The sequence below is a fragment of the Triticum urartu genome, chromosome 2A (genome assembly GCF_056163025.1).
Source record: "Triticum urartu cultivar PI428250 chromosome 2A, HENAU_Tu73, whole genome shotgun sequence".
Classification (NCBI taxonomy): domain Eukaryota; kingdom Viridiplantae; phylum Streptophyta; class Magnoliopsida; order Poales; family Poaceae; genus Triticum; species Triticum urartu.
Window position 1 is genome coordinate 328,745,812 of NC_141874.1, and position 71,714 is coordinate 328,817,525.

General features: G+C 46.1%; 3 protein-coding genes across 5 annotated transcripts; 1 reads left to right on the forward strand and 2 right to left on the reverse strand.

Annotated features, from left to right (window-relative positions):
• The first annotated feature begins 37,329 nt into the window (after positions 1-37,329).
• LOC125537023 (uncharacterized) lies at positions 37,330-39,680 on the forward strand. 2 transcript variants are annotated; one of them, XR_007295498.2, is made up of 6 exons: positions 37,330-37,681; positions 37,778-37,844; positions 38,087-38,135; positions 38,480-38,524; positions 38,679-38,770; positions 39,309-39,680. XR_007295498.2 is itself a non-coding variant. In XM_048700308.2 (6 exons), the coding sequence occupies exons 1-5, from the start codon at positions 37,448-37,450 to the stop codon at positions 38,739-38,741; spliced, it is 462 nt and encodes a 153-aa protein (XP_048556265.1). In that variant the 5' UTR covers positions 37,346-37,447; the 3' UTR covers positions 38,742-38,770; positions 39,309-39,680. The 2 variants fall into 2 exon arrangements, 1 of the variants encoding a protein (XP_048556265.1); XM_048700308.2 differs by having other exon boundaries at positions 37,346-37,681; positions 38,675-38,770.
• A 1,265-nt stretch (positions 39,681-40,945) lies between these two features.
• LOC125537022 (FT-interacting protein 3) lies at positions 40,946-47,062 on the reverse strand. 2 transcript variants are annotated; one of them, XM_048700307.2, is made up of 2 exons: positions 46,819-47,062; positions 40,946-44,182 (listed from the first exon to the last, which is right to left on the reverse strand). In XM_048700307.2, the coding sequence occupies exon 2, from the start codon at positions 44,154-44,156 to the stop codon at positions 41,085-41,087; it is 3,072 nt and encodes a 1,023-aa protein (XP_048556264.1). In that variant the 5' UTR covers positions 44,157-44,182; positions 46,819-47,062; the 3' UTR covers positions 40,946-41,084. The 2 variants fall into 2 exon arrangements, with proteins under 2 accessions (XP_048556264.1, XP_087399943.1); XM_087543817.1 differs by lacking the exon at positions 46,819-47,062 and adding an exon at positions 46,084-46,251.
• Positions 47,063-48,533: 1,471 nt separating this feature from the next.
• Positions 48,534-49,151, reverse strand: LOC147984993 (uncharacterized). Its single transcript, XM_087541359.1, has one exon. The coding sequence runs from the start codon at positions 49,149-49,151 to the stop codon at positions 48,534-48,536; it is 618 nt and encodes a 205-aa protein (XP_087397485.1).
• Between the last annotated feature and the right edge of the window lie 22,563 nt (positions 49,152-71,714).

Genomic DNA, 71,714 nt, shown 5'->3' on the forward strand with positions numbered 1-71,714 from the left:
ATGGTTGTTGATCTCCTGTCAAAGATTGAAGAAAAGACCATTCGCATCATGGGTCGATAGACGCCAAGCCCCACACTGGGCGCCAACTATCATGGGAATGATTCTGACAATAGAGAGGGGGTAGTGTAAGGGAGCATGATCTATCGATATGCATATGGGTGACATGGTGCTTTTAGCGAGTTCGGGCCTCTCACGATGGAGATAACATCCCTACGTCTCGTGCTCCAGAGAGGCTTTCTTTATCTGTTAGGAACATGGATTTACATTGTGTATTTGAGAGAGAGAGAGAGAACGAATCTCCATGCCTCAGCTATGTGGTGGGAAAGAGAGAGAGGTGGAAGAAAAGAGCCCTACGTCTGAACTATGTGGTGGGGGTGGCCTATATAGAGTGTGACACCCCCTCACCTCCTATGTTACAATTTAGAGAATCAATGCCATAATATCAGCCCACTATGAAACCTCCACTATGAAGATGACGTTTCAACTGCCTTGCCGACTGTTTCGTCCACTCGGCTGTACGACTCACTCGGATATGCATCGTCCACTCGGAGTTGACTCTCTTCATAGTACCTAGAGTTAACTCTCTTCCAAACCCACTTTCATCAATATAATCATCGTAAATAGGAGGCATGCTATCATGATAATAAATTTTCTCATCAAAACTTGGGGGAGTAAAAATATCATCTTCATCAAACATAGCATCCCCAAGCTTATGACTTTGCATATCATTAGCATCATGGATATTCAAAGAGTTCATACCAACAACATTGCAATCATGCTCGTCAATCAAATATTTTATGCCAAACATTTATTGAATTCTTCTTCTATCAATTGAGCATAATTTTCCTTTCCATCATTTTCAAGAAAGACATGATAAAGACGAATAATATGAGACCACCTCAATTCCATTTTTTGTAGTTTTCTTTTATAAACCAAACTAGTGAAAAAACAAGAAACTAAACGATTCAATTGCAAGATCTAAAGATGTAACTTCAAGCACTCACCTCCCCAGCAACGGCGCCAGAAAAGAGCTTGATGTCTACTACACAACTTATTCTTGTAGACTCGTGTTGGGCCTCCAAGCACAGAGTTTTGTAGGACAGTAGCAATTTTCCCTCAAGTGGATGACCTAAGGTTTATCAATCCGTGCGAGGTGTAGGATGAAGATGGTCTCTCTCAAAGAACCCTACAACCAAATAATTAAAAGTCTCTTGTGTCCCCAACACACCAAATACAATGGTAAATTGTATAGGTGCACTAGTCCGGTGAAGAGATGGTGATACAAGTGTAGTAATGATAGTAGATATTGATTTTTGTAATAGTAACAATAAAGCAAGGTAGCAAGTAACAAAAGTGAGCACAAACGGTATTGCAATGCTTGAAAATGAGGCCTAGGGTACGTACATTCACTAGTGCAATCTCTCAACAATGCTAATATAATTGGACCATATAACCATCCCTGAATGTGCGATGAAGAATCACTCCAAAGTTCTTATCTAAGGGAGAACATAAGAAGAAATTGTTTGTAGGGTACAAAACCACCTCAAAGTTATCCTTTTTGATCGATATATCTAAGAGTTCATACTAAAATAACACCAAGTTATCCTTTCCGATCGATCTATCCAAGAGTTCTTACAAAAATAACACCATATGATACACATCAACCAACTCTAATGTCACCTAGATACTCCAATGTCACCGTGAGTATTCGTGAGTTGATTATGCGATATGCATCAAAAAATCAGATTCATAATACTCAATCCAACACAAAGAACCTCAAAGAGTGCCCCAAGATTTCTACCGGAGAAACAAGGAAAACATGCATCAACCCCTATGCATAGATTACCCCAATGTCACCTCGGGATTTCGCGAGTTGAGTGCCAAAACATATATCAAGTGAATCAATATGATACCCCATTGTCACCATGGGTATTCATAGCAAGACACACATCAGGTGCTCTCAAATCCACAAAAGTATTCAATCTGATAAAACGAAATCTCAAAGGGAAAACTCAATTCATCACAACAAGATAGAGAGGGAGAAACACCATATGATCCAACTATATTAACAAAGCTTGTGATTCATCAAGATCGTGCCAACTCGAGAACACGAGAGAGAAAGAGAGAGATTGAACACATAGCTACCGGTACAAATCCTCAGCCCCGAGGGTGGACTACTCCTCATCATGGTGGCCGTCGGGATGATGAAGATGGCCACTGATGACGATTTCCCCCTCTGCCAGGCTGCCGGAACGGGCTCTAAATTGGTTTTTTGTGGCTATAGAGGCTTGCAGCAGCGTAACTTCCAATCTAGGGTTATTTCTGGGGGTTTCTGTATTGATAGGATTTTTTGGCGTCTGTTTCACGCGAAGATGGGCCTCAGGGGGCCCACAAGACTCTAGCACACGGGCAAGGCACCTGGCGCGCCCTAGGGGGTTGTGCTCACCTCCTTCACCTTCTCCCCCCCCCCACGAAGCTTCTACTGCCTCTTTTGTTCCAAAAAAATCGTCAAAAAGTTCCAGCTCATTTGGAGATCTTTCATTTCTGCACAAAAAACAACACCAGGGTAGTTCTACCGAAAACAGCGTCAGCCTGGGTTAGTTCCATTCAAATCATACCAAAACCATACAAAATTGTTGTGAACATGGCATGAATACTTCATAGATTATACATACGTTGGAGACGTATCAATCACGCAGGTGTTTTGGAATCTCTATGATATCGATGTGAGAGAACTCTGTTCTTGGTGTGTCCTATCTATGGGTGGTGTCCAAGGGAGTTGAGCTCCTAAAGGTTCTTGTCACATTCATTATCGTTCATTTCCTTAATATTAGAGGACGAGGGTTTTCGAAATCGCTTCAATACTACTTGTGGTGTGACGAGTCTGGTGCCACCCAGTATTAGGGAGGGAAATCAGATGTACTACCGTAACTAGTGTCATTGCAATTAGGAGAGTCTGAGGTAGATGAGTTCCCGAGGTCTCTAGTTATGTGTTGACGGATGTGATACATTCGGAACATAGTATCATGTAAGGACTTGTGTGAAGTTTTGCTCCTTGTATCCGTTGGACCAGATTGCATAACAAAAATTTTGGGAGTTCCTAGATGGGAATTCAAGTAGTTACCTAGGGTTATCCTTCCAAATGCATGAGGGGTTATGTTTTGTTTCTGGCTTATTTTGCAAGCCCAATTATTGTTTCATTTGAATTTTGGTATTTGAGTTGCTTCAATGCCAAGTGTTGATTCCATACCTTTCCTAACCGGTGTTCTTGTATTCCTATGTGGGTGCTAATCCTTCGTGATCGTCATGGCAATTCTTTTCTAACTGGTGTGCTTCTCTTCAAGTTAATTTAATTCTCTTCAAGTTACATGTACTAAGCCTAAGTTTCCTGTGTTTAATAGTGGAATTAAGGGCAATCCTAGGTTTAAGGTTAAAGCTCAGAAAGGCTGTCTCAACCACTGGCATGCAAGAAACAACAATGAAGGGAGTAGCAGTGTTCCACCAATGGCATAGTGTTGGACATCAGCTGAGAAGAAGCAGGAGAAAACTTGGGGTGGAAGAATAAATTCCCAATGAGAAAGATAGTGACAGTGAGTGGGATTCAGACTGGGTTGACTCTGACAATGAAGTAGGTAAAGATGATGATGATCTGTATGAAGAATGGGTCGATGAGAAATTTGAGCAGAAGAAAAGGAAGAAATCCATATGGGAGCAGGACAGTGACTATGATTCTGATGAGTTGCAAGAGTTGCAAGATTCAGAGCTTGAAGAGAGTGATTTAGCAGAGGAAGTGGAAGTAGTTGATTCTCAAGGAAGGCAAAAGAAGAAGAAGATAGTGAAGAGCAAAAGGTGGAGTCTATAGAACATGGAAGAAGTGGATTTTCACATAGGCATGGTGTTCTTGACTATCACTGAATTGAGGGCAGCAATTCAAGAGTACATTGTGAAACAAAGAGTGGAAATAAAGTACATGAAAATGATAGGCAGGGTGTAAGGCCAGATGTGTTGGAGATTGTCTCTGGTTCTTGTTTGCTGCACCTGACAGCAGGACCAAATCCCGGTGTCGGTATCAAAACTGGCAGACCTCCGGGTAGGGGGGTCCCAAGCTGTGGATCTCAGATCGAGGGTAACAGGAATGAAGGAGACGATGTTTACCCAGGTTCGGGCCCTCTTGATGGAGGTAAAATCCTACATCCTGCTCTTGTTTATTTGATGAAGATGTATCAAGTACAGAGTTGATCTACCTCGAGATCGTAATGTGTGGTCTAATATGAGTAGGTGTTGTATTCATGTGGAAGCTCGGCCTCTATTAATTCGGCTAGAAAATCGGCCAACACCTGGGATTTAATGGCATGGTGCGGTTTGCAAATGATTTTGAAAGACAGGAGCTCTATGGCCCACTTGGCTATACGCCCTGTTACATCCCTATTATTAATTATGTAACTTAACGGGATGTCGGATGCAATGGTCACCGAACACTCCTGAAGCCAAAGTTTTCGTGAAACCATGAAGACGACGTAGGCTATCTTTTGGCAGTGAGGGTATCATGACTTGCACGGGGTTAAGACCTCAGAGACATAATAGACGGGTCTCCGGACATGGAATTTGTGGCCCTACATGTCTCTCTCAACCACAAAAACTGCGCTCACCACCTGGTTTGTGTCCTAGATGTATAATATCATCGTCTCACATACACCTAGTGCTGCCAGGATGGGGTTGGTGGCGAGGAGGGCTCTAATGTATTCCAGGGCCGTCGCGGCCTCCTCGGTCCATTTGAGTGTTTTTTCCTGTTTTAATAGCCTGTACAAGGGCAGGGTGTAGGATCGAAAGTATGTCTAGAGGGGGGTGATTAGACTACTTGACCAATTAAAAATCTATCCTTTTCCCAATTTTAGTCTTTGGCAGATTTTAGCTATCTATGCACAAGTCAAGCAATCTTAACACAATTCAAGCAAGCATGCAAAGAGTCTATGAGCAGCGGAAAGTAAAGCATGCAACTTGCAAGAATGTAAAGGGAAGGGTTTGGAGAATTCAAACGCAATTGGAGACACGGATGTTTTTGCCGTGGTTCCGATAGGTGGTGCTATCATACATCCGCGTTGATGGAGACTTCAACCCACGAAGGGTAACAGTTGCGCGAGTCCACGGATGGCTCCACCCACGAAGGGTCCACAAAGAAGCAACCTTGTCTACCCCATCATGGCCATCGCCCACGAAGGACTTGCCTCATGAGCGGTAGATCTTCACGAAGTAGGTGATCTCCTTGCCCTTACAAACTCCTTGGTTCAACTCCACAATCTTGTCGGAGGCTCCCAAGTGACACCTAGCCAATATAGGAGACACCACTCTCGAAGAAGTAACAAATGGTGTGTTGATGATGAACTCCTTGCTCTTGTGCTTCAAATGATAGTCTCCCCAACACTCAACTCTCTCTCACAGGATATGGATTTGGTGGAAAGAAGATTTGAGTGGAAAGCAACTTGGGGAAGGCCAGAGATCAAGATTCATATGGTGGGAATGGAATATCTTGGCCTCAACACATGAGTAGGTGGTTCTCTCTCAGAAAATGTGTATTGGAAGTGTAGGTATGTTCTGATGGCTCTCTCCACGAATGAAGAGTGGGTGGAGGGGTATATATAGCCTCCACACAAAAACTAACCGTTACACACAATTTACCAATCTCGGTGAGACCGAATTGAGAAACTCGGTCAGACCGATTTAGCAAACCTAGTGACCATTAGGATTTTCGGTGGGACTGAGATGCAACTCGGTGGGACCGATATGGTTAGGGTTAGGGCATAACGTAATCTCGGTGTGACCGATTACACAAACTCGGTGGGACCGATTTTGGTAATAAGCTAACCAGAGAGTTGGTCGGGTAAACTCGGTGGGACCGATCGCTCATTTCGGTGGGATCGAAATGTTACAAAAGGGAAACAGAGAGTTTACATTGCAATCTCGGTGGGACCGATCGCTCATCTCGGTAGGACCGAAACGTTACAAAGGGAAACAGAGAGATTACAACCCCATCTCGGTGTGACCGAGATCCCTATCGGTGAGACCGATTTGCCTAGGGTTTGTGGCAGTGGCTATGACATCTGAACTCGGTGGCGCCGGATAGAAAGAATCGGTGGGGCCGAGTTTAACTTTTGGTTTAGGTCATATGTGGATGTGGGAAGGTAGTTGAGGGTTTTGGAGCATATCACTAAGCACTATGAAGCAAGAACCCCATCAATCAACACCTCATCCCTCCTTGATAGTATTGGCTTTTCCTATAGACTCAATGTGATCTTGGATCACTAAAATATAAAATGTAGAGTCTTGAGCTTTGAGCTTGAGCCAATCTTTTTGTCCTTAGTATTTTGAGGGGTCCACTTTCCTCATCCATGCCATGCCATTCATTGAGATTTTCCTGAAATATTAATCTTGGAATAGCACTAGCTCAATGAGCTATATGTTGTTAGGAATTACCAAAACCACCTAGGGATAGTTGCACTTTCAATCTCCCCCTTTTTGGTAATTGATGACAACATATAGATCAAAGCTTCGACGAATGATAATAAGAGTGAAAAACATTGTCGCTTTAAGAAGTATGTGAAAAGCAAGAGCTCCCCCTAAATTTGTGCATAGTTTATGATTTGCTTTGGACTGCAAATGCACAGAGAATTAGGCTCATGGGTTACTCTTCCATGTCACATACATCTTGGTGGAGCGCTCAAAATGATAATAATTAAATACATGCACTCATCACCAAGCAAAGTGAATGATCATATAGGGATAAAATGATAATGTCATCCAACAAGCATTAATGTAGCATATGATCAAGCACACGTGATCATCCGAGTATCACACAGACAGAAAGTATCTCAATCAAGCAAATAAAGTTCAACCACCAAAGCAAGAGAGAATAAAAAGCAATGCTCTCTCTTGAAGCCTATGATCTATACATTTTTCTCCCCCTTTGGCAACAAGTTATCAAAAAGTTCCTAGAAAATGCATAGCACTAAATCGTCTCTCAAACTTGGTCTTCAGGTGGTGGTGTCCGGATAACTCCAAGAATTAAGGTTTCAGTCGATGTAGATGGAGCTGGTGGAGTAGGTGCTGGAGCTGGTGGCACTGAAGTTGTAGCTGGTGCAGATGAAGTTGCTCTGGTGTCTGGAACAGGCACTGCAGCAAATCTCTGAGCTCTAGGCACTCTGGCAAATGCATCAGTGGTTGTCTTGCCCTTCCTCTCCTGCATATCATCCTGAAGTTGCTCCACAACAGACTGGATCTCAGTTACCTTCACATCCATGTCATAGAACTTCTGCTCCACGATCCTTTCCAAACTCTCCTGGTTTTGAGTCAGGGTGGCCAGCCCTTTCTCAGTCCTTGGAGTGGATGCAATCAAGTAGCCGAGCTGATCTTGCTTGCTCTTTAGAAGATACTGAGATGCCTCTTCCATGGTTGGCATCTTTGTAGCTTTCTCAGCCTTTGCCTTCTCCCTCTTTGCTTGAACGTGCACAGAAGATGGTTCATCCTCATTCATGACCACTTGGTTGTCCTCAAAGTCGGGACAGATAGGCATGTGCTCCTTGTCCAACAAGTATGTGTCAGTGCCCATCTTGGAGTTAATCAACTCCTGGATCTGTGGTGCATGCCCACAGCTTCTCTTTTGGCCAGCAGCTGTCCTCTTGATAGTTTCCACTATTAGGCTCATGACTTTGAACTTCTGTGGGACATCAAAGATGTGAAGCAAGTTAATTGCATGGCCTCTGATCATCTTGTGGTCACCTGACTTTGGCAAGAGAGTGTGCGTGAGGATCCAGTTGATAGTTGGCAAGCCTGACAGAAGGTAATGTACAGATCCAAACTTGTGTGTCTCAAGAGCAGCATCTGGGATCTCCTTGTACATGTGTGCCATGGTGTTGTTGTGACGCCCCGAGACCGATGCTCGAGAAGACCTCCATATATTCCGGGTTTCGCCGTGTGTTTCATTTGTGCCTCCCCTTTTATTTTTTGCATTGCATCATGTCATCATGCCATCATCTCATAAATCTTTTGCAACTCAACTAAATAAATGGCATGGATCTTTGATCCATTTAAATCGAGGGAATTCACATGGTGATTCTCTTTATAACATATCCTCCCGATATTAGGGAGCTATATTAAATATTTCATTTGTTGGAATTAACCGGAACACACTTGCAAAATAAATCTCAATGCCTTTGTTATCACAAACTCTTGGCCTCTAACTTTGCCCATATATCCTTTCGTCTTTTTCCGGAGCTCCACCTAAATTCTCAACATTTTTGGACACTTCCAAATCCTAGTCCTAGTTCAAACCCATTTGAACTAAATTCAAATGAGTTTGAATTTACATCTTCCAATCTTGGCCTTTTATATTTTCTTGAGACAAGCGCATTTTTGTGAGTCCGGGAAAATAATCCCCTTGCCCAAATTCTTGTCCACTCATTTCTTTTCTCTCCTTTTATTTCTTTGCTTTCCTGTTTTTGTGAGAGATTTGAAGAAGAGAGAGGTAGATGCCAGCAACAACAGCCGACCAGGCCTCTGGCCTTTCCCTCTCCATGGTCTGGCTCAGCAGATCGAGGTCCAACCAGCAGCCCCGCCGGCCTCTAATGCCCATTTGGCCCAAGGCCATCTCGCAGCCCAGCCGCACTAACCCTAGCACCCCCCTGGCCCGATCTCTCCCGATTTCCCTCTCCCTCCGCCGCCAGGAGACCCATCTCCTCGATCCCCATCCCCATCGATCCCTCTCCTCGATCCCCCTCGTCCTCCTCCCGAGCGCCACCCACGGGACCCGACGCGCCCCTTCTCTCCCTCCTCTCGCTATTTTTCTTCGAGCAACAGGGAGCCGCGACCACGCCGCGCCGCTCCGGTGACCGATCACCAACCACCGCAGTCGGCGACCTCTAGGAGGCCACCCCGCGCACGACCCCGAGCCTCTCCACACGCGCCTGCGCCCATTGCTTCGCTCCCGCAAGCGCGCAGCCGCCCCATGGCCCCTGCGTTCCTCACCCCGGCCATCTCCTGCTCATCGCTGGAGTCCCAGCTCTACCGCCTCGGTTCGCCTCGCCGCTGCTCTGCTCCACACCAGCCTCAACCTCCTTCCCTACGCGTGAGATGCGCTCCTCCATCAGCCACCTCGCGCCGGCTCCTTCTCCCTCGCGCCCGAAGCCTTGTCGCTGCCTGCGTACGTCTACCACTTGCAGCCGTCGGAGCAGGACCTCCTCGTCGTGGCTTTGCCTCCGCTAGCAGCCTCCTGCTGCCTGTCAACTCCATATCCTTGAGCAGCCCAAGCCGCCGGGCGTTCCGGCCCGTGCACATCACCGTTGACCTGAGGAGACCACCACTGCAGCTGTGCATCGCGAGGTTGCTGCACTGGACGCCAAGTACCATGACCATCGTGTTCCGTTTCCTCACTGCCAAGACCGAGAGGATGCCAAGTACCATGATGATGAGGACCGCCAAGTTCGCCTACCGTCGTCAAGTGAACGACTACCATCACGCCAAGACATGTAACCGGGACCGTCAGGCATCTTCGTTGAGATTTTTGCCAAGTACCACGACGTCCGTCGATCGCCAAGTACCCCTTCATTTCGTCGAGACTGGCAAGTCCGAAGACCCCAAGTATCACAGTGACCGATGCCTAGGACCCCGGGCAGGACCTCAGTACGACTACACAGTGATGGCTCCAAGTACCAAGAACGCGTGTACCACTACCGACGACTGAGACCCTAGATTCGACAAGTTCCTCACGGTGACCCTGAACATCTACGGGACATGCTCGACTTCAAACCGTGTACCACGTTGAACACGTACGGCTACACGTCGAACCGCCAAGACCCTGAACGACTACTGCCACCAAAGTCCGCGAGTACAACTACTTCCACAACGCATCGTGTACGACTACCTCCACCACGAACGTCCAGAGAACGTCTACTTCCTCTACTTTGCACCGAACGAGAATCGTCCCGTTTGCACGCTTCGAAGGTATAACCCCGAGACGACGCCCGTGAACGAATGAATGTATCTTGTATGATATGCACCCTTGTTTTGCCTCGAGTCTGAACTATCGGAACGTTGCCCCTCTTTTGCCTTGCCACCGACATGTGGGAACCCGGTTACCGGGATCACCCCACCATCTTTTGCACGCTCCCGTCACTTCCTTTTGCACTGGTATCCCCGTGGGCTACCGGATAACCGATATGTTGTCGTGGCATCATTTTCATATTTGTTGTCGTGGCACCCCTTTCATTTCCGCCACGATGACAAATGCTTCATAATATGCTCTTGTTAACATTTTCTTAAAATTGCATAAACTTGAACATGACATCCGCATCATGATAACAACATTTAATATGTTTAAAAATTGTTGTTGCATTAAATTGCTAATGCACATGAGGATTTATCGGAATTGTAGTTTGTTGTTCCGGCCTCATTTAAACTTGCCTAGATAGGTAGTTTTTCATATGCTTCACCTCTTGCCATGTTAACAAACATTTAATTTTGTTGAGTACCTAACTAAGATCGAACTAAATAACTTGAATGTGGTGTTTCGTCAATATGCAACGGAGTTGCATATTGAGCTCCACTTAATCTGTAGGATTGTTTGTGCACTTTGTCATGCCATGCCATGTATCATTAAACCGGACATGCATCATACTTGTTTGCGCATCGTGCCATGCTTATGTGGTGGTTGTTTACTATGTTGTTTGCTTCTTTCCGGTGTTGTTTCTTCGGGTTGGTTCCGATAACTTCGCGTTTGTGAGGACCCGTTCGACTATGTCCGTGTGTCTTCTTCATGGACTCGTTCTTCTTCCTTGCGGGATCTCAGGCAAGATGACCATACCCTCGAAATCACTTCTATCTTTGCTTGCTAGTTGCTCGCTCTTTTGCTATGCCTATGCTGCGATACCTACCACTTGCTTATCATGCCTCCCATATTGTTGAACCAAGCCTCTAACCCACCTTGTCCTAGCAAACCGTTGTTTGGCTATGTTACCGCTTTGCTCAGCCCCTCTTATAGCGTTGTTAGTTGCAGGTGAAGATTGAAGTTTGTTCCTTGTTGGAACATGGCAATGTTGTTCCTTGTTGGAACATGTTTACTTGTTGGGATATCACAATATATCTTATTTATTTAATGCATCTATACACTTGGTAAAGGTTGGAAGGCTCGGCCTTATGCCTCGTGTTTTGTTCCACTCTTGCCGCCCTAGTTTCCGTCATATCGGTGTTATGTTCCTGGATTTTGCGTTCCTTACGCGGTTGGGTAATAATGGGAACCCCTTGACAGTTCGCCTTGAATAAAACTCCTCCAGCAAGGCCCAATCTTGGTTTTACCATTCGCCACCTAGCCTTTTTCCCTTGGGAGTCGCGCATCCCGAGGGTCATCTTTATTTTCACCCCCTCCCCGGGCCAGTGCTTGTCTAAGTGTTGGTCCGAACTAGAGTCCTTTGCAGCGCCACCTCGGGGAAACTTGAGGGCTGGTTTTAGTTGTACGGAGCGCTCATCCGGTGTTGCCCTGAGAACGAGATATGTGCAGCTCCTATCAGGATGTCGGCGCATCGGGCGGTCTTGCTGGTCTTGTTTTACTTGTCGAAATGTCTTGTAACCGGGATTCCGAGCCTGATCGGGTCTTCCCGCTAGAAGGAATATCCTTCGTTGACCGTGAGAGCTTGTGATGGGCTAAGTTGGGACACCCCTACAGGGATTTGAACTTTCGAAAGCCGTGCCCGCAGTTATGGGCAGATGGGAATTTGTTAATGTCCGGTTGTAGAAAACCTGAGGTTGACCTTAATTAAAATGCACCAACCGCGTGTGTTACCGTGATGGTCTCTTCTCAGCGGGGTCCGGGAAGCGAACACGGTGTTGGAGTTATGCTTGACGTAGGTTGTTCTAGGATCACTTCTTGATCATAGTTTCTCGACCGTGCTTTGCTTTCTCTTCTCGCTCTCATTTGCATATGTTAGCCACCATATATGCTAGTCGCTTGCTGCAGCTCCACCTCATACCTTTTACCTTACCCATAAGCTTAAATAGTCTTGATCGCGAGGGTGTGAGATTGCTGAGTCCCCGTGGCTCACAGATACTTTCAAAACCAGTTTGCAGGTGCTGATGTTACCAAGCAGGTGACGCAACCAAGCTCAAGGAGGAGCTCGATGAAGATCTTGTCCTTTGTGTTGTTCCATTCTAGTTGATCAGTAGTGGAGCCCAGTTGGGGTCAATCGGGGACCTTGTCGCATTTGGGGTTCTTCTTTTATTTTGGTTCCGTAGTCGGACCTTGATTGTATTTGGTTGAGGTAATGCTTTATTCATGTAATTGTGTGAAGTGGCGATTGTAAGCCAACTATGTATCTCTCTCCCTTATGTATTACATGGGTTGTGTGAAGATTACCTCACTTGCGACATTGCTTTCAATGCGGTTATGCCTCTAAGTCGTGCTTCGACACGTAGGAGATATAGCCGCATCGAGGGTGTTACAAGTTGGTAATCAGAGCCTTCCCCGACCTTAGGAGCCCCATTGCTTGATCGAATTAGTGGACGAGTTGAGTCTAGAAAAATGTTTTGAGTCATTTAGGAATTATATATCAGAGAGTTAGGAATTCTTTTTACTTCCCAGTCTCTTCATTGCTCTGGTAAGGCATCCTGACATAGAGTTTTGACTCTTCTCTTCTCAAATTTCACTATTTTTTTTAGGATCACGCGGGTATCTTGGAATCGTTCCGATGGTTTTGTGACGAGAACATTGTTCTTGGTGCCTCCTGACATTTAGGGGTTGTGGCAGTGTCCCGGGGAGTTGAGCTCTGAGGTGTTGTCGTCACAATTTTATCGTTGCAGTTCTGGAATACCTGAGTTTAGTTTCGCCGACATCGAAAATCTCTTTTATGCAGTTGTTGGTGAGATAACCTCGACGCCACCCAGTACTGGGGTGGGAGTTCGGGAGTATTGCCATAACTTGTATAACGGATGCTTTTCGAAGGTTGAGGTAGACGATTTCCGAAGGTTTCTTGGTTATGTGTTGAAGGATGGATACAGCTGGATGTAGGATTTGCTAGTTTTGGGTGAGATATTATGCTTCCCATGTATCCCCAACACCTGATTGCATAACCGGGAAAATTTCGGGAGTTTATAAGTGGGAATTCAAGTAGCTCTTAGGATATCTTTCCGACAGATGTATGATATGAAATTGGGGTTCGACGTCTAGTGGTCCGCCTATTCACGGTTGGTTTTACAGTGGTCTCGTTGTGTCTTAAAGAGTCCTTGGCTATGCCGACTCGGGGACGCTTCGTATGTCATGTGCACTGCCTTGTACATGATGGTGCTGTACGATCGAGCCCGTGTAGGCCCCACCACGAAAACTTCGGACGAAATCTCTATCATATATTTGTTCCGGCTTATTTTGCAAGCCAATCCTTTGTTTTTGTTTGGAGTTGTGGTATTCGAGTTGCTTCAATGTCAAGTGTTGATTCCATACCTTCCCCAAATGGTGTTCTCATACTCCGATGTGAATACTAATCCTTCTTGATAATCGAGATTGTTATGCCAATCTTGTTCTACCGGGGTGTCTCTCTTCAAGTGGATCCGATCACTTCAACATTCACAAGATCAATTATCAGTTCTTCTCAATGTTGTTTATTTCATCCATCTCCAAGTTGCCTTTGTTTTTTCCCGCCCTCCCTCCCTTCTTTTTCTTTAAGGACTCAGATTTCTTAATCGAGTATCCATCTTATTGATGTGAAGCCTCTCCATTATTTTCCTTCAATGTTCTTATCCGGTGATTCTCATGAAGATACTAACGGAGCTTCTAGTTCATCATTCTTCTTTCTTTTATCTTCTCCGGTGGTTTCAAGTCAAGCTTTGTTGATCTTACCTCTTTCCTCATTTCAATGCCTTCTCATACCGGTGTACCTCATAACAATTCACTTCTCACTATTCATTTGTTCCGGCGTGCTCAAAGCTTTCTCAAAAGGCTCGTCTTGTCATTCAAGATCTGTTCAACCTATTTCGAAGTTGTTATCCCATTCAAGCCATTTAATTCAACCGGTGCAGTCTCTCCTTCAAATCGTTCAACGGTGTTTCTCTGAGTGGGCCCTAACCCACAGGTCTTTTCCCAGGATCTTACCTGACTCTTCCTATATTCCCGGAGCTATCCTCAAAATTTCCTTTCGAAGTTTGACGTAAGTATGATTTATCATCAGTTAAATGTCTTTCTCCAAGATCTTTCAAATTCATTTCATTGTTGATTCAACTTTTATATTCTTCTTTATTTCGGTGCCTCAATAATTCTTGGTGGTGTTTCTCGTTGTCATTCTCATCTTTTGAAGACCGAAGAAGAGTTTCTCTTTAATCTTGCTCCATTCTCTTCAAGATTCATGGTGCTAGCTTGTTGCCATCCTCTCATAATTATTTTCGATTGTGAGAATTTTTTTTCACCCATCAGGATATATTCAAGGGTATTTTCAGTTTGATTATCCGGAGCCCATCATTTCAGAAGACTTGTTCATTCTCAGCTTTCAGCTCTCGTTCCCCAAATCTCACCGGTGCATCATTCAATATTCTTTAATCAGCGCGTGATCTCTTCGTTTCAGTTGTATCTAAATTCTCTCAAGTATCTTCGTTCATTTTCATTTCTTATGGTGGTTCTTCCAGGTTTCTCTTCCTTATCAATTTATTCGTTGTCAATCCTACCGGTGGTTCAAAGAAGACCTTCCCAAGTTGGCGCTATATCTCTCTTAATCCTTGCTACGAGAATAAGTAGTGTGCCAAATCCGTTGCTTGGCATAAATTTAATTGATGAAGGATAAACATAATGTAATTCTTATTCTTGTTTCATCCAAGTGATTAATTCCTTACTCCGGAGGCTCATCAAATTCTTGATTTCATTAGTTCATCTTTCTTTTCTGGAGTTCCAAGCTTTTCCGCATTATCTCGTCGCAAAGCTCCATCTAAATCATTGCAAGGCTTCACCTTGTGCTTTCAACTACCCTTTCTTTCCATTTGATCATTCTTTTGTTTAACGGAGTTCTTCATGGAGGTTCTACATGATGGTTCATCAAGGATTTATTTCCTTCTCGAAGTTTTCATCGAGATTCTTTTAAGGAGCTCAAGCATTCTTCTTCTTGTAATGCGGAGTGCAATACTTTCTTCCGTACCATTGGAGGTGGTATTATGTCATTCTTGATAATTTTCCTTCGTGCTTCATGTTTCTCAAGCTATCAAGAATGAGGTATTTTAAATTCATCAACCTCTTCGTTGGAATTATCTTGGGTTATGTTTCACCTAAAGCCTTCCCTAAGGATTGTTACTATTTATGGTGCTTATAAACGACCCAAGTTCTTCATCTATCCTCCTGGTGAAATAGCTTTCTCATCTCCTTGTTCATATCAATCCAATTCTTTCTCCCGTGAGTGGCAGGTTGTCACCTCATAATTTGAGATGTATTCCATAAGACCATATCAAGCTTATTCTTTTAGTTGTTGGTTTTCCAACAACTCCGTTCTAGCATTTGTTGTAACCGTGCTCTCTCAAGATCTTGTTTCCCTGCGTTCCGGAGGCATTGTGATGTTGCTCTCTGCAACCCATCTTCTTGTTTTGTCAGGATCATGTTCTTTTTGTCCTTATCCTTTTAACCGGAGTGTCGTGCCCGCTTTTCGAGTTCTTCCCATCCTGTCAAGTTTTTTGCCTCCCTTCTCAACCGGAGTGCCGCCTGAAATTGTTCTTACCCATTGTGCCATTCTTTCAATAGTTCCGGAGGAAGCGTATTGTTGTTTTCATCAAGTATCCCCTCATCTTGTCAAATTCATGTTCAATTCCTTCCGTTTACAGTCGGAGAGCTCTCCAGATTATATCATTCTTAATCCGTCTCTATCTTGTCTTAACCAGAGTGGTTTCAATATATATCTTGCCCTTCAACCTCAAGGTTTTTTTTTCGCAATGATTCTTTGTCCCTCTTTTCTAACGGAGTGTTTTCGACTTTGTTCACCTTCATTGTATTCTTTTCTCGAATTTGTTCAACCTCGCAAGGTTCTTTGGTCTCACTCGTTTGTCAAAGAAGCAACTTAGGTTTACCTCTTCTCTTTCTCTTCCGTTTTCCCTCCGATGCCATTCTAGATCTCGGGACGAGATCCTCTCGTAGTGGTGGAGTGTTGTGACGCCCCGAGACCGATGCTCGAGAAGACCTCCATATATTCCGGGTTTCGCCGTGTGTTTCATTTGTGCCTCCCCTTTTATTTTTTGCATTGCATCATGTCATCATGCCATCATCTCATAAATCTTTTGCAACTCAACTAAATAAATGGCATGGATCTTTGATCCATTTAAATCGAGGGAATTCACATGGTGATTCTCTTTATAACATATCCTCCCGATGTTAGGGAGCTATATTAAATATTTCATTTGTTGGAATTAACCGGAACACACTTGCAAAATAAATCTCAATGCCTTTGTTATCACAAACTCTTGGCCTCTAACTTTGCCCATATATCCATTCGTCTTTTTCCGGAGCTCCACCTAAATTCTCAACATTTTTGGACACTTCCAAAACCTAGTCCTAGTTCAAACCCATTTGAACTAAATTCAAATGAGTTTGAATTTACATCTTCCAATCTTGGCCTTTTATATTTTCTTGGGACAAGCGCATTTTTGTGAGTCCGGGAAAATAATCCCCTTGCCCAAATTCTTGTCCACTCATTTCTTTTCTCTCCTTTTATTTCTTTGCTTTCCTGTTTTTGTGAGAGATTTGAAGAAGAGAGAGGTAGATGCCAGCAACAACAACCGACCAGGCCTCTGGCCTTTCCCTCTCCATGGTCTGGCTCAGCAGATCGAGGTCCAACCAGCAGCCCCGCCGGCCTCTAAGGCCCATTTGGCCCAAGGCCATCTCGCAGCCCAGCCGCACTAACCCTAGCACCCCCCTGGCCCAATCTCTCCCGATTTCCCTCTCCCTCCGCCGCCAGGAGACCCATCTCCTCGATCCCCATCCCCATCGATCCCTCTCCTCGATCCCCCTCGTCCTCCTCCCGAGCGCCACCCACGGGACCCGACGCGCCCCTTCTCTCCCTCCTCTCGCTATTTTTCTTCGAGCAACAGGGAGTCGCGACCACGCCGCGCCGCTCCGGTGACCGATCGCCAACCACCGCAGTCGGCGACCTCCAGGAGGCCACCCCGCGCACGACCCTGAGCCTCTCCACACGCGCCTGCGCCCATTGCTTCGCTCCTGCAAGCGCGCAGCCGCCCCATGGCCCCTGCGTTCCTCACCCCGGCCATCTCCTGCTCATTGCCGGAGTCCCAGCTCTACCGCCTCGGTTCGCCTCGCCGCTGCTCTGCTCCACACCAGCCTCAACCTCCTTCCCTACGCGTGAGATGCGCTCCTCCATCAGCCACCTTGCGCCGGCTCCTTCTCCCTCACGCCCGAAGCCTTGCCGCTGCCTGCGTACGTCTACCACTTGCAGCCGCCGGAGCAGTACCTCCTCATCGTGGCTTTGCCTCCGCTAGCAGCCTCCTGCTGCCTGTCAACTCCATATCCTTGAGAAGCCCAAGCCGCCGGGCGTTCCAGCCCGTGCACATCACCATTGACCCGAGGAGACCACCACTGCAGCTGTGCATCGCGAGGTTGCTGCACTGGACGCCAAGTACCATGACCATCGTGTTCCGTTTCTTCACTGCCAAGACCGAGAGGATGCCAAGTACCATGACGACGAGGACCGCCAAGTTCGCCTACCGTCGTCAAGTGAACGACTACCATCACGCCAAGACATGTAACCGGGACCATCAGGCATCTTCGTTGAGATTTTTGCCAAGTACCACGACGTCCGTCGATCGCCAAGTACCCCTTTGTTTCGTCGAGACCGGCAAGTCCGAAGACCCCAAGTATCACAATGACCGATGCCTAGGACCTCGGGCAGGACCTTAGTACGACTACACGGTGATGGCTCCAAGTACCAAGAACGCGTGTACCACTACCGACGACTGAGACCCTAGATTCGACAAGTTCCTCACAGTGACCCTGAACATCTACGGGACATGCTCGACTTCAAACCGTGTACCACGTCGAACACGTACGGCTACACGTGGAACCGCCAAGACCCTGAACGACTACTGCCGCCAAAGTCCGCGAGTACAACTACTTCCACAACGCGTCGCGTACGACTACCTCCATCACGAACGTCCCGAGAACGTCTACTTCCTCTACTTTGCACCGAACGAGAACCGTCCGTTTGCACGCTTCGAAGGTATAACCCCGAGACGACGCCCGTGAACGAATGAATGTATCTTCTTTGAGATGCACCCTTGTTTTGCCTTGAGTCTGAACTATCGGAACGTTTCCCCTCTTTTGCCTTGCCACCGACATGTGGGAACCCGGTTACCGGGATCACCCCACCATCTTTTGCATGCTCCCGTCACTTCCTTTTGCACTGGTATCCCCGTGGGCTACCGGATAACTGATATGTTGCCGTGGCATCATTTTCGTATTCGTTGTCGTGTCACCCCTTTCATTTCCGCCACGATGACAAATGCTTCGTAATATGCTCTTGTTAACATTTTCTTAAAATTTCATAAACTTGAACATGACATCCGCATCATGATAACAACATTTAATATGTTTAAAAATTGTTGTTGCATTAAATTGCTAATGCACATGAGGATTTATCGGAATTGTAGTTTGTTGTTCCGGCCTCATTTAAACTTGCCTAGATAGGTAGTTTTTCATATGCTTCACCTCTTGCCATGTTAACAAACATTTAATTTTGTTGAGTACCTAACTGAGATCGAACTAAATAACTTGAATGTGGTGTTTCGTCAATATGCAACGGAGTTGCATATTGAGCTCCACTTAATCTGTAGGATTGTTTGTGCACTTTGTCATGCCATGCCATGTATCATTAAACCGGACATGCATCATACTTGTTTGCGCATCATGCCATGCTTATGTGGTGGTTGTTTACTATGTTGTTTGCTTCTTTCCGGTGTTGTTTCTTCGGGTTGGTTCCGATAACGTCGCGTTTGTGAGGACCCGTTCGACTACGTTCGTGTGTCTTCTTCATGGACTCGTTCTTCTTCCTTGCGGGATCTCAGGCAAGATGACCATACCCTCGAAATCACTTCTATCTTTGCTTGCTAGTTGCTCGCTCTTTTGCTATGCCTATGCTGCGATACCTACCACTTGCTTATCATGCCTCCCATATTGTTGAACCAAGCCTCTAACCCACCTTGTCCTAGCAAACCGTTGTTTGGCTATGTTACCGCTTTGCTCAGCCCCTCTTATAGCGTTGTTAGTTGCAGGTGAAGATTGAAGTTTGTTCCTTGTTGGAACATGGCAATGTTGTTCCTTGTTGGAACATGTTTACTTGTTGGGATATCACAATATATCTTATTTATTTAATGCATCTATACACTTGGTAAAGGTTGGAAGGCTCGGCCTTATGCCTCGTGTTTTGTTCCACTCTTGCCGCCCTAGTTTCCGTCATATCGGTGTTATGTTCCTGGATTTTGCGTTCCTTACGCGGTTGGGTAATAATGGGAACCCCTTGACAGTTCGCCTTGAATAAAACTCCTCCAGCAAGGCCCAACCTTGGTTTTACCATTCGCCACCTAGCCTTTTTCCCTTGGGAGTCGCGCATCCCGAGGGTCATCTTTATTTTAACCCCCCGGGCCAGTGCTTGTCTAAGTGTTGGTCCGAACTAGAGTCCTTTGCAGCGCCACCTCGGGGAAACTTGAGGGCTGGTTTTAGTTGTATGGAGCGCTCATCCGGTGTTGCCCTGAGAACGAGATATGTGCAGCTCCTATCAGGATGTCGGCACATCGGGCGGTCTTGCTGGTCTTGTTTTACCTGTCGAAATGTCTTGTAACCGGGATTCCGAGCCTCATCGGGTCTTCCCGCTAGAAGGAATATCCTTCGTTGACCGTGAGAGCTTGTGATGGGCTAAGTTGGGACACCCCTGCAGGGATTTGAACTTTCGAAAGCCGTGCCCGCGGTTATGGGCAGATGGGAATTTGTTAATGTCCGGTTATAGAAAACCTGAAGTTGACCTTAATTAAAATGCACCAACCGCGTGTGTTACCGTGATGGTCTCTTCTCGGCGGGGTCCGGGAAGCGAACACGGTGTTGGAGTTATGCTTGACGTAGGTTGTTCTAGGATCACTTCTTGATCATAGTTTCTCGACCGTGCTTTGCCTTCTCTTCTCGCTCTCATTTGCGTATGTTAGCCACCATATATGCTAGTCGCTTGCTGCAGCTCCACCTCATACCTTTTACCTTACCCATAAGCTTAAATAGTCTTGATCGCGAGGGTGTGAGATTGCTGAGTCCCCGTGGCTCACAGATACTTTCAAAACCAGTTTGCAGGTGCTGATGTTACCAAGCAGGTGACGCAACCAAGCTCAAGGAGGAGCTCGATGAAGATCTTGTCCTTTGTGTTGTTCCGTTCTAGTTGAGCAGTAGTGGAGCCCAGTTGGGGTCGATCGGGGACCTTGTCGCATTTGGGGTTCTTCTTTTATTTTGGTTCCGTAGTCGGACGTTGATTGTATTTGGTTGAGGCAATGCTTTATTCATGTAATTGTGTGAAGTGGCGATTGTAAGCCAACTATGTATCTCTCTCCCTTATGTATTACATGGGTTGTGTGAAGATTACCTCACTTGCGACATTGCTTTCAATGCGGTTATGCCTCTAAGTCGTGCTTCGACACGTAGGAGATATAGCCGCATCGAGGGTGTTACAGTTCTGATCCTTCTTCTTGTTAGCATAGACATCCAAGTCATCTTCACTCTCTTCTGGGGCATTGATCAACTTAGCCCGTTCTGCAACTGTGGACTGGTATCTAGTGCCTTCAGACATCCAGACTATCTTGCCATCTGGGTAGAAATGAGTTGTGGAGTAGAACTGCATGATAAGCTCATCATTCCACTTTGTGAGCTTCTGAGCCACAAACTCATCAACTCCACAAGCCTTGAAACTTTCATATACTCCTGGATAATGTTCTTCATTCTCCTTGATGTACTCCCAGTTGACCCATCTCATGTCACATACTATTGGTTTCTTGTCAAGCAACACTGTCTCATAAAAATCCTGTTGTTCTTTGGCATGGAACCTGTAGTCCACAGCAGTTCTCCTTCTGGTGGCATATGGATCTGACTCTCTCCATATCCTCAATCCCGAGTCCTTCCTGATCTTCATGTTTTCTGCTCTAGGATGAGCATCATTATGATCTGGAATTTTTGGCTTTAGCTTCCTCAAAACATGTGTCTCATCATCTACTTCTTCAGCAACAGTTTCAGGCACTGGGCCTTGTTTTTCTCAGCAGCTAGAATGTTCCTGGTACTCCTCTTTGGTGCAGTTTTGGGTTTTGGAGCAGCTAGCTTGGAAGTTCCTTTGAGCTTAGATGAAGAAGCCCCTGATCTTATGGCATCTCCCATAAGCTTATGTGCCTTAGGTGCTGCTGCAGCATCCTCTTCCTCTTCTTCGGGGTCTTTCATGATTGAAGATCTTCCAAGCACTCTGGCAGTGGTCTTTTTGACCCTTTCCCTCCTTTTCTTTTCTGCCACAACCTGCTCTTTGGGTGTAGATCCCAAAGTCTCTTGAGTGGATGCTCTAGCCTTAGACATTGGAGCTCTCTTGGCAGGAACCTTTTGCTTCATTCCTGGCTTGGTGGCAGAAGCTGTGCCATATTCCTTCTTCAGGACTTTCCTCTTTGAGGTGGTTTCTTCTTCCTCAGCCACATAGTCCTCATCCTCTGACTCTGAGGTTCTTTTCTTGCTGGCCCTGGTGGCAGCCTTTGGCAGATTGCTTGGTGTGCTCCTGTTGCCATCATCTAAGCTGCTAGAGGGACTAGTGCCCTCACTCAAGTGAACCTGCTCCTCTGACTTGTTCTGACTGTCACTCTAATCTGACATGATGCAAACACTGACAGCAGACCCTGTGAATAGATTATAGATGAGGTAGAGTGGATGAGCATCACAAAATACAGAGGTTTCTGCAAAAGAATGAATTAAGAACTTAGTTTTAGTTTTCCACAGAAAGCATTTCGGATCTACCGATTTGCAAACTCGGTGATACCGAAGCAGCTTTTGGAAACTAAACTAGTGAACTCGGTCAGACCGAGTCACAGTTTGGTGGCACCGAGACTGCTAGGGTTTCACAAAGTGCTGAACTCGGTCACACCGATTTGCAATTCTCGGTCAGACCGAGAATCACATGTGGAATGGCCTGAGCCAAATCGGTGGAACCGATTTCATCAACTCGGTCAGTCCGAGATGGTTTCGGCGGAAACCTAACCCTAAATTTTCAATTCACGACTAAACTACGGAGTGTTTTCGATGGATAGAATGATCTCAATCGTGGCAAGATACATGGCAAAGCAATGTGCCAGGGAATCGGCGTTAGAACAGCACAAAGTTCAAGTCCATACCCTAGTACGGCGATGAACTTGCTACGGCGGCAAAGGCGGAGATGATCCCCGTTGACGGCGGCGGAGACCAGCGGCAGGAGGCAACTGCCGACGAGGAGGACGATCCAGAGACCCTGGAGGCAGAGTGGGCTAAGTGCGGGCGAAAGAGTTCGGAGAAAATTTCAAAAAATTTGCCCATGGGTATATATAGCCCGACCCTGTTGGTGTGACCGAGTGGAACAACTCGGTGGCACCAAGATTCATAACTGCAAGCAGTTACTGAAACTCGGTGTGACCGAAAAGTTCAAATCGGTTGCACCGAGATTGAAAACCTAGATCGACTTAGTGATCTTGGTATGACCGAAATGGGTGAATCGGTCAGACCGAAACGCACAAAGAAGTTTTGGAAGTTTAAGTCTATGACGAATCGGGGACTCCGAGTGCTCCTCACACAGAGTGGTTCGAATTTGACTTGATCAAATTTTGTGATGCAGCATGAATAGAGTATGAGACGAGAAAAGCATAGATAGCTAGAGAAGGTTCTTAGTCATTCTTGTCCATCCACTTGGCCAAAAGAAAAGGAAACCAATCAATCAAAACAACAAGTGGATGTCCTCGAATGAGTAAATTATGCAACCAACATGCTCACACAATAAAAAGACAAATGAAATATGTGGCAAAGCATGCACAAACAATTCTAGCATCTATCAAGCAATTGGTGATGACTAGGTCATCTATATATGAGTATATTGACTTAGGAGTCAAATGAGAACATTTGATCATAGGTCATACTCATCGTTTAAGCACAAGTGGGGTTACCACTTTTACATAAAGCGTTGTTGTTTTCACACCATTAGAGTTGCTTTAACTCAATTGTTAGAGTAAATCTCCCCCTAGATGTGAGATCCCCCCTAAGAGGGATGAACTAACCTTGGGTTTTGTCGATGATGACTTCATGTAGGTGTTGAAGATGTGGATGCTCTAAGTTGATGTAGATCATTCGGGGCTATCCTTTGGAGTGAGTTGCACTTTCAATACCTACACGGGTTAGTCCAACAAGGAACAAACAAGGATATCCATAGACATAGAGTGATGCACACACAAGATGATGTCTATGAGAGCATTAGGTTACCTTGTCCCTTGTCTTACCAACAAGAGGGTTTGTGACTCCTCGAACTAGTGCAAGACGTGGAAGTTGATTGCACTTGTTCTTGCCAAAATGATAAGAGTGAAGTATGTTGGCGGAGTCACCCTCAAGAACTATCTAGTTCTTCTTCTTAGGGATCCACACCATCTTGATGGGAATCCTCGGAGTTATAATTGTACTTGATGAAGTGGAACTTGATGTAGTCTTGGGAACCCACTTGACCAAGGCCTTAGGAGCTTCTTCAAATGCATCAATTTCCTCTTGAAGCTTGTCCTTGCCTTTTTGCTTGTGGTCTTGTGGTGGAAGATCATTTTGAGCTTGTGTCCCTTTGGAAGAAGTAGGATCATACTTCTCTTGTTGAGGAACAAACTTCGTCTTGGGGTATTAATCTTCTTCCCACTCAACTCCATTGGCATTGAACTTTCTTTCAAAACCAATACCTTGATTCTTCCGGTGCCTTCCATGCTTGCGTACAATTTCCTCGAATTGCTTACTCCCGGCAAGGCTCTTGTAAACACCTTTCTCTATAATTCCCTTCAATAAGCTATTTTCTTGCTCAAGTGTAACTTGGCTAAGAGAATCATTAGTGGAATCAAGAGAACTACTAGAAGCAACAACATTGGATTTAGCATGATTATTGTTACTACTAGAGGAAGAATCTTTCTTGTTCTTGTTACTAGACTTGACTTGAGGCATGTAAGTGGATAAGAGTAAACGCTTGGCAATGTAAGAAGAACTTTTCTTGCGAAGATCATCATTGATTGCCTTTAAGAACTCATGCTCTTGCTCAAGGTTGAGCTTCTCAAAACGTAATTTCTCATGAGTCCTTAAAAGTTCTCGATGATCTCCTAAGATAGTTTCATGAGCTAACTTAAGAGTGTTTAGTTCTTTAGTTAGAGACTCAATCTTCTCCTTATCATTGTCATTTGTTTCATCATAGTATTCATCACTATAGTTGTCAACAAGTAAATCATCATCACCTAACAAGTCGTCTTCATCACTATTGAAATCAACATACTCGGGGTGTGATACCTTTGGACCTTTGGCCATGAAGCACCTTCCAATTTCTTCATTTGGTGAATCAAATATGTCGTAGGAGTTGGTTGACACAAGTGCTAGACCGGCAACACCTTCATCTTGAGTATATTCGGAGTCGGAGTGATAGCTTTGCTCGGAGTCATTGTCAGAGTCGGAGCTGGATACCCATTCACCAACATGAGCTTGATGTCTTCATTTTGTGTAGCTCCTTGATGACTTGTCCTTCCTTTCCGAATCCTTGCTTCTCCGAGAGGGTCTTCGTTCATATCGATCATCCCTACTCCTTCTCTCCCTTGATGGTGATTCTTCTCTTATACTTCTCCTTTTGGGAGAATCTTCTCTTCTCTTGTGGGGAGCCGTACACTCATTGGAGTAGTGTCCGGGTCTTCCACAATTGTAGCAGTTTCGCTCTCGACTAGAAGATCTTTTGTCATTGTAGGACCTTGACTTGGAACTTCTCTCTTTGCTTCTATTCTTGTAGAACTTGTTGAAATTCTTCACCATTAGGCTCAATTCTTCATTGAAGGTTTGTTTCTCACTTGATGATGTGGGGGCTTCACATGAGGCTTTGTAAGCACCACTTGACTTGTTATGGAGCTCCTCCTTATCCTTGAGTGACATCTCATGAGCAACAATTCTTCCAATGACTTCTGTTGGCTTGAGATCTTTGTAATTTGGCATCATTTGGATGAATGTGCATACGGTATCGTATTTCCCATCCAAGGCACTTAGGATCTTCTTGATGATGAATTTGTCGGTCATCTCTTCACTTCCTAAGCCGGCAATCTCATCTGTGATAAGAGCAAGCCTAGAGTACATTTCAGCGACACCTTCACCATCCTTCATTTTGAACTTGTCAAGTTGACTTTGAAGCACATCCAACTTGGATTCCTTGACGGAGTCGGTACCTTAGTGCATATCGATCAAAGTATCCCAAATTTCCTTTGCATTCTCAAGACGACTGATTTTGTTGAATTCTTCAGGGCACAATCCGTTGAAGAGGATATCACAAGCTTGAGCATTGTATTGTAGCATCTTCAACTCTTCTGTGGTAGCTTCATGATTCGGTTCTCTCCCATCAAAGAATTCACCTTGCAAGCCAACACACACAATAGCCCAAACGGCGGGGTTATGTCCAAGAATATGCATTTTCATCTTATGCTTCCAACTAGCAAAATTAGTACCATCAAAGTAAGGACCTCTACGGTGGTAATTTCCCTCGCTAGACGCCATACTCTCCTAGGTTGTGAAATCAAGGCTATGACCACCAAAATCTATGGAAATCAAAGCAAATGGAGACCAAAGCTCGGATACCACTTATAGGATCGAAAGTATGCCTAGAGGGGGGTGATTAGACTACTTGACCAATTAAAAATCTATCCTTTTCCCAATTTTAGTCTTTGGCAGATTTTAGCTATCTATGCACAAGTCAAGCAATCTTAACACAATTCAAGCAAGCATGCAAAGATTCTATGAGCAGCGAAAAGTAAAGCATGCAACTTGCAAGAATGTAAAGGGAAGGGTTTGGAGAATTCAAACGCAATTGGAGACACGGATGTTTTTGTCGTGGTTCCAATAGGTGGTGCTATCGTACATCCACGTTGATGGAGACTTCAACCCACTAAGGGTAACGGTTGAGCGAGTCCACGGAGGGCTCCACCCACGAAGGGTCCACGAAGAAGCAACCTTGTCTATCCCATCATGGCCATCGCCCACGAAGGAATTGCCTCACTAGCGGTAGATCTTCATGAAGTAGGCGATCTCCTTGCCCTTACAAACTCCTTGGTTCAACTCCACAATCTTGTCGGAGGCTCCCAAGTGACACCTAGCCAATCTAGGAGACACCACTCTCCAAGAAGTAACAAATGGTGTGTTGATGATGAACTCCTTGCTCTTATGCTTCAAATGATAGTCTCCCCAACACTCAACTCTCTCTCACAGGATATGGATTTGGTGGAAAGAAGATTTGAGTGGAAAGCAACTTGGGGAAGGCTAGAGATCAAGATTCATATGGTGGGAATAGAATATCTTGGCCTCAACACATGAGTAGGTGGTTCTCTCTCAGAAAATGTGTATTGGAAGTGTAGGTATGTTCTGATGGCTCTCTCCACGAATGAAGAGTGGGTGGAGGGGTATATATAGCCTCCACACAAAAACTAACCGTTACACACAATTTACCAATCTCGGTGAGACCGGATTGAGAAACTCGGTCGGACCAATTTAGCAAACCTAGTGTCCGTTAGGATTTTTGGTGGGACTGAGATGCAACTCGGTGGGACCGATATGGTTAGGGTTAGGGCATAACGTAATCTCGGTGTGACCGATTACACAAACTCGGTGGGACCGATTTTGGTAATAAGCTAACCAGAGAGTTGGTCAGGTAAACTCGGTGGGACCAATCGCTCATTTCGGTGGGACCGAAATGTTACAGAAGGGAAACAGAGATTTTACATTGCAATCTCGGTGGGACCGATCGCTCATCTCGGTAGGACCGAAACGTTACGAAGGGAAACAGAGATATTACAACCCCATCTTGGTGTGACCGAGATCCCTATCGGTGAGACCGATTTGCCTAGGGTTTGTGGTAGTGGCTATGACATCTGAACTCGGTGGCGCCGGATGGAAAGAATCGGTGGGGCCGAGTTTAACTTTTGGTTTAGGTCGTATGTGGATGTGGGAAGGTAGTTGAGGGTTTTGGAGCATATCATTAAGCACTATGAAGCAAGAACCTCATCAAGCAACACCTCATCACTCCTTGATAGAATTGGCTTTTCCTATACACTCAATGTGATCTTGGATCACTAAAATATAAAATGTAGAGTCTTGAGCTTTGAGCTTGAGCCAATCTTTTTGTCCTTAGTATTTTGAGGGGTCCACTTTCCTCATCCATGCCATGCCATTCATTGGGCTTTTCCTGAAATATTAATCTTGGAATAGCATTAGCTCAATGAGCTATATGTTGTTAGGAATTACCAAAACCACCTAGGGATAGTTGCACTTTCACAGGGACTTCTCACTGAGTCGTGATATGAAGCGGCTCAAGGCCGCCACACAGCCTGCTAACTTTTGTACATGCTTGAGCTCTATTGGTACCTCCAAATGGTCCAAGGCTTGAATTTTGGCCGGATTGACTTTGATTCCTCGGCTGGATACGATGAGGCCGAGGAGTTTGCCAGTCGGGACTCCAAAGACACACTTCTCTGGGTTGAGTTTAATTTTATATTCTCGTAGGCTGGCGAATGTATCCCGAAGGTTGTCCACCAATTGTCCGACGTGTTTGGTTTTGACAACCACATCATTGACGTAGGCCTCGACAGTCTTGATGTGTTTTTCCAAGCATGTTTGAATCATGCGTTGGTATGTGGCACTAGCGTTCTTTAGTTTGAAGGGCATCGTGTTGAAGCAGACTAGCCTATAGGGTGTGATGAAGGTTGTAGCCACCTGGTCAGATTTCTGCATCTTTATTTGATGCTATCCCGAATAGGCATCCAGGAAGCATAGCGCATCGTGGCATGCCGTGGCATCTACAATCTGATCAATGCGGGGTAGGGGGAAGGGGTCTTTGGGGCAGGCTTTATTGAGGTCTTTGAAATCGACACACAACCACTAGGACCTATCCTTCTTTGGTACCATGACCAAATTGGCAAGCCAATCGGGGTGTTTTATATCTCGGATGAACTCGGCCTCCAGTAGTTTAGCCAGCTTCTCATCCATTGCTTGACGCTTGGGCTCGGAAAAACGTCGAAGCGTTTGCTTGACTGGATTGTAGCCTTTCAGTATGTTCAAGATGTGTTCTGCAAGCCCGCGGGGTATCCCCGGCATGTCGGAAGGGTGCCAGGCGAATATGTCCCAATTCTCCCTAAGGAAAGTGCGTAAGGCCTCTACAATTTCTGGATCCAGGTTTGCCCCTATGGACGCCGTTTTGGCCGGGTCCGTTGGGTGCACCTGAAATTTTACTATTTTGTCGTATGGTTTGAATGAAGTAGACTTCGGTCGCTTATCAAAGATGATGTCATCCTGGTCGACTTCGGCGCGTAATGCGGTTAGTTCCTCTATCGCGAAGGCTTCAGACAGAGTCTTGGGGGCGAGCGATGTCGTGTTGTTCTCAGCTTTAAGTGCTCGGTCGGGGTCGCTCGAGATGGTGATGATCCCTTTTGGGCATGGCATCTTAAGCTTCATGTAGCTATAATGTGGTACCGCTTGGAATTTAGAGAAGGTGTCCCGCTTGAGGAGGGCATGGTATCTGCTCTTGAAAGGAGCGATATGGAACATGATGTCTTTAGAATGGTAGTTATCTGTAGTTCCGGTGACCATGTCCATGGTTATTTTCCCAATACAAGGTGCTTCTCGTGCAGGAACTATACCTTTAAAGGTGGTGTAGCTCTGTTCTATGCATGATTTATCGATGCATATCTTATCCAGAGTATCTGCATATATTAGATTTAGGATGCCGCCCTCATCCATAAGGACCTTCTAAAGTCGGCAGCTGCCTACAATTGGGTTGAGGACCAGCGCGGCAGGGCACCTGTTTGGGGCTGACTTCGGCTGATCACTATGATCAAAGGTGATTGGCATGTCTATCCATGCACCCCGGGTTGGCACATGCCGAACGGAATTGAATTCTCGCAGGGCCCATTTTGCGCTGGTTGTTGGACGCGAAGGTTTCGTAGATCATCAATACCTCATCCCCATCCGAGGTTTGTTCTGCGTGGCAGGAGGTACCTGCTAGGATGGCAGGTCCCCCTTTTGCTACCTGTCTCAACACCCAACAGTCATGAAGGTTGTGGGTCGGGCAGAGTTGATTAGGATAGCGTGTATCGGGCATGACTTATCTAGGAAGCTGTCCAAGGTCGTCCCAGGATGACCAGAGGATTTCTTCTTCTTTTGAGGTCGTTCACCCAGAGTGTTCTATTTCCGGGGCCCACACCGATGTACTAATTCCGGATGTCCCAGGTAATCCTAACAGATCGAATCTGTGTTTCCCTTAGTGAGCTAAGCATCTTCGATGGTGCAGAATCAATACACTAGCTCGGATAATTCCGAGACGGTTTGAACGCAGCGATGAGCAACGGCATTCTAGATGCCCTTATCCTTGCATCCGCGCTGGAAAGCGGTGATTATGTCAGAGTCCAGACAATCCGATATCTTATCTTTGACAGATGAGAATCTAGCCCAGTACTGTTGATACGTCTCCAACGTATCTATAATTTTTGATTGTTCCATGCTATTATATTATCTGTTTTGGATGTTTTATATATGCATTAATATGTTATTTTATATTACTTTTGGGACTAACCTATTAATCTAGAGCCCAGTGTCAGTTTCTGTTTTTTTCCTTGTTTTAGATTTTCACAGAAAAGGAATACCAAACGGAGTCCAAACGGAATGAAACTTTCGCGATGATTTTTCTTGGACCAGAAGACATCCAGAGGACTTGGAGTACACGTCAGGAAAGCCACGAGGCACCCACGAGGACAGAGGGCGCGCCCCCACCCTTGTGGCCCCCTCGTGACTCCACTGACCTATTTCTTCCGCCTATATATTCTCAAATATTCCAAAACCTACCAAGGGAGCCACAAAAACGCTTTTCCACCGTCGCAATCTTCTGTACCCGTGAGATCCCATCTAGGGGCCTTTCCCGTGTCCTGTCGGAGGGGGATTCGATCACGGAGGGCTTCTACATCAACACTATTGCCTCTCCGATGAAGCGTGAGTAGTTTATCTCAGACCTACGGGTCCATAGCTAGTAGCTAGATGGCTTCTTCTCTCTCTTTGATTCTCAATACCATGTTCTCCTCGATGTTCTTGGAGATCAATCCGATGTAATACTCTTTTGCGGCGTGTTTGCCGAGATCCGATGAATTGTGGATTTATGATCAGCTTATCTATGAATATTATTTGAATCTTCTCTGAATTCTTATATGCATGATTTGATATCTTTGCAAGTCTCTTCGAACTATCGATTTGGTTTGGCCAACTAGATTGGTTTTTCTTGTAATGGGAGAAGTGCTTAGCTTTGGGTGCAATCTTGCGGTGCTCGATCCCAGTGACAGAAGGGGAACCAACATGTATTGTATTGTTGCCATCCAGGATAACAAGATGGGGTTTTCATCATATTGCCTGAGTTTATCCTGCTACATCATGTCATCTTACTTAATATGTTACTCTGTTCTATGAACTTAATACTCTAGCTGCAGGCAGGAGTCGGTCGATGTGTGGAGTAATAGTAGTAGATGCAGGCAGGAGTCGGTCTACTTGATACGGACGTGATGCCTATATTCATGATCATTGCCTTAGATATTGTCATAACCTTGTGCTTTTCTATCAATTGCTCGGCAGTAATTTGTTCACCCACCGTAATATTTTCAATCTTGAGAGAAGCCTCTAGTGAAACCTATGGCCCCTGGGTCTATTTTCCATCATATAAGTTTCCGATCTACAATTTTAATTTCCGATTTACTTCCTTTGCAATCTTTTACTTTCCGTTCCATAAACCAAAAATACCAAAAATACTACTTTACCATTTATCCATCTCTATCAGATCTCACTTTGCAAATAATCGTGAAGGGGTTGACAACCCCTTTGTGGTGTTGGGTGCAAATTGGTGTTTGTTTGTGCATGTATTTGGTGACTTGCGCGTTGTCTCCTACTGGATTGATACCTTGGTTCTCAAAACTGAGGGAAATACTTACTCTACTTTGCTACATCACCCTTTCCTCTTCAAGGGAAAAACCAACGCAAGATCAAGAGGTAGCAACTGCCTGATCGATTCGTTAGGGAGTTGTTGCACGTAGGCTAGATCCCAGATGTCGGCCCGGCTGGAGTTGTCGGGGCGATACTTTGTGTGGGAGGTTAACGGATGAGTTGCGATCTCAAAAGATCACGGGTTTGAGACCCTGTTCTTCTCATCCGATGTCAAATTTGTGGTCATCGGGTGGGCCGAACTAGCCTGGAGGTCGGCCTCCTTGGCTGTCTCCGGCAGGCCACCGTCCGACTCACTTTCCAGGAAGTATCTCAGCCCCTCGTCCTTGGGGGATTTCTCCGTGGGGACCAGAGAAGTGTCATATTCCGCATCGACTTTACGTGGAGGCGTTTCAGTGACCGAAGATTTGGGTGCGCGAGTGAGCCCTTCTGGTTCGAGTCTGTTGATTGGCGATCCCATCGATCTCTTCATCGGTCGCACATCGGTACTCTCAATGAAAGCACCAGTGTCGGTGTCAAAACCGGCAGACCTCGGGGTAGGGGGTCCCGAGCTGTGGATCTCGGGTCGGGGGTAACATGAACGAAGGAGACGATGTTCACCCAGGTTCGGGCCCTCTTGATGGAGGTAAAACCTTACATCCTGCTCTTGTTTATATTGATGAAGATGTATCAAGTACAGAGTTGATCTACCTGGAGATCATAATGTCTGGTCTAACTCTAGGGCTAGGTGAATGTTTTTGTGTTAATGTCCCCTCTACGGGCTAAACCCTATGGATTATATACACACCAGGGAGGGTATCTAGGGTTACAAGGTCGGTAACTAGGACCTAGGCGGCGACAGAGATCTTGGAGTATACATCAAGTCTTCACGGGTGGCAGTCTTGATCACGCCCAAGGCTTCTGGAGTCCATATTGATCATGAATGAAGGCTTGCCGGCCCAACCCAAGGATAATGGGTCGGCTGGGTTAGTATCCCCCTTATTTAGGACATCGTCACTTGGGTTGTGAAGAAGTATGTGGGACAACATACATGTGAAAGATAGTGGGCACTGAAGCAATTAACAACAAGATATCTGGCTGGAAGGTATTTGGAGACATTAAGAGTAGATGAAAATATGTCTTTAAAGAACTTTGCCAGGCTTATTCAGTTGGACTACAATATGCTTCCTACTAAAAGCAAGCTAGCAAAAGCAAGAAGGATTGCACTGAAGCAAATTAATGGAGATGAACCGGAACCTATTCAGATTGTTCTTCCTAAAAGTGCAACTGAACCTAGCTAGAGAAAGAAACTGCCAATAAAAAGGCCTAGTTGCAAGGTGTTCTGTAATGCATATTTACATTTCTGTATTTCTACATTCTTTCAAAATTTATGCATTTTTACATTGTAATGCATATTGTGCAGAAAAAGTCATGACCACAACTTGGAAAAAGTGCATCCAGTTTGTTTCGTCTTCAATTACTTATGATCTTGTGATACGTCTCCAATGTATCTACTTTTCCAAACATTTTTGCCCTTGTTTTGGACTCTAACTTGCATGATTTGAATGGAACTAACCCGGACTGACGCTGTTTTCAGCAGAATTACCATCGTGTTATTTATGTGCAGGAGCAAACGTTCTGGGAATGACCTGAAACTTCACGGAGCCACTTTTCAGAAAATAAGAAAAATACCTGCAAAAGATGAAGGCCAGGGGCCCACCACCTTGCCATGAGGGTGGGGGCACGCCTGCCCCCCTAGAGCGCGCCCCCTACCTCGTGGGCCCCCTGTTGCCTCTCCGACTCCAACTCCACCTCCATATATTGAGTTTCGGGGAGAAAAAAAATCAGGGAGAAGAAATCATCGCGTTTTATGATACGGAGCCGCCGCCAAGCCCTAAAACCTCTCGGGAGGGCTGATCTGGAGTCCGTTCGGGGCTCCGGAGAGGGGAATCCGTCGCCATCGTCATCATCAACCATCCTCCATCACCAATTTCATGATGCTCACCGCCATGCGTGAGTAATTCCATCGTAGGCTTGCTGGACGGTGATGGGTTGGATGGGATCTATCATGTAATCGAGTTAGTTTTGTTAGGGTTTGATCCCTAGTATCGACTATGTTCTGAGATTGATGTTGCTATGACTTTGCTATGCTTAATGCTTGTCACTATGCCCCGAGTGCCATGATTTCAGATCTGAACCTATTATGTTTTCATCAATATATGAGTGTTCTTGATCCTATCTTGCAAGTCTATAGTCACCTATTATGTGTTATGATCCGTTAATCCCAAAGTGACAATAATCGGGATAGTTACCGGTGATGACCGTAGTTTGAGGAGTTCATGTATTCACTATGTGCCTTCGTTGCCTCTAATTTGGCTACCATGACTACCAACTTGCCGAGCATCACCACTAAGTTGCTTACCAGTTATCCTAACATTATCCTATGTTGCCTACAACACTTCCTCGACAACTTATCTTCGGGGATGGACAACTTAGAAACAACAATGATCAACTTTGGTACTACGAGGTGGCAACTTAATGCTACAGGAATCAATTTCTCGACCACACTTTCTCGACAACTTAGCTTCAGGGATGGGAAACTTAGAAACAACGATGAGCAACTTTGGTACTACGGGGCGGCAACTTAATGCTACAGGAATCAATTTCTCGACAACACTTTCTCAACAACTTAGCTTCGAGGATGGGCAACTTTAGAAACAACGATGAGCAACTTTTTGAAAGGTCATAAACTAAAGATACGAGTGTTGGGTGCATCGTGAAAAACAAAACCGCAACGATGGACCAAACCCACACATGAACACAAGAGAAGTACTATTCTTTTATACTGCTAGTTGTAATAGTAGTGAGAAAAAGCAAAATAAGAGGCCATGCCGCCCTGACTGTACATAGTACATTGGGGGCAAAATTGTGTGATATTAGGCAAGATACATAGTAGATTGAGGCAAAAACTGTGTGATCGTAGGTAAGTGTGTTTGATTGCAGGCAAAAACTTGTGCTGCAGTAGGACTTGAGGCAATGGAAAAACTATTTCCTAATGGGTGAGAAAATCAGGCAACTATGTCTATAGCTTTTAGGCAACTCTGGTTTTGGTCTCAGGCAATTTTTGGATGTACTGGAACTCATGGGATTGCGCATATTCTCTTGTGGGAGAAAGCAGGGAACTACTCCCCCCGTCCCATAATATAAGAGCATTTTTGGTACTACACGAGTGTCAAAAACGCTCTTATATTATGGGACAGAGGGAGTATCTTTTTACTTGTGTACATGAATGTGTATGTGTGTGTGTGGTTGCAAAGCAACTATTTTGGGGATCTGGTGGGATAGTTTGTGGGCTGCGAAAAAAATCAACCCAAAGACCCATTTAGGGGGAGCTAGCAATGCCAAAACAGTTTGACTTGCATTCTAGTCTTTGACGGGGAAAAAGCAGGCACCTCCCTAGTTGTTGTAGGCAACTCTGATATTGATTGTAAGCAAAGCATACACTCAAAATGCTGTAAATTTGATCTATTAGTTTTTTTGGATTAAAAAATATAGACTTGATCTATTAGTTAATTTGATTGTAGACACCATAGTTAGTAGTAGTATCAATTTATAATTCATTGATCTCGGCATTGACGAGTTTAAAGAGTACACAACTATTAAAGCAAAAAATTGAACCATGTCAGGCGACTAATTAACAGAAACATTAGACAAAACTTTAGGATTGTTCGTTATCAAAGTTATATGGGGCAACTACCTACAATATGTTGGGCAAATTTTGGCAAAAACTCAAACAACCTAAGTAACAACCATTAACCAAAAGCTGAACCATGTCAGGCACTTAAGTAAACAAGAAAACATTATGCAAAAGTTTAGGATTGTGCCTATTTAGGCAAATTCTAAACCATATTAGGCAACTAAGTAACAACCGATAAGCAAGTTTTGTTACTTAGAATCAACATCTGCTCAAAAAAACCACAAACCCTCCACTCGGGAATCAACAACTACGTAACATTCGGGCTGATAGAAATATCCCCAATGATAAGTTCAAAATCTCCATGAACGCATTGTGTGTGCGAGTTTTTTGTACTCTAAAGTAAGCAATGGTTGAAAGCGTTGGCTAGTAGCAGAACTCCACAAACTAGCAGAAGGATCCGGTAAGATCTCATAGCAAGACTCTGGCAACTCGCTCCACAAATCCGAGCCAAATAGTGCTAACACGCCTGCAACTCCACCACGCCCCCTCTTAAAAAGCCCTACAACTCTGTCGTAATGGGGATCTGGCAAACTCGTACCACAATTCCGGCAACTCGCGACACAAATCCAGCCAACTCATACTCGCGTCTCAGACAAAAATCCATCATGCCCCCTAGTCGAGACCCAAATTTGATATTAGAGGTTGAGAGGATTTACCAACACACACACCACGCCATAAATCAATGAACACACGTCATAAGGAGATAACGCATTACAAATCTTGCATCGATCAAAAAACATGCACACATGGATCAACACACACACGTGAATCTACCAACACACGAACGCATCCATTAGGCAGGATCAACACGGTTGCTCATGTTCGTCTTCCTCTTCATCAATTTCAGCACTAACTCCATAAACTAGCCCTACCTAGCGGCTACCATAGTACAAATCACAGATCAACTAAGGGCGTGTTCGGAGTCTCCCTAGCTTCTCAAAACTCTATAAAACCAGCTTCTCATCGTGGCTTCTTGCTCCGTCCAGCGATTCAGATTCTATTCGGCTCTAACTCCAGCTTCTTTCTTGTGCTGCAGCCCAACTAGAAGGGATGTGGCCTGTTCGTGCATGTTGGGCCGGCGAAGGCTGCCCATTTTTGGGTGAGCACATGAGATGAGGTGGACTCATGCGAGATGAGCAGTGCGTCAATGGCGTTGGTGCTTAGGTCCTGATCTTGGGGTTGCTTCCTTCGGGCTGTGTCGATGGGAACCGGGCGGGACTGGCCTGGAACGCCTTGATCTGTCGCCGGGAAGGAGCGCGGTGGCGGAGCATGCGATGGCGGATAGGGGTAGCTGCTTGAGGGGAACGAGCGGGGGAGATGGTGTTCGATACATTTTCTTTTGTGTGCGGGCAGGAGAACGAAAAGGTAAGTTTGGCGGTGGCATGCCGGCTGTAATTTGGGCAAACTCCAGCTTTCAGTTTCGGTGGAGCTGGGCCGATGCTCCTCCACGTTTTTGCACTATCATTGGGTATAGCTTCATGAATTCAACTTCTCAGAGCCCAAATGTTCGGGACAATTTCGTTCGTGGAGTTTGTGAAGCCCGGAGCTGGAGGACTTCAGAACAGGCCCTAAGTATGCAGCAGAAAATTGCAAATTGCATTCAACCAAATGAAAATGGTGATGAGTGGAGAGAATAGGTCACATACCTACTGGATGGTGAGAGAAGGTTGGGCGCTGCCGCGGTTGTGCCTGTTAGATCAGGTAGGGGAGGGACCATGGGCGTCCGCTAGGCTTGTGGGGAGAGAGAGCAGTGTGCCACCGCGTCCCTCTGCTGGGGGTGGGGACGGAGCACTGCGCCTCCGCGCCCTACACTACCGGTCGAAGAGAGGGCGTCGGGTCGACGGCGCACCACCACTTTCTTTCGCTCGGATGGCGCAGGGAGGGACCGATGGGAGCAACCACTTGTCAGCCAGGGGTGGTGAGGGAGCGTGGCGCCGCCATAGCTTCGCCTCAGCGCGAGTAGGATCTCAGCCACTGCCGTTGCGTGACACTGAATTAGAGTACGTGGATGTAAGCCGCAACGACGAGCCCGAGGTGGTGCCTCATGGATCTTGTAGCGCCGCCGCATCGCCTGCTTGATCTGGAAGCCCACAGGCTAGGAAGGAGAGGAGGGAGATGGTGGGCGGTAGGCGGTAGCTGGGAGGGGGAGACGGGGACGGTTGCGGTGCATTGGAGATGGGGCCTGGCGGCGCATCGGGGAAAGAAGAGCTAGAAGAAGACTGCCGCATCGGGAGGGTGACAGATAAGAGGTGACCAGGTGGGTGGGGTTTCCGACCGTACGACACGTGACACCCCGATCTGGATCCGACGGCTCCCGCGGGTGTGCGCTCGGGAAAACACGCCCGCCCTCACCGTCTGCATTCCTGCTGCCGTCTTACCTTCTCGTCCCTGTTACGTCGTTCCTGTTCCACTCGACCGAAAATTCCCGATCGGGCAACCAGATGGAAGCCGACGCCGCCTCCTCGCTCAACCCCCGGGCGCCAGAGGAAGCCTCACAAGAGGATCCCTCGCCAGCGCGCTTCTCCTCCACCGGCGCGGCTGCCCCCTCGACCACGGTGACGTCTCCCGGGGCAAGGGAGGTGGCGGCGGCGATGGAGGCAGTGGAGCGAGACGCCGCCGCCATCGCCGAGAGCTACGCCTCCCTATTCGCCTCCCTCCGCATCACACTGTCCAACGTACTCGTACTAACCACAGCCGCGAAATTTCCAAGTTCCCTTCTTCTATTACAGTAATTATTACAGTCTAATTCGGCTGCTTTGACACACGACAAGGTTACCTCGACGTCAGCCGATAACATGGAGTGCTTGGGCGAAGTTGTAGGCCGCCTCCAGGAGTCAGGTGAGGATGTTTCCACATCTACTAAGCTCCTGGAGTATGTGTCCTCCTCTGCATCTGAATATCTGAAATTGTGCGTTCAAGGGTCGCACCCTTTTTGTATACTTATGTAACTGGGACTATAGCATTTGCATTTTTTTTTGTTAATTGACAATTGTTAGTCTGTTGTAATAGTAGAGCACAAACACCACACACAGATTAGTCAACCATATTGCGAGTTTTATATTATTACTGTGTTCTTGCAGCACTTGAAGCGTCTTCCAGAGGCAATAAGTACATCCATTCATGCCTGAGGTGATTACTTTGAACTAGTTTCTTTGTCTTCCGCTCCACCGTGCTACTGCTAGCTATGTGTTTCATAACTAAATTTGAGAGAGATATTTCCCCCCTGAATTACAAATTCGGGATAAATCATGTACTTATACTACTGATATTGGCTCAAAATCAAGTTTGCTTTCAGGAATTCCTTTCATCACATCAAAATGTTGCAGTTCCGTAGAGCAGTAAAAGCTTCTTAAACAACGGATGTATTTTGTTCTTTCCAAAATCGTGTGCTGTTTCTATGCATTTGTATTGTTTCAGTTTATTTTGTGTCTCTTGCAACTGCTTTCTGGAACATAATATGATGTATGTTGCAGGTTAAATGAGGAAATGCGAGGCTTGGAAAGCCTAAGTATGCAGCTGTATCCTTTTGTTAGTTGCTGATAATATATAGTTCTGCCTCCGTGTTGTACAACTGGTGAAAGGTCATTTTAATATGATTAAATTATTTAGTTTCATAACATCTTTGCATTGCTCCTCTTGGAACTATGTTGTATCTTAATTCCTGGAAGAAAGATTATGCGGAAGATCGTTGATTCACTAGATTTGGCTGTTGATCGGCTGCTCCACCTCCCGTAGTTCATGCATCTATCAATAGCTTCTACAAGGTAACTACCACTTACATACGTTTTTGGCTCACTTGCTTTTAGTTTTTTGTCTAACATGTACATATATGCAAGACGAAGTGCTTCAGTGCATATTTCCAAAAAAGAAACAACAATATTTTTGAGCAAAATGATAACTTCTCATTATTCTATTACGGATTATTATTTTTCCAAGATATTGTGTGATTTAGTATCTAGAACGCATGGAGTCACTGCACATATGCATGATGATACCTTCTTGCCACCATTAACTTATTTGGAAAATACTGAACGTTCTTAATACTCTAGAACGGCCTCCTTAGCAAATTATACTGCATATAAGAATTTTTTCGAAGTCATACTCTTATGAACTTTAACCAAGTTTATAGAAAATATGTGAACATTTAATGTAGTTAACAGATGGTTCTTATATGACCTCATGAGCTTGACTTGGCATATGCCTAATGCCTTTATTTAGGATGCCTTGAATATTTACTTTTCACATCATCAAGAAACGTCTCTATGGCGTGCAGTACTTATGGTTGCAAATTAATTGCTGCAGGAACTTCTGATGAAATTTATATTCACCAAGTAGCTGTCACATTTGAAGAGGCAACCGACTACTGTAAATCTGAAGTGGCGTGTACAAGCAACGGAGAAGTTTTCCTCTTCCACGACATGACAAAATTCTCCCAACTCTTCGACTTTATTGTTCTTCCTTATGTGTATTTGGGATCAATGATATGTATTTGTTGAGAAATAACTATTTGCAACTCTTCCATCCTTTAGGGCATATTCAATAGATTGTATGTTAGTCTTGTTGGTAAAATGTCCATGTCATCAACCAACAAGCTATCATACAACTACTCCAATGGGTTGTATCTAAGGTATCCAATAGATGATGAGAAAATAAATGTGATTGCTCTCTATTTCATATTGGAGCTTGTGCAAAGATTGTTGGTTATTCTACATACAACTTTACTCTCTCTCCACATTTATTACATGCCACATCATCAATATGTCCTAGGTGGCAAATTTACCAACACCTATCTTACAGCTGTTGGAGATGCCCTTATCTGCTTGCATATCTGTGTCTCGGGTTGTGTTTGTAGAGTGGGTCATTCAACCTATGGACACAAATGTTGTTTTTCTCTGTAAGAGGAAGAAAGATCAATAAATATACTTTATTTTTATAACATTAGCTTATCTTACTTATGTTGCTTACTCTTGGATTTATTTCAGTGTGCTCACTTGTGATTGTATAAACTTATCTATGACAATCAGTTCTGAATGTTTATTTTTGCCAACAATTTTAACCATTCTCATATTTAAGTGAATGATATCAATAATTGAAGGTCTAGGTGTGTTATGAAGTGAAGCTGGAGATAGTTCATGACTTTTTTCACACCTGCACAGTGGATCTATGCAACTTGTGTTGAAGATAAACTTATTGTTTTCAGATGTTTCCATTACCTATGCCGCTTTATGCTTATCTTTGTACTGCTATGTTCAAAGTTTTAATGTCCTTACTTGAAAGGGTACGCTGGACGTACAATTGTCCTTTATGGTATAAGGGCATAGGGCCCCCATTGGTCCAGATGGTTGTTGATTTGCTGTTTGTTCCAAACTATTTTAAAGGATTGCCACTATTTTTAATCTGTCCTTGTTTTTCCACAGAATAAATCTTGAAGTGTTCACAAATGTTAATAATGAGAACGAGTTTCCATTTCTTCACAATTGATGGTTGATGTCAGTGTCCGCTGTGTTGTTCAGATCCCAGGAGAGTGAAGCTGCTTATCCAAAATGAGTGCAAAGAATTAATTATCAGTTAACTGCCTCTAGTTGTGCTGCAACATGCAAGACGAGTTACATTTTTCAGACACGGTAAAGTTCTGATGCTCATGTTCACAATAAAACATTGTATGTGAGCAGATGTGGTAAATTCATTTAACTTTCTTTTCTGGAGGGAAAATTAATTGAACTTAACATAGAAGAATGTTCCCATGCAGAGAATCTCAAAAGCTTCAGTTTCATGATTGCAGTGTAATGCTCTTAGAACTATCACAGTGGAACTGGCTTGAGGGCAACAAGCTTGACTTGGTTGTACAAACTCTTATGGATCCAAAGTTACAAACATATTATAAACAATTTGTACGGTATACCTTTAAAGTCTTAATCTCCTAACTTTTAACCACAAAATTATCAACTCGACTTATTTTGCTCTCTCACATGGTACAACAATAGATATTATTACCCAATGCTATTGTACAACAGTATTACATAGTAAATAGATACAAAGAACTGTGACATAACATTGGTAGCTCATGTCCAAGGACCTTTACAGCAATGAGTCTGTCTTTGCAGGTAGCCTCCTGAAGAAGTTCACTGGCGCTGCGGGCACCTTGTGGCGAAACCGTGGGTGCCTCATCCAGAAGAACCCAAGGCAGAGCGCAATCACTTGAAATGGTGTAATATACAGTATAATAGCAGTGAACAGGCAAAATAATAAGAACATAGCTGTTGCTCTTGGGTCCCTCCAGCTCAGCAGTGACTGCAATCTCTCACCCTGAGTTGCGATGTCGCCAACAACTGTCTGTATCCTGCCTGCAACGTGTCGTAGCCTGTCATACCTCATCCTAATCAGGTCAGCGCTCTTCGAGGTTGGGAACGTGTCAAATTCCTCATCAAGCTCGTCTGGATGAGCAACATCCGCATAAGATATCCTTGTGTTCATATGTGGTGGGACACGTGGCCGGAACCGATAATTCCACAACCCAATTAAGAACATGTAGAGGAAGATCGTCGGAAGGATAAGGTCTGGATAGAAGACGAGCATGATGAAGAGTACATGGACCAAGACTGTGGTGACTGGGTTTTTCCACTGGCAAACGTCACCAAACCACTTCCCTGCAGCAATGAATCCAGAGAAGACTTGCATCAGACGGAAGAAGTTTGCTTTGCTTCGTCGCATACTCCACAGGTGAGAGCGTGCGTCTGACATGAACTCAACAACTTCCCTGCGAACTGGTGGTTCCATGCGCCCCAGGCGCTGTGCAACAAGCTGCACAGCCTGGTGGCGTAGCATTTCCTGCTGGACTATTGACAGTGGCTGGGCGTAGTGCATCTTGGGCAAGAGAGGACGTGAGTATGTAAGGAACACATTGAGCAGGGATGTGACTGAGAACCTGATAGCAAGGTGGATTTCACCCATCTTTTTAACACCTGATGGGTGGAGGACAAGCAGCGGATATGTGTGCGTGTACACCCGCCTAGTCTCAAGGGTTGAGATCCTGATTCGGACTTTCCCAATGGGTTTATCCATATGACTGGGGGAACTGCTGCTGTGGCTATGACTCTGGTTGTGGCTGTGGCTGTGATTGTTGTTGTTGTCTCCCCCTATGTGGCAGTTGTCAAACAGACCAATGGTGAGTACTGTTCCATGGTCAAAGACATCCCATGTATACTGCTCATTGAACCGAGGGTTCAAGTTGTCAACAATTGTGCGTGTCCGCACCCATTTATGACCATACTTGGCAACACAATATGGATCACATGACCCCCTTTCTTGCCTGGTCTTTGTTGGGTTGAGGCCATTTGCACTTAGAATCCCAACTTCAAGCAACCCAATTGGTGGCTTCCACAACTGCTTCATTGTTGGCCGGAGATCGCTACAATACTGTGTTGACTCATCAAGCACATGATAACCACCTTCAAGGCAAATACGAAGGTTCACCTTTGCGTAGAATTTGTCTTCCTTTAGCTGGTTCACATCAATCAGTCCTGGCCTTCTGAGATCGAACCACAGTGGACGTACTACTGCCTTGTGGTCAGCCCTCTTTTGAATCCTTGCGAGAGGTATCATAGTTTCACCAATCACCTCATCTTTGTTCTGTGCAACACGATTTTCTATTTGTATGATCAAGTCATCCTCAAAAGGCTCTGCTGCGACAAACATCATTTCTTCATTCCACATGAAGTTCTTGGTTGGTGAGCGAACTTGCCTTGTCTTCAGCAGTTGGTGACCCAGCCTCACCTTTACAAACATATCAGGTATGTGGTGGTGTTCCATTGTGAATATATCCTGTGCCTCAATTACATTGACCCTGACGTACCACATTCTCGGTGTAGGGTAGACCTTTCCACGGATATAGTTGTGAAGATGGGAATCTATTGGTGTTGTTCCTGCATGAATGGCACTTGGGAAGCATTCATCTGCTTGGGTTCCGTACCAGACTGCAAGCATCAACTCCCCTCTGTCCCTCATCCCATCCTTGCCCATAAGGCGATACCACTCTGGCGCCAAGGGGCTGTCAGGAGGGACCCTTACAGGTACCTCATTCAGGTCAAGCATCACCCGACCGACATAGTCATCCCGAAGGATGTCCTTGTCCTTGACAACAACTTCAAGTGTCGATGACTGCACTACTTCTTTAGGGAAGGCAAACACCTCATCCCACTCAGGCCTCTGGTTCTTCTCAAAGAACTTTGTTTTCATTTTGTAGTTGCCAAGGTGCACCTCAACATAAGGGTCAAGACTCCCAGTGAGGTCCATGTGGGGCAGTTCACGGGCCTTGACGACACGCACAAAGAGGATTTGCATCTTCTCGACAAGGTCATATGCCCCAGCCTTCTCACCAGGCATCACCCGGCCGTGAATAATACGCCCACCACCAAGTGTTGGGCTTGTCTCCTTGAGCTGAAAGTCTACAGGCTGCTGTGGACCTGCGGAATACATCCTTGCTACCTGAGGGGCTTCAGTTTTCATCCCTGCAGCAGAGTAGCTTCTCTGTTGCTGCTCTCCATATGAACCCTGACCTTGTGCGTAGTATTGCTGTCCGGCCAGGGGTGGTGGACGCTGCTGCTGTTCCCGTGGCAAGTGTTGGAATTGTCTGACTTGATTTATCCTGGTGTCTTGGAAAGGATTTGGGATAGCATTGGCGACAGCCTGCTCTTGGGCAGTGGTGGGCGTGCTTGCGAAATCAAAATCCTGACCTGGAGCAGACACCCTCACAGACGGATCATCTGTAAGGAAAACTCTGAGGCCAAGCTCACCACGTGCACGTGATAAGATGGTGCGCTTCTCCAGGGGATAATGCAGGGGCGCAGCATCAGCTTGGCTGACAAAGGATGTGCCGGAGATGCGAACCTTGCCGAGGCAAGTCTTGTTGTTGCTGGCGCGATTTGCATGGTACACATACGCCTCGAGCTCTTTCTCTTGGAGGTGAGATGGATCTGATATGTTGAAGAAGAACTGCTCGTTCCAGACAGGGTTGATGTCGCTGTCTTTGATGGCCGTGCGGAACTTCTGGCCATCAAATTCAACCTCTACAAAGGCATTGGCTGTGCCCTGCTCCTTAGGGAGGAGGTCATGAGCACTGACAACCTCAACGCCAAGCTTTAGATTGTTCATCGTGATGGCGCGCCACCACTGATATTCTGAAACAAGAAGCAGCATATGTATTTAGAAATATGTCAGTGCAAAACTTGAGCAGATTGTAACTGCCAGTTGGACCACTGTTGTAGGTTGCAGCAAGGGAGAAAATGCACATGGCATTAAGGAAGAAAGTTGTGCAAGCTGGAAGTAGTTAGTTGGCAATTTTGGAGAATTTCACAGTTTCAACTTTCTTTTGCTTCGACTGGCCATTTTGCTTGCTGTGGGGGAGCGGCGGTTGGCAGTGGCGGAGCCAGGAATTAAGAATTAGGGGGGCCAAATGACTCAAACTTTGGATAACAGGGGCCAAACAATACAAATACATGTATTTTTATCTAAATAATACACTGCTTATGTACTAACTAGCTACAAATCAGTCAACTTAGGGGGGGGGGGGGGGGGGGGGAGGGCCCCTGCTGGTCCCCCTGTCTCCGCCACTGGCGGTTGGGGTTGTGGTGGTGCTGGCGGGGGTTCCGCCATCGGCTCGCTGGAGGCCGGTGCTACACGTGCGTGTCTGCGGATTGGGAAGGTCGGGCGTGTGCCTGGAATCATGAAGATGGGGAGGGTCGGGTGCGTGCATGAGTTGAATTTTTCTTTCTTTTTTTTTGTCTAAAGTGAGGGTAAAATTGGAATTTGTGAGAAAGTTGACAGGAAAACGGAGACTATCTAACGGCAGACTAATGGCAATGGCAATGGCAAATAAGCAATAGAATTTGTTTATGTTTGGTATATAAGCAATGGAGCTTTGTTGGATGGCAAATGAGTCATTGCCGATGTTGTCGATGGTATAGAAGCAATTTTCTCTTGGAGAAATATTCTTTCTTGTCTATGCCGACAAGTTTGACTTTGGCCCATCTACCAAGGAATCAACTTTGCTACTGGTAGGAATCCACGGAATCATATAGGAGTATCAGGTAGAGTATTTAGTACTAAAAGTTGCAATAACTGGTCTCGCCAAAAATACTTGGTCCCGAGGAATCGAATCGAATCAAATCAAATATTGGTACTAGCAGGAATTTGTGGTCTGTTTGAAGATATCACACTGAAAGGTGAAAAGGAAATATTCGTGGTGATGCCCATGAACACTGTCCCAGGGAACCAAAGATTGGTATCATGAATATGCTGGACGTGACAAGCATATCGGGCACTAAAAGTTTACTAGAAAGTGTTGACAACAACACAAAGTATAAACAAGGAAAGTGTTTTTGATTTCTGCAGATCCCATTTGGTACATAGCTTCCGATTCCTGCCTCTATTGTGTGTGATTGGTGCATTGTATTGTGCTTCAAGTCTTTGGAGCTTGTAACTGGGGCAATCATTTACCCATCAAGTGTTCCTTTCCCAGGCAATGCAAAATGGTGATGACATGTGAGGAGGTAGACCTAATCACAGATTTTTAAATTCAAAAAATCCAGACAATTGCATGGATAAGAATAATGTGGTGATACAAGCAAGGTGTGGCCATGAGTAGCAATTGGTGGTAGACCAGACATGTGTGCGGGGATAGCGAGAGGCCATCGGCCGCTTCCTTTCTGATTGAGACGTCCACTGCAACCACACAGGATTGCAAATCAACAGCACCAAAAGAAAAGGGGTATGCAGACATGGAACGGGTTAGGTCCTATAGTGACTACTATGCCTATGACTCTTTGTGCATCACTCGTTGCAGAGGCCGAGGGTGTTCCCTTCGTTTCGAGAAAAAAAAGGTGACTAGTATGCCTATGCGGGTTATCGAGTTTTAGAACCTAACAGATGCAATATTTTTTTATATAAAAAAAGGCACAAGGTTTGTTTGCTTGGAAGACGCAAACTCAGCAAGAATAGGTGATGGCACCAAGGCAAAAATGAAGCAGCACAAGTCACACGTTAGAAAAGTAGCATCTGAATTATTCAATTGAACACTTACGGGATGTGGGTACATCATGGACCAAAAGGTAGGCACGTGATGGGGCTTGGCTATGAGATATGGCCACTGAGAGCTTGGGGAAGTTGTCCATGATGTTGAGTCCAACGGATATCAGAATCAGGCAATAAATACCACCAAATCCATTGGTATCACCGGAGAATTCGGCAACTTCATTAAACAGATCATTAATTGCTAAACCGTACTACTACTACAAGCAGCATGCCAGACGAGGGAGTAGATCTAGATTGAGAAAAACAAAAATCATATGTAGCTTTTTCAAGGGCCGCAAATTGGAACAAGAAGAACTTGGACTCCTTTTGCACTTACGTATAATTTGTTTAGTTTCCCCACGATAGCCTGTTTATAGTGTGTGATTTTCACAAGAACATTAGGGACAAGCTTCTATCTATCTATAGGACTATACTAGTAACAAATAGGGCGCAAACCAGTTGTGATGGTGAATCCGCAACCCAGATGGTTTCTCATCCCTAAACAACCATGCCTCACACAATAATAACAGTAGAAATGGGACTCTCAAGTTTTGGATCCAGACATGGCGACCAAAACTCATGAGCAGTCAAACTTGAGCAAATCCAATAAAGAACTAGCGAAGAAGAGAAGGGAGCAGACTAAGCTTGAACTATCTATCATCCATCCATCATGGCCAAAGACACCACGGGAAACTGAGAGAGACAAAAGCTTTGCAAATTATATAGAGACGGAGCAAGTAGTGACCTTTGATGTTGTTCAGGCAGGCAGCATGCAGCTCGACCTTGATTCGAAGAAGAAGAAGAGAGGAGCGGCCGGACTATCCACTGCGAGGACAGCGGACAACTTGTCAACACGCACAGAGAGGGAGAGGGAGAGGGAGGAAGAGGGGGTCAAGTTGTTGGGTGCGAGAAACACATTGTTTGGCTGTGCTACTTGTGGCCTGCTGCTGCTGGGTAGCGTGGTTGTTGGGTGCAGTTGCCGTGTTGGATTAGCGGATGTCATGTTTTAATTGGGGTGGAACGGGAGGAAACGGAGCGTGTGAACCGTCAAAGACAGATTGATAGCAAAAGGCCAACGCATAGTTTTTATTTTTATTTTTGTGCAGGAAAGGACAAGACATGGTTTAATACCCGCCGAGAAAGAAAATATATGGTGCGTGCGTCTCGTAGGATCATTTTGTTGTTATTACAAAAAATGCATGTGGCAACATGGCACAGTGTGTTCTTCGCAAAAAAAAAAACATGGCACAGTGTGTTGCACGTTTGTTTCCAGCGTGTGCAACATAACTTATATATAAGGAAACTACCATCTCAACATATTTATTTGGCACCACTCTGGCCATGATCTACTCCAATTTTTCAACGTTTATTAAATCGAGGTTCGTTTGTCATTGCGGTATTGAATTGTCACATGAAAATCTTTACGAGATTGATAGAGAGTTATTGCTAACCATGGCCTATTTCGTGGTGAACGCTTTACGATCATGGGCGCTCCGTCGCAATTGTTAGTAGGTTTCAGTGAGGAGTAGTCCTCTGGCAAAATGGCCGGCTAAGGGCATCTTCAAGCGCAACTCATAATTTTTTTTTTTTGCATCCATCTGTGGGTCGGGGAATCAGTCCGCAGACACGGATGCGGGAAGTCGCCATTCAACTGCAGTCGCATACATACAACCTTTCATATTTTTGTAAGTCCGCACGATCAAATAACTATATACATAGGGTACAAACATTCAAATAGCCGCATGCAGCGGCACTTCAAACTTTAAAAAGTTCAAGTATTATATCCCAACATTGTTTTCCTCTTTAACTGCCAACTATTGCTCAATCAAATCTTTCTTTGGTTGCTCGTGAGTTGGTCGATATCGAAGTTGTTGGTGCATTTGAATAAACTCTTCAAATGTAGTGGTTTGAAAGTTGGATAGGATCACCCGATTCTCAAATTTTAGAGTTGCGGCACCATCGTCACCCTCATCCTCGACGATCATGTTGTGCATGATCAGACAACATGTCATCACCTCCCACAAGGTCTTCTGATCCCATTGTTTAGCAGGTCCATGAACAACTGTAAAAAGGGCCCGCAGAACTCCAAATGCCCCCTCGACATCCTTTCTAGCTGTTTCTTGTCTTTGGGCAAAGTGAGCCTTTTTCTGGCCAACTAGGTTAGAGATGGGGCTGACAAAGGTAGCCCATAAAGGACATGTACCGTCAACCAGATAGTAGCCCCACGTTGTACTCATATCCATCGACAATATAATGGCAAGGAGGAGCTTTTCCTTCAGTCAGCCTCGCAAATAACGATGATTACTGCAGCACATTGATGTCATTGTGGGAGCCGGACATGCCAAAGAAAGCGTGCCAAATCCAAATATCTTGTGATGCAACTGCTTCAAGAATTATGGTGGGCATCTTAACATGACCCAGATATTTCCCTTGTAAAGCCTTCAGGTAGTTTTTCCATTTTCAATGCATGCAGTCAAGAGATCCAAGCAAATCCGACCACCCTCTTGCTTCTGAGATTGTCAGGAGCCTCTTGATGTCTGCCACAGTTGGTTCTCTCAGGTACCGAGGTCCGAACACCTCGACCACGACAGTTGCAAACCTGATCATGGCATCTCCGCATGTGCTCTCAGGCATTCGTAGGTACTCGTCCCATGAATCAGCGGTTGTGCCATATGCAAGCATCCAGAGTGCGGCCGTGCACTTCTGGTAACAAGAGAACCGAGTCATTCCCACGGCGTCCTTCTTCAGAATGAAGTAGTCATCATAGGACCGGACACCATGGTACAAACGATCGAAGACAGTCTTGCACATCCGATTACGCCGGCGAAAATGGTCAGCGAAGAGTGCATCAAGGGCAAAGTAGTCGGCCATCAGTGTCAAATGGTCGCGAGCCCTGTTGCAGTTGAGCACTCGATGACCCTTGATCGAGACCTTGAAATTAAGAACACACTCCTCCGCATGCTCTACGTCTTCAAGGACCGCCTGCATCATCGCCGTCTCATCGGAGTACTTCTTGTCCGACGAGCCGTCAGACGACTCAACAAACTGCTCGTATATGTACTCCAACTGGGAATCCATTGCTAGAAAGAAGAAGGGAAAACTATTTTTAGCTCCGGCGATTCATCGAACAGTTGCCGGGCATGGTGAATTTAGTAGTAGAGTATGGTACCTGGCGGGGCGGTCGGGGGACAGGGGTTGAACGACGGCGGAGGAGAAGCGGGGTGGAGCCCTGCTAGAGCGCCAGAGGTGATGGAGACGTAGAGTTCCGACAAGAGTGTGGCGTGGCGGCCGGGATGGTGAAGCTGCGGCGAAGGTAAGAGAGAGAAAAGGAAGAGGAGAAATGGGGAGGATGGAGGTGCGGGTCCGGGAAGGGTTTTAGGTGGGCCGAGGGTGTCGGGGTCCTACGCGTTTGTTGTCCGGACTCTCGAAAAGATCTCCCTTTTTTGTCTCAGTTTGCGGGAGAAAGTACGTCCGGACCGCTCTGTAAATCGATACATGTCCACATTGGATGACTTCCGTGATCCGAACATCATGGTCTGAACGGACGCAAGCGGTTTGCGGGTCCGCCTTAAAGATGCCCTAATACCTATCTAGCATTGTATGCCGGTGTTGTTGGCTTATTTGCCTTTCTCCTGATATGCCAAGGATTGGTGTATTCTCAAAAACGTTGTTGCTAACCATATTCCATGGTAACATGTAGCATGCATAAACCGGGGACCGACCCTTAAACTAAGAATATGCACGTTGGGTGAGTGTGCTCAGTCGGGCAGGTTGGTTGGTTGGGGCCAACATCCTCGTCTTGGTGCACGTTACCTCCTCAATCTGGCCTATTTTTGTTTCTTTCGTTCATGGGTCGTTGCTCTCTAGTCTTTTTATTGTTCCGGGTCCTCTTGCGATGATTGTTATGATGATCTTTTTTCTAGTTCTGAGCCAGTCGTAGTTGTACAACATATTGAGGTGGTACAATCACACTAAGCGAATATCCGACCTCTGCATAGCACAATTCACACAGCCAGCACATTCAATACAATCAAATAAAAATTTTGAAAAAGGCTTTCATCCCGCTTTGTATATAAAGCAACAAACCACAAGCTTTCAGTACAAACACACGCTATGCCACCGTAACACACACACCCAAGACAGGATACATAGGCGCTGAGTGCAGCAACACCACTCCTAGCATTACCGCCCCGAAAAGATGAAGCTACATATGACGAACCATGCGCTCCAAGGCGGCGCCTTCAGAAAGGGTACGACGCCGGAGCGCCGCCACCGCCCGATCCAAGGATTAGAATTTCCCCCGGAGCCGCATGACGGGCAATGAGAGCCGCGACGATGCCTTCAAGAAGGAAACGATCTTCGCCACTGCCGGCCCGTCCGAAGATAGAGCAGGTTTTCACCTCGACAAACATTCACCGCCACCGAACGCCACACCCCGGCAACCACGCCGCCCACACGACCATGGTGACCGGGCAGCACCAAGGCATGGCCTCTGCCCAAGAGCACCGCGCAACCACCACCAGGGCCGCCGCCCAGCATCCAAGACCTCGACACCACCTCACCCGAGACCCGCCGCACCTCAACGAAAGGGACAAGCGGAAAGGTCCCACCTTTCGCGCCCCTGGGCAACCCCCAGCGTCGAGACCCAATAGGTCGGCCAGAACTGCGTCCACCGACCCATCCTGCTACCCCAAGCGCGAGACGAGCTCGGTCCTGCAGCATCGAGAGGGGGACGAGATCAGTCCCGCTGCACCGTGCGCGAGACGAGCTCGGTCTTGCTGCATCGTGCGCGAGACAAGCTCGGTCCTGCGGCATCGGGCGCGATACGAGCGGTGGACCGCAACTGGGAGAGGAACCACATTGATGGGGGTAGCGCCCGGGCGACGAGGAGATGGGGTGAAGGTCGAGATGGCCCGAACGCAGACAAACCGACGCCAGAGAAGCCGTCCATTGCCGCGAGTAGATCCATCGAGCCACCGTGAAGCCACCACGACACCGGTAGGCCACCACCGAGACCTACCCATGCCGCCGCCCACGTCCGGAGCAGCGGCCACGCCCGGCCGCCGCCCTACCCGCGTCGCCCGGCGAGCACCAAGCGCCGGAGCCTCCAGGCACGCACCACCGGAGCCAGGCGCCGCCGGCCGGCCCCCAAGGCCAGATCTAGCAAGAGACCGGTCGCGCGCCACCTCCCGAGACGGGAGCACCGCAGCGCCCCGCGCGCAGAACGTGGGTCGACGGAGTGCCGCCACCAGCAGGCCACCCCGCCGCCCCGCGAAACCGCCACTGGATCCCGCGGACGTCCAGCGCCGCCGCTCGAAGGAGCCGCCCCGCGCCGGCGCCCACAAGCGGACGGGGAAGGAGGACCCCGCCGCCGCCGCACCCCGGGCTTTGCCCGACGGAGCTCGCCGGCGACGGCGGGGGGAAGGGAGGGAGGCGAGGCCGAGGGACGCGGCCACAGGGAGCCCCCCGGGCGCGTGCGGGTGCGCCACGGGAGGGGAGGGGAGGAGAGGGGGAGGGGGGAGCGGGGCGGGCCGAGAGGCGCACGCCCGGCGGCGGCGGGGAGGCTAGGTCGGGGCGGCGGCGGCGAGGGTAGGAACCCTAGCAGAGCGGGTCGCTCGTGCTCTCTTGTAGGTACTTTCAAGTCTGTCCAAATAGAAATTAGGCCAAGATTGGGAAGATCCTATCAAAAGATTGCAATGTCATCTACGATGAAAGAAAACCTCCCTGACTGCATATGCTTCAGCCGGTAGACGTCATTATAAAAAAGTCTCTGTTCTCCGACCTCTGCAGGATAGACCAAGTATCAAGCCATCGCGTACATGCATGAATAACCTTCATAGAGGATGAAAATCAATTGTTTTAAACCACATAATTTCAGGCAAGCCACAAAGCCCAACATAAGATTGACACCCTCATAAAAATATGTGCAGAATATTGTTCACCAATACCTCACAAACAATTGTGGAATGTATTATGCGCACTACCAGGAGGGGTAAAGGTTTAAAACTACTTATACTATGGCCCACATTGCACGAGCAAAGTTAGACTAAATTTTTTGTCTAATAGACTCGTCATGTTGGTAAAAGATACCTGTCTTGTTACCTTGCCAATTGTGGCGCGCAAAGTTATCTTTAGTCAAGATCACAACCCCATTTAAAAATCAGAGGAATATCTTCACTCAAAGAGGTATTATGAGCTTCCATATTTTTTTATTATAAACATAATATCATTGTGGAAAAGTGCCTCATATAAGGACTGCCAGTAAACTTTTCATTCTGATGGAAGTTTGTCCGGTTCGCTTGATAGTTGAATGAGCTTCATATGTGTGAGTAATTCATTCCACTATGTGTGGAGATACCCTAATTGGTCCTTACTGAAAGAAATCAATGTTAATTTGCTTGGCCCAAGACTTGTGCGATTGTGATGAACTCATGTCTGACAATCCGATATAGGCTTGGTTATTTCAACATAAGTGGGGTGACACCTAGCCTAGTATTGTCCTAGAATCTAATCGGAGAACCGTCACTAACCGAAAAAACACTACTAGGAACCTGCTTATAGGTAGGGTCACATTAGTGGCAGGCAGGCTCAGGGCCCCGCCACTGCTATTTTGCGTAGATACCAGTGTCGGGTGGAAAAAGATGTTGGTCACTAATACTAAGTTACGGGTGATGGACCCAACTTCTCACCCACCACTGGTTTCCTGGGCAGAGGTTATTAGCCATGGGCCAACACTACTAGTGGCAGGTGCCATTAGCTTGCCCGCCACTAGTAGTTAGATCCGCATTGGCATGCCCTTCTGTCCGCCCGCCACTGGTAAGTTTGCCACTGATTTGGCCCACACCAGCAGTTGTGACATTTACCAATGGTGGGTACCTACCTTTGCCCACCACTGCTCAAATATATAGGTATTTTGTTTAATTTGTTGCATTTTTTAGATTTTAATGTGTTATTTTTTATGACCATGTTATTGTATGAAAAATGGTGTGAACTTTGTAGGTTTCATTATTTCCCATATTTTAGATATTTTATTAATAAATATGTATTTAGTTGGATGTAATTCAAAATTTAACTACAATTAATGTTATTATTTTTGAAATATTGGAAGAAAAACATAAATACGGTATTATGGTTTTATGAAAAAAAGTTTGGTACTTTAAAATATGTGAAAATTCAAACACATGCACTTAATTATAGTTACGTAAAATAGTTTTTCAATTTTCAGAAATTTGAATGTTTCCTGAAACCTATGAAACTTTGCATGGTATCATTACATGACATGTAGAGTATGTGGTTAACTTAAAAAAACTGAAAATGCTATGCTATGATGTAGGTTGTGTAGAAACTAAAGATGACCTCGAGGAAGGCGCATTTGAAAGGATCGATATGGTTGACTAGAGGGGGGGGGGTGAATAGGCAACTACCAATTTTTAGCTTTTCTTAACAAATTAGGTTTAGCAACAAATAGGTTGTCTAGATGTGCAACTAGGTGAACAACTTATATGATGCAAACAACAACAACAACAACAACAAGTGCAAGCAAAGGATACAACACAATAAAAGCTTGCACAAAGTAAAGGAAAGAGATAACCACAAGTGGAGCCGGTGGAGACGAGGATGTGTTACCGAAGTTCCTTCCATTTAGGGAAGTACGTCTCCATTGGAGCGATGTGGATGCACAATGCTTCCCAAGAAGCCACTAGGGCCAGCGTATTCTCCTCACGCCCTCACACATTGCGAGATGCCATGATTCCAATAGTGGTGCCCTTGAAGGCGGCGACCGAATCTTTACAAACAAGGTTGGGGCTATCCCCACAACTTGATTGGAGGCCCCCAACGGTACCACGGAGCTTCACCACAGTGGAATGTGGCTCCGACGTGACCTCAACCATCTAGGGTGCTCAAACACTCAAGAGTAACAAGATCCGCAAGAGATTAGTGGGGGAATCAAATTTTTCTTGGTGGAAGTGTAGATATGGGCCTTCTCAACCAATCCCTAGAAAATCAACAAGTTTGATTGGCTAGGGAGAGAGATCAGGTGAAAATGAGCTTTGGAGCAACAATGGAGCTCCGGGGAAAAGAGGTAAGTATTCTTGGAGAAGAAGACATCCTTTTATGGTGGGGGAGCCCACACAGAGCGGTACTACCGCTAGGGGCAGTGGTACTACCGCGCGGCCCAGCGGTACTACCGTGAAGACTGGAGCGGGGGCCTTGGAGGGGGAAGGGGAACGAGAGTGAGAGCCCCGGGCGGCACTAACAATGGTGGTAGGGGCGGTACTACCGCCATTACTGTCGCTCCTACTACCGCACAACCCGACACGAGAGGCGACGCTATCGAATCGAGGCAATAATAGCACAGCACAGAAGCGGTACTACTGCTGAGAGCCCTGGGCGGTACTACCATTGATGAACATCGGTACTGCCGCTCGGCGCCGCGGTACTGCCGCTGGATCACTACCAAGCCCACATCCGACGAAGGATCCTCCAAAGATGCGGGAAAGAGTTGGGGGTGCAAAGGGAACGTGTACGTGTTGATTCCACCCTAACCTTTCCAATACGGACCCCCTCTTGATAGTGCGGTGTTTCCTACGACTCAAGTCCACCAAAACTGAAACAAAGGAAACATACCGTCTTCTCCTTAAACACCGAGGGGAAAGAATCATCTTGTTCCAATAAATGAATATCTGAAATGCTCAGTGCATGCGATTAGTCCGCAAAGGTATTGTCATCAATCACCAAAACCACTTAGAGAGAGACATTCCCTAACAATCTCCCCCTTTTTGGTGGATTGATGGCAACACGGAATTTGCATAGAGATAAAACAAGATAATAAGCAAACCCCAAAGACTACAAAATATAGACGGGCTCCCCCTAGATGTGTGCACTTAATTAGGAGTGCCTTTGGAATGAAAAGTACACACATTAGGATCAACACTCCCCCTATATTTTATAGCCTAACAACACTAGCATCTAAAATAAGAGACATATAAGCTAGGATGCAAGGAGTAGTCAGTGAGCATAATATAAACATAAGTTAAAAATGCATCTCACAGACTACCAAGGTACTAGACATGCATTAGATAAGCATAAGAAAGGATAGCATATGTCTCACACCATATGTCAAGGGTAATCAGGTCTCACAGACACAAACCAAACCAAAGCAAATGACAACAAGACACAAGACACAAGAGTTTGCGAGAGAGAAAGGCACGGGAAACGAAAGCACACTCGCAACTCGGCAAATCCCTAAACTCTCTCCCCCTTTGGCATCGAGACACCAAAAGGGAAAAGAGTGCTGCAATGAACACAGGTGATAGCAAAGCCAACGATCTCCATCATCACATCCCCGCGTGATCGCCCGCGCCTCTGTCATCGGCAGAAGGTTTCTCAGTGTCCGAGTCTGTCCATGGGCAGTGCCAAGAGACCCGCTCCTCCTCGTCAGTGACCTTGTCCTATGATCCACTAGCAATCTCTGCACCCAGGCGGCGCATAAGAACCTTGTGACGGCTGCGAGACTTCTTCTCATACACATGGGCCATATACTGCCCATGAGACTCCATGCAGAAAAGCTTCTTCATCTTGCGCTTGAGCTTCTTTTACCCATGAGGGCTCCACACCAGAGGGGCTCATAGTCCTCATCATCCTCAACCTTAGCCTCAACTTTGTCATCACCTGACGGAATCCCAGACTCCGGAGTAGGAGTGCCCCAGTGCTCCTTCTGTCTCAGACGCTTAACCTCGTGAGAGATCATTTCACCGGTCTCCAACAAGACTCCAGGATAGGTGTGCACCCATGCCTTCTCAATGAGCAACATCAGATAGGGGGCGTAGATGCGGCACTTGCGCTCAGTGATGGCAGAGAGGAGCTTTGACCACATGACATGAGAGATATCCAAGGTCTCCCATGAGTTGTTGTCCTTCTCATGCTGGCAAAACAGTAACATATCCACAAGGTACGAATGGACCATATCCAAGTTCCCAATGCGAGGAAACAGAGTCTCTCTGAAGATGCGATCAAGGATGTCCAGAAACAGAAACATCTCATAAGTCTTCTTCTCTCTCACGGGGTGAATCTTCACAGTGTTGTAGGGCCAGAGAACTTGCTTGTCAGTAGAAGTTTCATTCTTGTGAGGAACAAAGCCAACTGGATTGTCAAGTCCTTGGTATTCAACACCCAACAGTTTCATGAACGCCATCCACTTGACTGAGAGAAGTCTGCCATTTTTCATCCAAGTCAAAGTCCTTTCCTCATCAGTGCTAAGGTGGACCATGGCATAAAACTGAGCCACCATCTCTGCATCAAAATCCTTGTTGAACTCCATGAGCTTAAGAATGTTCAACTGAGCACACATATCCAGTGCCTCGCCAAAGTAGGCACAATCCGTCGCCATATGCACAGTGTCAATGGAGCGCACATCAACATAGAGGTTTTTCTTTGCCTTGAGCACATCAAAGAAGACTGAGAACTGAAACCGGTTCTAGAAGGGACGATTGACAAGAGTTGGATCTTGATCTTGAGCATACGGGTTGCGGCGACGAGCAACACAGAATTCCTTAGCAGTCAACTCTGTCACAGACTTGGGCTTTGTCTTGGGCTTCTTAGCAACATTCTTGGAGGGCGGCTTGGGCTGAGTTGGAGGAGCACTTGAAGAAGCAACCGCTGTCTCAGGAGTGCGATAGCGCTTTGATCCTCCAAGATGCTCGGGGTTGACACGAGGGACGGGGTGCTCCGAAGGGTCATCACCTGGAACCACACACACACCGACAAAGAAAGCCAACAAAAACAAGCATAAGCCAGCAGAAAAAGCAACAAAGATCAACATTTGGTATGAAAAAATGGAGATTGGCATCCCCAGCTGTAGTGCCGCTACCTGGCAGCGGTAGTACCGCCTACCGCCTTCAAGCGGTAGTACCGCTCGAGGCAGAGGACGATGGTTTGCCTACAGCCGTAGCCAAATCCGATACTACCGAGGGTGCCAAATTTGAAAATGTTCCTACCAAACATCAATCTAGCAAGTCTAGCAGCCTTCAACAACCTACTCAAGCCTCGATTTTGCCAAAAACCAATAAATGCAAAGACTATTGCCCCTAAAGCCTAGATCTGAAAACTAGAAGCAAGAGAGGAAGAACGGGGGCAATACCAACATCCATGGCAATAGGAAAGGGTGGGGATCGATTCCACCGGAGGAAAATGCGAAGGACGGCCCGGAGAAGGCGGCCCGGCGGAGGCCTCTCACGACGAGTATGATGCTGGAGCGAGAGAGGAACACACGGGGAGAGACGAACAGGTAAAGGGGAGAAAACTCCCCCTGCCCAAGTCATAACCCCCAGTCCTGCCCCGCGGCGGTAGTACCGCTCGGGCGGGCGGTAGTACTGCTTGATGGCACTCAGCGGTAGTACCGCCCGACCTGAGCGGTAGTGCTGCCCAAAGCACACTCTGCTAGACAGCAGATAAAACAAGCCTAGCCTCAACTAGAAAGAACACCGAAAGATCCGAGTGAGCAAACCAACGAGCAAAACACAACTAAGAGCCAGAGTTGCACCCACAGAGAGTCTAAAAATAACACACACCAAACACAAAGCAACAAAATGAAGAACAGGAAAACCACACAACTCTCCAAGAGAGGGCGGTGGCCGAGGCCACCTATGTTTGAGTCAAGAGGTATGGCACCGCGAAGATTTTAACCTTGGGCCCATGACCTAGACTCATTTTTGAAGCACAAGTACCATAAAAATGGCTAATGTGAAAGACTTGATCGATTTATGCATAATGGGGAGAGGGAGAGTTCATTGAGAGAACAACACCCCCCTATGTCCATGCCTACATCTAGAACAAGATATGATGATGAGTGCAGTGGGGTGTGCCTAGACTCAAGCCACATTGCTCAAATCAATGATATTTAGCTCATGCCTTAACTCGCGAAATCTTGCTTCATCTAGAGGCTTGGTGAAAATATCCGCTAGTTGCTCTTGAGTGTTGATGTAGATGATATCAATATCTCCCCGCTTGATGTGATCCCTAATGAAATGATGACGAATCTCAATATGCTTCATCTTGCTATGTTGCACCGGATTGAGAGAAATCCTGATAGCACTTTCATTGTCACATAGAAGAGGCACTTTGTCACAAGTGACACCGTCATCCTTTAAAGTTTTCCTCATCGATAGAAATTGTGCACAACAACTTGCTGAGGCTACATACTCAGCCTCGGTGGATGAGAGAGATATACAATTTTGCTTCTTTGAAGACCAACTCACCAAAGAGCGACCAAGGAATTGACACCCTCCGGAAGTTGATTTCCTATCCACACAATCTCCCGCCCAATCCGAATCCGAGTAACCAATGAGATCAAAGCTTGCTCCTTTGGGGTAACATAAGCCAAAGTTTGGGGTATGAGCCAAATATCGAAAGATTCGCTTGACCGCCACAAAGTGACTTTCCTTAGGTGCGGCTTGAAACCGTTCAAAAATCCCCACACTCAACATGATATCCAGTCTAGATGCACAAAGGTAAAGCAAGGATCCAATCATGGAATGTTATACCTTTTGATCCACCGCTTTACCATTGGGATCACTGTCAAGCTTGCATTTGGTGGGCATTGGAAACTTGACCGGCTTGACATCATCTAGATTGAATTTCTTGAGCATGTCTTGGGTATACTTAGCTTGATTGATGAACGTTCCTTCTCTTCTTTGTTTGACTTTGAACCCAAGAGAGAATTTCAAATCTCCCATCATAGACATCTCAAACTTCTCGGTCATTAGTGCGGCAAACTCATCATTGAAAGATTTGTTAGGAGAACTAAGGATAATATCATCAACATATAGTTGGCATATGAACAAATCCCCTTTGACCCTCTCAGTAAAAAGTGTGCAATAGATTTTCCCAATTTCAAACCCACGATCTTGCAACAACTCGGTAAGGTGCTCATACCACACACGTGGGGCTTGTTTAAGGCCATAGAGTGCCTTTTTGAGTTTATATACATGAGTGGGGAACTTGGGATCCTCGAATCCCAGAGGTTGTTTGACATACACCAACTCATTCAAAGGACCATTAAGAAATTCACTTTTCACATCCAGTTGTTGCAATTTAAAGTCATGATGAGATGCATATGCAAGCAACATGCGAATAGATTCAAGACGAGCAACAAGGGCAAAGGTTTCACCGTAGTCGATGCCCTCAACTTGGGAGTAGCCTTGTGCCACCAATCTTGCCTTGTTTTGAACAACCACACCATTTGCATCTTGCTTGTTCTTGAAGATCCATTTGGTTACAATGACATTATGTTCCTCCGTTGGCCTTGGCACTAATTCCCAAACTTGATTGTGCTCGAAGTTGTTGAGTTCATCGTGCATTTCTTCAAGCCAATCCTCATCATCAAGCGCCTCATGTACCTTTTGGGGTTCAACACACGTAACAAATGCATGATGCTCACAAAAGTTTGACAATTTTTTGTGAGTAGTTACCCCTTTTCTCAAGCTTCCAAGCACATTCTCCATGACATGTTGTTAACGGTCGAGCTTGGAAGCCACCTTAGCGGCATGACACTCCAAAAGTTCCTCACTGGGCATTTGAGGATCATCTTGCACATCTTGAGCACCATCTTGAATTTGCTCTTGATATTAAGTCTCCTTGAGTGGGAGAGGTTGCTTGGTCTTGTTCTTCTTCTTCTTCTTTGACTTGGATCCAAACCCAAGCCCCTCCTTTCCCGCAACTTCCTTTTGATTAGTCAAAAGGTCATTGAGGTTCTTTTCACCTTGTATGCATGTCACAAGGCCCTTCTCAAGTTTCTCCTTCAACTTGGCATTTTCCTCCACAAGATGCACATGGTCACAACAAGAGTTAGAAGCATGGGCATTATCAATTAGAATGAAAGGAGGACACATGGATATCTCCGTAGTTAGTTTCACTTGGAGTTGATCATGAGACTCTTTGAGAGATGCATGAACACCTTTCAAGACCTTGTGAGACTTGTCAAGAGTGTCAAAATCATCCTTGAGCTGATCATGGTCAACCCCAAGGGCAACTTTCTCAGATTTAAGCACACAGGAAAGAATAATAGCATGATCAAGATCATTTTGTAATTTAGCACGATCAATGTTGTGTGACTCCTCAAGAGCCAAACGAAGACATTGCTCTTCCTCAAGGGCATTGGAAAGATCCGCAATCTCATTGGCATAATCACGACTATGTCCCTCCATCTTGGAGATAGTATCCTCATGAGTCTCAATGATATCATTGGCCTCGCCAAGTTGTTCCAAGAGAGCAACAAAGTGCTTCTTGGATTCACCCTTGAGTTTATTCACAAACTTTGTCAACTCATTCTCATCAACTTTCTCCACCTCACTCTCATCAACACAATTTAGCAATGAAGGATTAGTAATGATGGTGGTTTTGATGTTAGGAGTTACTTGTTGATACCTTTGGCCATGAGGCACTTAGCAATGATGTTTTCGTTGGGGGCGCCGGAGAGAGACACCTTGGAGGGGGGGGGGGGCAGAAGTAGCAATGGAAATAGTTGCCGTTGTCATTCCTTCTCCACTTGTATCTTCCTCATCATCATCGGAGGGGTAATCTTCATGTGCCACCAAACCCTTTGGAGGAGACTTCTGGGTGAAGTTGTTCTTCCTTGGGAAAGACTTGGCTTTGTCTTTGCGAATAAGTTTGCCACCATTGTCTTCCCTCTTCTCGTAAGGACAATCCACCACAAAGTGACTCACATTGCTGCAATTGTAACAAGTCCTTACTCGTTGCTTGTTCTTGAAGGAAATATGCCCTAGAGGCAATAATAAAGTTATTATTTATTTCCTTATATCATGATGAAAGTTTATTATTCATGCTAGAATTGTATTAACCGGAAACATAATACATGTGTGAATACATAGACAAACAGAGTGTCACTAGTATGCCTCTACTAGACTAGCTTGTTAATCAAATATGGTTATGTTTCCTAACCATGGACAAAGAGTTGTCATTTGATTAACATGATCACATCATTAGTTGAATGATCTGATTGACATGACCCATTCCCTTAGCTTAGCACCCGATCGTTTAGTATGTTGCTATTGCTTTCTTCATGACTTATACATGTTCCTATGGCTATGAGATTATGCAACTCCCGTTTACCGGAGGAACACTTTGTGTGCTACCAAACGTCACAACGTAACTGGGTGATTATAAAGGAGCTCTACAGGTGTCTCCAAAGGTACATGTTGGGTTGGCGTATTTCGAGATTAGGATTTGTCACTCCGATTGTCGGAGAGGTATCTCTGGGCCCTCTCGGTAATGCACATCACTTAAGCCTTGCAAGCATTGCAACTAATGAGTTAGTTGCGGGATGATGTATTACAGAACGAGTAAAGAGACTTGCCGGTAACGAGATTGAACTAGGTATGGGATACCGACGATCGAATCTCGGGCAAGTAACATACCGATGACAAAGGGAACAACGTATGTTGTTATGCGGTCTGACCGATAAAAGATCTTCGTAGAATATGTAGGAGCCAATATGAGCATCCAGGTTCCGCTATTGGTTATTGACCGGAGACGTGTCTCGGTCATGTCTACATTGTTCTCGAACCCGTAGGGTCCGCACGCTTAAGGTTACGATGACAGTTATATTATGAGTTTATACATTTTGATGTACCGAAGGTTGTTCGGAGTCCCGGATGTGATCACGGACATGACGAGGAGTCTCGAAATGGTCGAGACATAAAGATTGATATATTGGAAGCCTATGTTTGGATATCGGAAGTGTTCCGGGTGAAATCGGGATTTTACCGGAGTACCGGGAGGTTACCGGAACCCCCCGGGAGCTATATGGGCCTAAGTGGGCCTTAGTGGAAAAAAGAAGGGGCAGCCCTAGATGGGCCGCGCGCCCCTCCCCTCCCTTGGTCCGAATAGGACAAGGAGAGGGGGCCGGCCCCCCTCTCTCTTTCCCCCCTCCGCGAATCCTATTCCAACTAGGATTGGGGGGGGGGGGAATCCTACTCCCAGAGGGAGTAGGACTCCTCCTAGCGCGCCTCTCCTAGGCCGGCCGCACCCCCCCTTGAGCCTTTATATATGGAGGCAGGGGCACCCCAGAGAAACACAAGTTGATCCACGTGATCATATTCTTAGCCGTGTGCGGTGCCCCCTTCCACCATAGTCCTCGATAATATTGTAGCGGTGCTTAGGCGAAGCCCTGCGACAGTAGTACATCAAGATCGTCACCACGCCATCGTGCTGACGGAACTCTTCCCCGACACTTTGCTGGATCGGAGTCCGGGGATCGTCATCGAGCTGAACGTGTGCTAGAACTCGGAGGTGCCGTAGTTTCGGTGCTTGATCGGTCGGGCCGTGAAGACGTACGACTACATCAACCAAACACTTCCGTTGTCGATCTACAAGGGTACGTAGATCATACTCTCCCCTCTCGTTGCTATGCATCACCATGATCTTGCGTGAGCGTAGGAATTTTTTTGAAATTACTACGAAACCCATCAGTTCTTTGATCCACTTGAGTTGTTCTTGGTGAAGTTGGGCCTTGAGTTCCTCTTGTTGCTCCAAAATTGCCTTGAAGCAAGAGCCATGTGCTCATGGTAGGCATATTTGGTGTCCTCGGGGCCACACTCCTCTTCTTCTTCCTCTTCTTCTTCCAAAATGGCCTTGGCCTTCAAAGCAAGGGAGGGAGTGCTCTTCTTTGACCGTACTCGAGCAAGAGCATTGTCGGCGATCTTGTTCATGATGTTCATGGCAATGAACTCATCCGACACTTCACTTGAGCTTAAAGGTGTGGAAGTCCGGCCTTTGACGAATCACGGAAGACATGGCCTTGAGGAACTTGCGCTTGATCCAAGCTATCCTTACTTCCATGGTCTTGAAGAGAAACCGCAAGAGTTGTCACCCTCCGGTAGAGATCACGTGGATCCTCATATTCAAGCATCACAAATTCATTGGCCTCATCAAGGACCACTTCAAAGTTGGACCGTTGAATGCTTGAGCTTCCCTTGTACGTAGACACAATGTGGTCCCAACAATCCTTTGCACGAGTGAAAGGTCGAAGATGCGAGAGCTCTTCGGGAGGGACCGCATCTTGAAGAATGAACAAAGCAGAGTGATTGTATTGGTTGTCCACTTCTTCTCTTGGGGTGAAGTTGTTTGGATCATGCGGGTAAAAGCCTTGCTCAGTGATTATCCAAATGTTAGTTGAGTAATGATTCAAATGAGACTTAATGCGAAAGACCCAATTAGCAAGTCACCCTTAACAAGCTTGGGAGGAGGACCATGAATATTAATGCGAGGTGTAGGGATCGGTACTCCATAGACCAGGGGAGGGGGAACCAAGGCAAAGGTTCCCGTCCCGTTCTTATCATGAGGGGAAGGAACATGAGTACTTTTAGCCGCTTCCTTGGCAGAATTGGCCTCCGACTCCGATGCCGTGGGATTAACCACAAGCAAGGGATCGGGAGTGGATTTCAACCCCTCGAGTAATTATTTAAGCATGGACTTGACTTTGGTCATCATATACGCCTTAAGTGAATCCATAGCTTCATTTAAGTCATCTCGAGTGATCGAAGTCAACTCCACGGCCTCGGGCACTTCCTCCTCGGAGTCAACCATACTCTTCGGGTGGTGAAACCCTTAATAGAGACAAGGCTCTGATACCAATTGAAAGGATCGATATGGTTGACTAGAGGGGGGTGAATAGGCAACTACCAATTTTAGCTTTTCTTAACAAATTAGGTTTAGCAACAAATAGGTTGTCTAGATGTGCAACTAGGTGAACAACCTATATGATGCAAACAATAACAACAAGTGCAAGCAAAGATACTACACAATAAAAGCTTGCACAAAGTAAAGGAAAGAGATAACCACAAGTGGATCCAATGGAGACGAGGATGTGTTACCGAAGTTCATTCCCTTTCAAGAAGTACGTCTTCGTTGGAGCGGTGTGGAGGCACAATGCTCCCCAAGAAGCCACTAGGTCCACCGTATTCTCTTCACACCCCCACACAATGCCAGATGCCGTGATTCCAGTAGTGGTGCCCTTGAAGGCAACAACCGAACCTTTACAAACAAGGCTGGGGCTATCTCCACAACTTGATTGGAGCCTCCTAACGATACCACAGAGCTTCACCACAATGGAATATGGCTCGGAGGTGACCTCAACCATCTAGGGTGCTCAAACACCTAGGAGTAACAAGATACGCAAGGGATTAGTGGGGGAATCAAATTTCTCTTGGTGGAAGCGTAGATCCGGACCTTCTCAGCCAACCCCTAGAAAATCAACAAGTTTGATTGGCTAGGGAGAGAGATCGGGCGAAAATGAGCTTTGGAGCAACAATGGAGCTTGGGGGGAAAAGTGGTAGGTCTTCTTGGAGAAGAAAACCTCCTGTTATAGTGGGGAAGCTCGCACATAGTGGTACTACCACTCAAGAGAGCGGTACTACCGCTGGGGGCAGCGGTACTACCGCGCGACCCAATGGAAAACCGTGAAGACTGGAGCAGGGGCCTTGGAGGGGGAAAGGCAGCATTAGCAGCGGTGGTACTACCGCTCGAGAGCCGTACTACCGCCACTACTGCCGCTCCTACTGCCGCACAACCCGACATGAGAGGCGATGCTCTAATCGAGGCGGTAATATCACGACGCCGAAGCAGTACTACTGCCGAGAGCCCTGGGCGGTACTACCGCTGATGAACAGCAGTACTGCCGCCTGTGGCTCGGGGTGGTACTGCCGCTCGGTGCCACGGTACTGCCGCTGGATAACTACCAAGCCCACATCTGAGACAACGAAGGGTCCTCCAAAGATGCGGGAAAGAGTTGGGGTTGTAAAGGGGACATGTACGTGTTGATTCCACACTAACCTTTTCGATACGGACCCCCTCTTGATAGTACGGTGTTTCCTACGATTCAAGTCCACCAAAACTGAAACGAAGGAAACACACCATCTTCTCCTTAAACAACGAGGGGAAAGAATCGTCTCATGCCAATAAATGAATATCTGAAATGCTCAATGCACACGATTAGTCCGCAAAGGTATTGTCATCAATCACCAAAGCCACTTAGAGAGAGACATGCCCTAACAGCATTGCATATCCAATTAATGAGTGTGTAGTTCTTACTTGCATATATAACCTAAATACATACTCAGGAACTTAAATGGTATGTTTTCACAAATATTTGGATATTTCTAACGTAAATGTAGTTCAATTTTGAATTATGTCCATTAAATGACGTAAATATATCATAGTACTCATATTCGATCAAGTAACTTGCGATGGTGTATATTCAACATAGAAAAGTTTCAAGGGGGAATGATAAAAAAAGTTGCCCTTCAAACTTGATAGTTTCCCTTCAAAACCTTGATACTTCCCTCTTTAGTTTCTACACGAAGTGCGTCAGATTTTTTCTGCAACTCTCTCAAATTTGTAGCACACTTTCTATGGGTCACATTAACAAGGCCAAGTTTCATCCTCTTCAAACTTTATTTACATCTATTTTTAAATCAACAAGCATTTTTCTCATTTTTATAGCTAGAAATTCATTTAATGCTTCAGAAATAGGAAAGCAACCCAAAAGTGATAAAAGTTTGACATGGCTCTTCTTATGAAATAACTTCAACCCCACAAAATATTGGGAACAAATACCTGCCCTAAAAACACTAAAAGCATCAGATTACAAAAATTGCAGCATCTAACTCCATGTGTGGCATTTCAAATTACACATTACATGCCTACGCAATTGTAACGCCCCAGATATAACTTTCCCAATTTGTACTCCAACTCTTGCCGTTTCCGGCGTTAAGTTATATTTATTTCTCGGGTTCGGGTCTTTGTCTCCGTGTGTTGTTGTCGTTGTCATGCATCTCATATCATGTCATCATGTGTTTTGCTTTTGCATACGTGTTCTTCTCATGCATTCGAGCATTTTCCCCGTTGTCCGTTTTGCATTCCGGCGCTTCGTTCTCCTCCGGTGGTCATTTCTATCTTCCTTTCATGTGTGGGGATTAAACATTTCCGGATTGGTCCGAGACTTGCCAAGCGGCCTTGGTTTACTACCGGTAGACCGCCTATCAAGTTTCGTGTCATTTGGACTTCGTTTGATACTCCAACGGTTAACCGAGGGACCGAAAAGGCCTCGTGTGTGTTGTAGACCAACACCCCTCCAATTTGGCCCAAAACCCACCAAAGTCTGCTCCATGTCCTAGAGCGTTCGATCACGATCGCGTGGCCGAAAACCGCACCTCATTTGGACTCTCCTAGCTCCACTTATGCCTATAAATACACCCCCTCCGTTTTCGGATCTCTCTCCCTCTCGAAACCCTAAAAAAAATCCCTTCCGCCGCCGCTGGATGTGTCCGGGCAAGCCGGACAACGTCCGATCCGCCGCCGCCAGTCAACCGTCGCCACCTGTCGCCTCCCGCGCCGGCCCGCGAGGGCCCGAGGCCGGCCCCCGCCGCCGCACACCCGGGCCACGCCCCGCGCCTCCATCCGCCGCCGCCTCTCCCATCTCCGGTGGGCGCCGCCGCCGCGGGCCACCCCGCCGCCGACCGGAGCTCGCCGCGCCACCGCCGCCTCCCGGTCGCCGCCTCACGCCGCCCTGCGCCGCTGCCTCACGCCGCCGCCGCCGCCACCACCGACCCCGGGAGCCCCTCGCCGGCCTCCTCCTCTCCGGCCGTCACGAACTCCGGCGGTGAACAGTGCACGAACTCCAGCGAGCCTCGGGAACCGCGCCAGATCCAGATCTGAAAAATCCCCCCGGTTGACTTTTTTCCCTCCGAACCCTAATTTTTTATGCGATCTTTGACCTGCTGTAACTTTGCATCCGTAGCTCCGTTTTGGACATATAGTATATCAAAATGTCTGCCTCAACGAGTACATCATTCCATTCCATTGCATCATTTTCATTTGAGTTCATCTTGATGCCCGAAATGCTGCGAGAAGGAGGCTTCATGAGTTAATTGTCAGATCTGCTAGTTCATCTTAGACTTTTGTCATTTTTGCCATGATTAATGTGTGCATGCAATGCCTGTGAGTCCTTCATATGTTTTGTTAAGGATTTTGTTATCTTTCCAGAAGTGCAACCCATGCATTTTTAGGATGTGTGTGGTGACTTGTGCAAGCTTGCAAAGTGAGGCACCCGGTAAATCTGTTTTCAGGGACTTAGTAGTTTTCACTAAGTCTGGGATTATTTAGTTCATGATGCCATATGTTCGTGTTGTTTCCTAGTGATCCGTGCCTCTTTTGAGGATGATCAGTAAAGGAGTTTTGTTAATCTTGTAGTGCTCTATCCATCCATGTCTTTACTTGCAATTATGGAGCACCCTACCTTGAGTCAATCGAGCTCTACTTTTGCTTCATTGTGAATCTGGGCAGATCGTCAACTTGTTTGCGATTTTGCCGATGCTATTGTAGTTGATCCGTGCATGCTATGCCATTGTTATTGCCATGTCTAGCTTTTATTTTGTGCCTTCTTAATGGATGTATGATTTCCTTGCCATGACTTGCACCGTGGTGAGTGCATCGAGCTCGTTTACATGCCTTCGTGAGTTTTATTTCAGCATGTCTCAGTTTTCACTAAGTCTGAAAACTGATTGTGTTTAGCTATGTTCGTGTGCTTATTAGTATATTTTGTGATCCCTTTTGGCTCAAGGTCACTAAGGGACTTTTTTTAAGATTGTTGAGTAGCTCCATTCCATGTCTTTCTTTGTCATAATCAGGTCATGTATCATGTTGTTTTGTTGCTCCGACGAGGGCTTCATGATCTGAAATTTCAGACAAGTGTTAATTTCACTAAGTCTGGAATCTGTTTTGCATTTGCGTTTTTGACATGCTTGTTTGAACCTCATAATGGATGAATTGGCCGTGGCTCAGTGATAGTCTTTTGTTAAGAATCTTGTTTATATCCCTTCCATGCATTTTTCTGTCATGTTTGGGTGCTGTAGCATGTTCATCTCATTGCGTTTAGATGCCTACTTGCTGTAAATCGCAGACCGGTGTCATTCTTAAAACGCTTGCCATTTCCAAACCGTAACTCCGATTCCAGTGATCTTTATATCGTTTTCAAGCGATTTCATCCCCTCTTTCTAGTGGAACACTTGGTTTTCCAAGTTGAGGCCAGTTTCATGCATTTCCTGTCATATCTTGCATTTTGCATCCCGCATCGCATCCCGCATAGCATGTCATCATTGCATCTTATTGTTTGAGCTTGCACGTGGTTGATTGTATCCTTGTTGCTTGTTTGTCTTGTTTGGTTAGAGCCGGGAGAAGAGTTCGCTAACGAGGAGCTCGTTGAGTTTGCTTTTGAGGATCCAGTCAACTCTGACAACTGTGCAGGCAAGATGATCATACTCTCGAAATCACTACTATCTTTGCTATGCTAGTTTGCTCGCTCTTTGCTATGCCAATGCTATGATGCCTACCTTTTGCTTGTCAGCCTCCCAAATTGCCATGTCAAGCCTCTAACCCACCTTGTCCTAGCAAACCGTTGATTGGCTATGTTACCGCTTTGCTCAGCCCCTTCTTATAGCGTTGCTAGCTGCAGGTGAAGATTGGAGCCGTTCCTTGTTGGAACATTTATTTACTTGTTGGGATATCATTATATTGCTATGTTATCTTAATGCATCTATATACTTGGTGAAGGGTGGAAGGCTCGGCCCCTCGCCTAGTGTTTTGTTCCACTCTTGCCGCCCTAGTTTCCGTCATATCGGTGTTATGTTCCCGGTTTTGCGTTCCTTACGCGGTTGGGTTATAATGGGAACCCCTTGATAGTTCGCCTTGATTAAAGCTTTTCCAGCAATGCCCAACCTTGGTTTTACCATTCGCCACCTAGCCTCTTTTTCCCTTGGGTTACCAGAGCCCGAGGGTCATCTTATTTTAAACCCCCCGGGCCAGTGCTCCTCTGAGTGTTGGTCCAAATAGAGCCACTTGCAGCGCCACCTCGGGGCAACTTGAGGGTTGGTCTTAGTTGTACGTAGTGTTCATCTGAGTGTGCCCTGAGAAAGAGATATGTGCAGCTCCTATCGGGATTTGTCGGCACATTCGGGCGGTGTTGCTGGATTTGTTTTAACCTGTCGAAGTGTCTTGAATTACCGAGATACCGAGTCTGATCAGAACGTCTTGGGAGGAGGTCTATTCCTTCGTTGACCGTGAGAGCTTGTCATGGGCTAAGTTGGGACTCCCCTGCAGGGATTGAACTTTCGAAAGCCGTGCCCGCGGTTATGGGCAGATGGGAATTTGTTAATGTCCGGTTGTAGATAACTTGAACCTTAATTAATTAAAATGAATCAACTGAGTGTGTTGCCGTGATGGCCTCTTCTCGGCGGAGTCCGGGAAGTGGACACGGTGTTGGAGTAATGTTTGCGCAGGTTGTTCTATAGTTTCTCGCTCGTGCATTGCCTCCTCTTCTCGCTCTCTTTTGCGTATAAGTTAGCCACCATATATGCTAGTCGCTTGCTGCAGCTCCACATATTTTTTTACCTTGCCTTACCTATAAGCTTGAATAGTCTTGATCGCGAGGGTGCGAGATTGTTGAGTCCCTGTGGCTCACAGATTACTATTACACCAGATGCAGGGCCTGATGATTCCGCTCCAGGAGACGCGTATGAGCTCAAGTGGGAGTTTGACGAAGACTCTCAAGGATACTATGTTTCTTTTCCCGACGATCAGTAGTGGTGCCCAGTTGGGGGTGAACGGGACCGTTGTCGCATGTTGGGTTCTCTTTTATTTTCGCGCCGTAGTCGGGCCATGAGTGTTTGGATGATGTAATGTTATTTATGTACTTGATTGACGTGGCGGGTGTAAGCCAACTATGTTATCTCCCTTTTTATCTTATTACATGGGATGTTGTGAAGATTTCCTAACTTGCGACATATGCCTTCAATGCGATTATATCTCTAATCGTGCCTCGACACGTGGGAGCTATAGTCGCATCGAGGGTGTTACAAGTTGGTAATCAGAGCCTTCCCCGACCTTAGGAGCCCCATTGCTTGATCGTTTTTAGCGGCCGAGTTGTGTCTAGAAAAATGTTTTGAGTCTTTAGGAATTATATATCGGAGAGATTAGGAATTCTTTTTACTTCCCAGTCTCCTCATCGCTCTGGTAAGGCATCCTGACGTAGAGTTTTGACTCTTCTCTTCTCAAATTTCACAATTTTTTTAGGATCACGCGAGTATCTTGGAATCGTTCCGATGGCTTATGATGAGAACATTGTCTTGGTGCCTCCTGTCAGGGGTTTAGTGGAAGTGTCCCGGGGAGTTGAGCTCTGAGGTGTTGTCATCATAATTTTATCGTTGCAATTCTGGAATACTTGAGATATGTTCGCCGACATCGAAAATCTCTTTTTTGCAGTTCGTTGGTGAGATAACCTCGACGCCACCTAGTACTGGGGCGGGAGTTCGGGAGTATCGCCATAACTTGTATAACAGATGCTTTTCGAAGGTTGAGGTAGATGGTTTCCGAAGTTTTCTTGGTTATGTGTTGAAGGATGGATACAGCTGGATGTAGGATTTGCTAGTTTGGGTGAGATATTATGCTTCCCCTGTATCCCCAACACCTGATTGCATAACCGGAAAGGTTCGGGAGTTTCATAGGTGGGAATTCTAGTAGCTCTAGTTCTTCTTCCACGAATATTGGTTTGAGATTGGGATTTCTTACCGATTATTCATTCTTGATCCGTACCTTGTTGATTTATTTCTCTACCTTAATTCTGCGTGGCTTCTCAATTTATGGATATGTGACCATTTCAAGAGGAATGCTTTCGTTCATTTTGTTCGGATGTGAAGACTATATGTTGCAATTTTCATTCCGTTGGATTCAGCTTCAATATTTTATCTGTCAATGTGCTAATGGTGGTCACCCTCTTCAGGATGGCTCCTCCAACGCGCACGACTCCGAATCCTGATCCGCCACCACCTCCACCTCCTCCAGAGGCATGGCAAGCTGTGATGGCCGCAACCAATGCAAACACACAGCTGATCATGCAAATTCTTCAAGAGCGCAATCAAGGAAGTCAAGGGAATCAAGGCAGTAATCAGAGTCACTTTGCTACACTCAACCAGTTCCTTGCTAACGGGCCAAAGACTTTCAACAATTGTGTTGAGGCAACCGATGCTGACGATTGGCTTGTGGATCTGTGCAAGCATTTCGAGTGCAGTAACGTCAGGCCTGAGGACTTTGTCAAGTTCGCTTCCTTCCAACTCAAAGATCAGGCAGCAGATTGGTTCTAGCAGTACAAGGACTCCAGAGGTGGACGTGTTATCACTTGGGATAATTTCCGTCGAGATTTCTGAGCTCATCATATTCCGCAGAGCATGGTCGAAAGCAAGCGTGAGGAATTCCGCAATCTGAAGCAAGGCTATTTGTCTGTCTATGACTACAACAAGTTGTTCCAGAAGCTCGCCCGCTTTGCCAAGCAGGACGTCCCTGATGAGAAGAGCATGATATATCAGTTCAGGGGTGGTCTCAGAGAAGATATTCAGCTCGCTCTTGTTCTCTTCGAGCCCTTGAGATACGATGAGTTCTACAACATGGCACTGAAGCAAGAGGCTGCTCAGTTGAGGTGTGATGCTTCCAAGAAGCGAGTCAGAGATATTACTCCTTCTTCCTCTACTCAAGTGGCCAAGCAACAGAAGTTTTGGCTTCCTCCTCCTCCGTTCT

Excerpts from the sequence above, each read along its gene's own strand:
- LOC147984993 (XM_087541359.1), bottom strand. The coding sequence starts at position 49,151 with ATGGATTCCCAGTTGGAGTACATATACGAGCAGTTTGTTGAGTCGTCT.
- LOC125537023 (XM_048700308.2), top strand. The coding sequence starts at position 37,448 with ATGGAAGCCGACGCCGCCTCCTCGCTCAACCCCCGGGCGCCAGAGGAA. Across the intron at positions 37,845-38,086 it reads AGGCCGCCTCCAGGAGTCAG|CACTTGAAGCGTCTTCCAGA; the intron begins GTGAGGATGTTT and ends GTGTTCTTGCAG. Across the intron at positions 38,136-38,479 it reads TACATCCATTCATGCCTGAG|GTTAAATGAGGAAATGCGAG; the intron begins GTGATTACTTTG and ends TGTATGTTGCAG.
- LOC125537022 (XM_087543817.1), bottom strand. The coding sequence starts at position 46,174 with ATGGACAACTTCCCCAAGCTCTCAGTGGCCATATCTCATAGCCAAGCC. Across the intron at positions 44,183-46,083 it reads CCATGATGTACCCACATCCC|AATATCAGTGGTGGCGCGCC; the intron begins GTAAGTGTTCAA and ends TTCTTGTTTCAG.